At 41.5% G+C, this 72,089-nt stretch overlaps 1 protein-coding gene across 1 annotated transcript; it reads left to right on the top strand.

Moving 5' to 3' along the window:
- Nucleotides 1–13,796: 13,796 nt before the first annotated feature.
- On the top strand, nt 13,797–66,053 carry cth (cystathionase (cystathionine gamma-lyase)). The gene is made up of 12 exons (XM_080195567.1): nt 13,797–15,108; nt 31,057–31,138; nt 35,334–35,429; nt 39,253–39,362; nt 41,303–41,434; nt 45,673–45,730; nt 50,296–50,373; nt 52,446–52,598; nt 57,212–57,333; nt 58,683–58,735; nt 61,982–62,120; nt 63,455–66,053. The coding sequence occupies exons 1-12, from the start codon at nt 14,941–14,943 to the stop codon at nt 63,500–63,502; spliced, it is 1,239 nt and encodes a 412-aa protein (XP_080051693.1). The 5' UTR covers nt 13,797–14,940; the 3' UTR covers nt 63,503–66,053.
- Nucleotides 66,054–72,089: the final 6,036 nt, after the last annotated feature.

Genomic DNA, 72,089 nt, shown 5'->3' with positions numbered 1-72,089 from the left:
ATGTTCTTATGTTCTTATAACAAATTGGCGACTCCTCCACAATGTCGACAAGAAGGAACTTTGTTGCTCCAATATCGAATCCCACGGAATCAATATTGAACGATTATTTAAAACTCAGAGCCAACAGGTGTAAATTCCTTATTGGACAAATAACTGCTTTCAGGAGATTATTTATTGTGCACGCATTGTTACTAACAAGGAGGATAGGGTAAACTCTGTAGGTTTTACATTAGAATCTGGAGGCTTGCAGGTGCAGCAGGTGGTCAGGAAGGCAAATGGGATGCTGGCCTTCACAGCGAGGGGGATTGAATATAAAAGTAGGGAGGTCTTGCTGCAGCTGTATAGGGCATTGGTGAGGCCGCAGCCGGAGTACTGTGTGCAGTTTTGGTCGCCGCACTTACGCAAGGATATTTTGGCCTTGGAGGGAGTGCAGAGGAGGTTTACTAGGCTGATGCCGGAGTTGAGGGGGTTGAGCTATGAGGAGAGGCTGAATAAACTAGGCTTGTACTCATTAGAGTTTAGAAGAATGAGGGGAGATCTCATTGAGACATATAAGATGATGAATGGGATGGATAGGATAGAGGTGGAGAGACTCTTCCCGCTCAGAAAGGACAGTAGGGCTAGGGGGCACAGCCTCAAGATAAAGGGGGGGCAGTTTAGAACGGAGTTGAGGAAGAACTTCTTCACTCAAAGGGTTGTGAATCTCTGGAATTCTCTGCCCATTGAAGTGGTGGAGGCTACCTCGCTAAATATTTTTAAGATGCGGGTTGATGGGTTTTTGATAAGAGAGGGGATTAAGGGTTATGGGGAGAGGGCGGGAATGTGGAACTGAGCCACAACAGATCAGTCATGATCTTATTGAATGGCGGGGCAGGCTCGAAGGGCTAGATGGCCTACTCCTGCTCCTATTTCTTATGTTCTTATGTTGGAACATCGCCCAAAGCTGTACCCGCAATCCAATCAACTCTCTACCCCTTGTAGTTGAATATAGGATGGTAGGAAACAGCAAAGAGGCAAAGTGTCCCATATGGGAATCAAAAGTCAAGGAATATATTAAGAAGAAAGAGTGGCCCCTATGGACAGAATCTTGTGCCAATACTGAAACAGGACCGGAATCCCTTGGACAGGAGTATTGGGACAATCTGAGGAAAGTTCAGGGAAAACGGGCAGGCAAATGAGAGAAAGTGCCTGCCATTGTGAGCTGCTTAGGGCAGCTGCTAGGATTTTTAAGGAGATCTTTTTCGGTACTCACCAGAAATATATTCCAATGGTAAAGAAGGGCTGTAAGAGAAGAGGTAACCAGCCGTGGTTATCAAAGGAAATAAAGGAGAGTATTAAATTAAAAGCTGATGCATTCAGAGCGGCTAAAAGTAGTGGGCAATTAGAAGATTGGGAAAGATTTAAAAAACAACAAAGAATGACTAAGAAAGTGATAAAGAAAGGAAAGATAGAGTATGAAGCTAAACTAGCTCTAAATATAAAAAATGATAGTAAAAGTTTTTACAAATATATAAAGAAGAAGAGACTGGCTAGACTGAATGTTGGACCCTTGGAGGACGAGAGGGGGGATTTAGCGGTGGGTAACGAGGAAATGGCTGAGGCTTTGAATAAGTTTTTTGTGTCGGTCTTCACGGAGGAGGACACAAATAACTTGCCAAATATTGACGATAGAAGGATGGTAGAAGATGAGGTCCTTAATGCAATTACTGTCATTAGAGAGGTAGTGCCTGATAGACTAACGGGACTGAAGGTAGACAAGTCCCCAGGACTGGATGGAATGCATCCCAGGGTTCTGAAAGAAATGGCAGAGGTGATGGCGGATGTCTTAGTGATTATTTATCAAAATTCGCTGGACTGGGGGAGTGCCAGAAGATTGGAAAACGGCTAATGTTACACCGCTGTTTAAAAAGGGTAGCAGACAAAAGGCAGGGAATTATAGGCCGGTTAGCTTAATGTCCGTAGTTGGAAAATTGCTAGAATCGATCATCAAAGAACAAATAGCATGACACCTGGAAAAGAATGGTTTGATCAAGCAGACGCAGCATGGATTCGTGAAGGGGAAGTTGTGTTTGACGAATTTATTGGATTTCTATGAGGATGTGACTAGTGTGGTAGACAGAGGGGAACTGATGGATGTGGTGTTTTTAGATTTCCAGAAGGCGTCTGATAAGATGCCTCACAAAAGGTTGCTGCAAAAGGTTAGGGTGCACGGAGTTGGGGGTAAGGTGTTAGCGTGGATTGAGGATTGGTTGTCTAACAGAAAGCAGACAGTTGGAATCAATGGGTGCTTTTCTGGTTGGCAGTTGGTGACTAGTGGGGTGCCGCAGGGATTGGTGCTGGGGCCTCAACTGTTTACCATTTACATAGACGATCTGGAGGAGGGTAACGAAATTTGCTGATGACACGAAGATGAGTGGAAAAGCAAATTGCATGGAAGGTGTGGAAAGTCTGCAGAGAGATCTGGATAGGCTGAGCGAGTGGGCGAGGACCTGGCTGATGGAGTATAACGTTAGCAAATGTGAGGTTATCCACTTTGGTAGAAATAATAGTAGGAAGGATTATTGTTTAAAAGGCGAAAAGCTGCAGCATGCTATGGTGCAGAGGGACCTGGAGGTCCTTGTGCACGAATTGCAAAAACACAGTCTGCAGGTGCAGCAGGTGATCAAGAAGGCGAATGGAATTTTGGCCTTTATAGTGAGGGGGATAGAATATAAAAGCAGGGAGGTCTTGCTGCAACTGTACAGGGCACTGGTGAGGCCGCAACTGGAGTACTGTGTGCAGTTTTGGTCCCCACATTTGAGAAAGGATATATTGGCCTTGGAGGGAGTACAGAGAAGGTTCACTAGGCTGATACCAGAGATGAGGGGGTTAGCTTATGAAGAGAGATTGAATAGACCAGGTCTGTACTCGTTAGAATTTAGAAGGCTGAGGGGGGATCTTATAGAGACTTACAAGATAATGAAGGGGCGAGACAGGGTAGAAGGGGTAGAAAGATTCTTCCTGCTTAGAAAGGATAGCAGAACTAGAGGGCACAGCCTCAAAATAAGGGGGGGGGGTGCGGTTTAGAACGGAGTTGAGGAGGAACTTCTTCATTCAAAGGGTGGTGAATCTCTGGAATTCTGTGCCCATTGAAGTGGTGGAGGCTACCTCACTGAATATATTTAAGTCACGGGTAGATAGATTTCTGATAGACAAGGGAATTAAGGGTTATGGGGAGAAAGCGGGAAAGTGGAACTGATCCACTTCAGATTAGCCATGATCTCATTAAATGACAGGGCAGGCTCGAAAGGCTAAATGGCCTACTCCTGCTCCTATTTCATATGTTCTTATGAACAGAAAAGGAACTAAACACAATTCGTACAGAACTGGAGGAATTGAAGCAGGCACAGGAGGAAAAGGAGGAGATTAAGAAACTCAAGGAACAATAACAGCAGAGGATAGAGCAAATCAAAGCTGAAAAGGACAGAGAGGTAGATGAATTAAAGAGAATCACCAGGCAAATTTACATCTGAGCAATTTTCAAACCCAGTATGAGCCTACCAAGAAGCCAAGCAACTTGGCCAAAGTTGAAGCCAAGGAGGCGGTAGCACGATTGGAAGCTAAGTGCACCGATCAGTAGGTGGCAATAAAAGTGCTACATCAAGCCAGTGAAGAACAGAAACAGGCAACTGCTGACCACTCCAAATGCCAGCGAGAAATTTCACAGCTGGAATCCCTATTATCGGTTCAAAACGGATTTATGTGTGCCTTCGGGACAGTAGAGGAAGAGGAAATAGAGGATGTGGATTGGGGAGAGTTAAAGGAGAATGCTTAACTTTACGTTACGCAAAACGAGGATTGGGGTCCACCATCATCTTTCCCACGGGAAATCATACCCCCACACCCCCAGATTCACCTCCAGTACCGATGTCAGGTAAGAGAGTCTCAGGGCCCAGCTGTTACATACACAATCCTGTTTATGGTAGCACAATTGGCCAAAATCGCAAATAAAATCACAACGTTTGAGCCGTCAGCTTGACCCACACAGTTTCTTTGAGGAAGTTAGGCAGCAGAAGATAATGTGTGGGCTAGATGAAAGGGAAGAAGTGAAGCTGATAATCATGTGCTTAAGCAAGTCTGTACGGTCTGCCCTGCCAGCCCCTCAAAATGTCAGGGAAGGAACTTTAAATGAAATTAAGAAAGTGATATTGACCGCGGTGGGACTTAATAAAGGGGATCCTGTAGATGGGTTAAATAAATGTAGACAGAGGAAAGGGGAACACCTGACTTATGGCACTCTGCTAATTGTAGCCATCTACCAAATGCATCAATTAGCTGGATCAAATGAAAGACTGCATTTATTCATGTAATCAGACCCAAGGATGTGTTCAGCATCTGGGGGAAGGTCAACTATCACCATTGGATGGTCACAAGCCATGCTACCTAGGTGGACCTGTACTGAGGCTTAACCTGTAGATGGGTTAAATAAATGTAGACAGAGGAAAAGGGAACATCCGACTATCTTTGCTGGTCGTTTATGGATCCACTTCACTGGAGTGTATGGGGAATTAGATCTGGCTAGATTAAGTGAGGCTGATTCATCTAAATGAATGAACAAAATGATCTCTTGGAAAAGACATTGTGAGCAATAGGTAAAGATGCTGTTAACACATGTATCTGTAGAGCATAGAGAAATAGCTTAAAGTTAAATAGATTGGATATAGTCAGGCACATTGATAACCCACATTATGGAAACAACTGTGAGTTTAGTCATAAACATAGGACATAAGGTTCGATGCTGCTAACACAGCATTAGTTAGGGATAATAAAAAGACTGCCTGTAATGTGGAGATAACACCAGAGATGCGATGTGCAGTGAAGCATACACCACATCCTGCAGGAATGTAAGAGGCCAAGTTACAAAAAGCAAATGGTCTGCAAGATGTGTTGTTTTTACAACTAAGCATAAAAGGGGGAAAAGGTCACTGAGATGGTTGGGACAGCAGTGATTAAGTTGGCAAAGGATTGATTACCGCCAATCTGAACTGGACACGTAACAGTGTTGGATAAGATGGATGAGTTTGCTAATGCACTCTTGTGATAATAGGAGACCTGGTTAGATGGGGAGTAGAGGGGATGGAAACTTGGGGCACCTCGAGCCAATAGGGGAATGACAACACATAGATGGGACAGGGACCACCAATTAGGGGAGAACAACATATTGCAAAGCCATTACAATGCTTGTAAAAAAAGTATAAAATGTGCTGCCACTTTATGTAAAGTGTGCCTATTTCGCTAGACACCCGGTCTTGCAAGAACGTCAAATAAAATCTTGCTCCTTCAGAACTTGACTTGGCTAAATTGTTTAACTGTGAGCTGTGTTTCTCACAACATTAAGAGCACTGACTTTGGGGACAGACAGTACACGAAGAGTTAAAACCTGTCATGTTTAAATTACTGCAGGAAACAGGTCAGACATTGAGGCACCTTAAACCTGAGATAAAAGCAGGCCCAAAACAATGAGTTTGATAACAAGATCAGCCACTGATGGGGGGACATAAATGCATAAATGTATATAACAAGATCAGCCACTGGTAAGGACATAACTGTATAAATGTATCTACTTTATGTATAACGATGTGCTAACTGTCGATGTCTGTACTTGTCTACTCAACGTGTAACGATGTGCCAACGGCTAATGACCGTGCTGTCTATTATCTAACAATATGTAAAAGATGCTCAACTACCATTGTGTAGTTGAGAAGGTGACTGCCTGTACTGCAGAGTGCCAGCACTTCTTCCAAAGCTTAGTTTGAATAAAACTGTTTGTTGAATCTCCAAGTCTGACTCCAAAGTGATGACTTTCCCACAACACTACTGATGAGCGTGAAACCATTGTTGATTGTCAGAAAAATCCATCTGGTTCATTAATGTCCTTTAGGGAAAGAAATCTGCCATCCTTTCCTGGTCTGGCAATATGGTTGACTTTCAACTGCCCTCAGGCAACTAGACATGGACAATAAACGCTGGCCAGCCAGCAACGCCCATGTCTCACAAAAGAATAAAAAATTGATAGTGGCATAAAAATAAAATAGCAGAATGTGCTAATAGGAGAATAAAGGTCAGTGTTCAGTGAAAGCAAAACTGAAGAACAAGTGACAGATGACTGTGTGGGGAAGTGGCTAAAGAAAACAAAAATGGAGTCAAGGTGGAGGAAAAGTTCACAGTCTAAAATTGTTGAGAGTAGGAATAGCAAAATTAAGAAGATTAAGAGGATGATTGCATGGCTTGAGTGATGGTGCAGGGGGCAAGGATTTAGATTTGTGGATCATTGGGATCTCTTCTGGGGCAGGGGTGACATGTTCAAGAGGGAAAATTACACCTGAACTGGAGGGGGAGGAGATTTGCTAGAGCCACTTGGGAGGGTTTAAAATAGTTTGGCAGTGATGTGGGACCCAAAGCAGTAGGGAGACAGAAGAGAAGGTTGATAGTACAGAAGTTAAAGAGAACACGTTAAATAGTAAAAGTAGTGTCAGAAATCCTAGTAGTAGGCAGGTCAGGCAAGAGCAAGGCAGAGACCAAGGGAAGTCTAGATTAAACTGCATTTATTTTAATGCAAGGGGCCTGATGAACAAGGCAGATGAACTCAGGGCATGGATGGATACTTGGGATTGGGATATTATAGCTAGCTATCTTGGATCTGGTGCTATGTAATGAGGCGGGTAGAATTAGGGACCTTGCGGTGAAGGATCCTCTTGGAGAGAGTGATCATTGTATGGTGGAGTTTCTGTTGCAGATGGAGGAGGAGAAAGTGGGTTCCCGGACACGCGTCCTTTGTTTGAATAGAGGGGAGTACGGTAGGATGAGAGAAGAATTGGCGAATGTGGACTGGGGGAGCGCGTTGGAAGGTAGGTCTGCTGAGGAGCAGTGGAGGATCTTTAAGGAGATCTTTCTTGGTGCTCAGCGGAAATTTATTCCGATGGTCAAAAAGGACCGTAGGAGGAGATGTAATAAGCCGTGGATAACGAAGGAGGTAAATATAAAAGTAGGGAGGTCTTGCTGCAGCTGTATAGGGCATTGGTGAGGCCGCAGCTGGAGTACTGTGTGCAGTTTTGGGCGCCGCACCTGCGCAAGGATATTTTGGCCCTGGAGGGAGTGCAGAGGAGGTTTACTAGGCTGATACCGGAGTTGAGGGGATTGAGCTATGAGGAGAGGCTGAATAAACTAGGCTTGTACTCGTTAGAGTTTAGAAGAATGAGGGGAGATCTCATTGAGACGTATAAGATGATGAATGGGATGGATAGGATAGAGGTGGAGAGACTCTTCCCGCTCAAAAAAGACAGTAGGACTAGGGGGCACAGCCTCAAGATAAAGGGGAGGCGGTTTAGAACGGAGTTGAGGAGGAACTTCTTCACTCAAAGGGTGGTGAATCTCTGGAATTCTCTGCCCGTTGAAGTGGTGGAGGCTGCCTCGCTAAATATTTTTAAGAAGCGGGTTGATGGGTTCTTGATAAGAGAGGGGATTAAGGGTTATGGGGAGATGGCGGGAAAGTGGAACTGAGCTACAACAGATCAGCCATGATCTTATTGAATGGCGGGGCAGGCTCGAAGGGCTAGATGGCCTACTCCTGCTCCTATTTCTTATGTTCTTATGTTCTTATGTTCTTATGAAGGAAAGTGTTAAATTAAAAGCGGAGGAATTTAGAGTAGCTAAGAGCAGTGGGCGAGAAGAGGATTGGGAAAGGTTTAAATGTCAACAAAGATTGACAAAAAAGTTGATAAAGGAGGGTAGAAGAAGCTATGAAGCTGGGCTAGCGCTTAATATAAAAAAGGATAGCAAGAGTTTTTATAAATATATAAAAAGGAAGAGGCTGGCTAGGGTGAACGTTGGTCCCTTAGAGGATGAGAAAGGGGACCTAGTGGTTGGGGATGGGGATATGGCTAAGGTCTTGAATAACTTTTTTGTTTCTGTCTTCACGGAGGAGGACGTGAATAATTTGCCGGGTGTTAGCGATGGAAAGGTGTTAGGACTGGAGGGTCTTAATGACATTACTGTTACTAGAGAGGTGGTGCGCGACAGACTGGAGGGGCTGATTGTGGACAAGTCCCCAGGACCGGATGGAATGCATCCGAGGGTTCTGAAAGAAATGGCGGAGGTTATAGTGGATGCCTTGGTGGTTATTTTCCAGACGTCGCTGGATTCCGGGGAAGTGCCGGAAGATTGGAAAACGGCTAATGTTACGCCGTTGTTTAAGAAGGGTGCCAGGCAAAAGGCGGGGAATTATAGGCCGGTTAGTTTAACGTCTGTGGTAGGTAAAATGTTAGAATCCGTCATTAAGGAGGAAATTGCGAGGCATCTTGAAGGGAATTGCTTGATAGGGCAGACGCAACACGGTTTCATTAAAGGGAAGTCGTGTCTGACAAATTTACTGGAGTTCTATGAGGATGTGTCTAGGGCAGTGGATAGAGGAGAGCCGGTGGATGTGGTCTTTCTGGATTTTCAGAAGGCATTTGACAAGGTACCTCACAAGAGGTTATTGCAGAAGGTCAGGGGACATGGAGTTGGGGGTAGGGTGTTAGCGTGGATAGAGGATTGGTTGTCAAATAGGAGGCAGAGAGTGGGGGTCAATGGGTACTATTCGGATTGGCGGTTGGTGACTAGTGGGGTGCCCCAGGGGTCGGTGCTGGGGCCTCAGCTATTTACCATTTATATAGATGATCTGGAGGAGGGAACCGAGTGTAGGGTGTCGAAATTTGCTGATGACACCAAGACTGGGGGAAAGGCAAATTGTGCGGAGGGTGTGGAGAGTCTGCAGAAGGATCTAGATAGGCTGGGCGAATGGGCCAGGAAATGGCAAATGGAATTTAATGTTGGCAAGTGTGAGGTGGTCCACTTTGGTAGGAAGAATGGTAGGAAGGACTATTACTTACGTGGCGAAAAACTGCAGCAGGCGACGGTGCAGAGGGACCTCGGGGTCCTTGTGCATAAGTCGCAAAAACCCAGCCTGCAGGTGCAGCAGGTGGTCAGGAAGGCGAATGGGATGCTGGCCTTCATAGCGAGGGGGATTGAATATAAAAGTAGGGCATTGGTGAGGCCGCAGCTGGAGTACTGTGTGCAGTTTTGGGCGCCGCACCTGCGCAAGGATATTTTGGCCTTGGAGGGAGTGCAGAGGAGGTTTACTAGGCTGATACCGGAGTTGAGGGGGTTGAGCAATGAGGAGAGGCTGAATAAACTAGGCTTGTACTCGTTAGAGTTTAGAAGAATGAGGGGAGATCTCATTGAGACGTATAAGATGATGAATGGGATGGATAGGATAGAGGTGGAGAGACTCTTCCCGCTCAAAAAAGACAGTAGGACTAGGGGGCACAGCCTCAAGATAAAGGGGGGGCGGTTTAGAACGGAGTTGAGGAGGAACTTCTTCACTCAAAGGGTGGTGAATCTCTGGAATTCTCTGCCCGTTGAAGTGGTGGAGGCTGCCTCGCTAAATATTTTTAAGAAGCGGGTTGATGGGTTTTTGATAAGAGAGGGGATTAAGGGTTATGGGGAGAGGGCGGGAAAGTGGAACTGAGCCACGACAGATCAGCCATGATCTTATTGAATGGCGGGGCAGGCTCGAAGGGCCAGATGGCCTACTCCTGCTCCTATTTCTTATGTTCTTATGTTCTTATGTTCTTATGAAACATGGCCAAGGGAGTGATGGGACTGGTAGCTCAATATTCCAGGGTACAGATGCTATAGGGAGAATACAACAGGAGGTAAGATAGGACGGGGTGATGCGTTTTTGATTAGGGAGAACATCACAGCAGTACTGAGAGGGTATATTTCTGAGGATTTGCCCACTGAGTCTATATGGTAGAACTGAAAAATAACAAGAGGGAGATCACTTTGATGAGATTGTACTATAGGCCTCCAAATGGTCAGCAGGCAAATAAAGAACAAATATGTAATGAAAGCTCCAAGAAAAATAGGGTGGTAGTGGTAGTAGGGGACTTTAACTTTCTCAGCTGGGACAGCCATAGCATTAGGGGCTTGAATGGTGAGAAATTTGTTAAGTGTATTCGAGAGGAATTTCTCAGTATGTGGATGGCCCAACTAAAGACGGGACAAAACTTTACCTTCTCTTGGGAAATAAGGAAGGGCAGGTGACAGAAGTGTTAGTGTGGGATCACTTTGGGACCAATGACCATAATTCCATTAATTTTAAGATAGCTATGGAGAATGATAAGTCTGGCTCAAAAGTCAAAATTGGCAAAGCCAATTTTGATGGCATTAGACAGGAATTTTCAAAAGTTGGTTGGGGGAGTCTGTCGGCAGGCAAAGGGACAGCTGGTAAGTGGGACGCTTTCAGAAGTGTAATAACCAAAGTTCAGGGTAAGCATATTCCTTTTAGAGTGAAAGGCAAGGCTGATAGAAGTAGGGAACCCTGGATAACTCGGGATATTGAGGCCCTGGTCAAGGAGAAGAAGAAGGCATATGACATACATAGACAGCTGGGATCAAATGCATCATTTGAAAGGTGTACAGGGTGCCGGAGTAGAGTTAAGAGAGAAATCAAGACAGCAAAAAGGGGACATGAGATTGCTTTGGCAGGTAAAACAAAGGAGAATCCAAAGAGCTTCTACAAATACAAAAAGGGCAAAAGAGTAACTAAGGAGAGGATAGGGCTTCTTAAGGATCAATAAAGTAATCTATGTGCAGAGCCACAAGAGATGGGTGGGATTCTAAATGAATATTTCTCATTAGTGTTTACTGTTGAGAAGGGCATGGATGTTAGGGAACTTGGGGAAATAAATAATGATGTCTTGAAGAATGTACACATTATAGAGAAAGAGGTGCTGGAAGTATTAAAAGTGCATCAAAGTAGATAAATCCCTGGGATTTGATGAATTGTATCCCAGGAAGTTGTGAGAGGCTAGAGAAGAAATTACATATCCCCTAGCAGAGATATTTGAATCATCGACAGCCACAGTTGAGGTATCTGAAGATTGGAGGTTGGCAAATGTTGTGCCTTTCTTTAAGAAGGACTGCAAAGAAAACCCTGGAAACATCCGTAGTGGATAAGTTGATGGAAGGTATTCTGAGAGACAGGCATTTAGAGAGGCAATGACTGATTAGGGACAGTCAGTGTGGCTTTGTGAGTGGAAAATCATGTCTCATGAATTTGATTGAGTTTTTTGAAGAGGTAACCAAGAAGATAGATGAGGGCAGTGCAGTTGATGTTGTCTACATGGACTTTTGCAAGGCATTTGGTAAGGAACCGGATGGTAGGTTGTTGCCTAAGGTTAAATCTGACAGGATCCAATGTGCAGTAGCCAATTGAATACAAAATTGGCTTGACAACAGAAGCCAGAGTGTGGTTGTAGATGGTTGTTGGAGGCCTGTGATCAGTGGTGTGTCTCAGTGCTGGGTCCACTGTTATTTGCCATTTATATTAATGATTTGGTTGAGAATTTAAGAGGCATGGTTAGTAAGTTTGCAGATGACACTAAGATTGGTGGCATAGTGCATAGTGAAGAGGGTTATCTAGGATTGCAATGGGATCTTGATCAATTGGGCGAGTGGGCTGATTAATGGTAGATGGAGTTTTATTTAGAACATAGAATATAGAACATTACTATGCAGTACAGGCCCTTCAGCCCTCGATGTTGCGCCAACCAGTGGAACCAATCTAATGACCCTCTAACCTAAGCTATTCCAATATTATCCATATGCCTATCCAATGACCATTTGAATGCCCTTAAAGTTGGCGAGTCCACAACTGTTGCAGATAGGGCGTTCCACGCCCTTACTACCCTCTGAGTAAAGAACCTACCTCTGACATCCATCCTATAACTATTACTCCTCAATTTAGAGCTATGTCCCCTTGTGTTAGCCATCACCATCCAAGGAAAAAGGCACTCATTGTCCACCCTATCCAATCCTCTGATCATCTTGTATGTCTCAATTAGGTCACCTCTTCTTTTCTCTAATGGAAACAACCTCAAATGCCTCAGCCTTTCCTCATAAGACCTTCCCACCATACCAGTCAACATCCTGGTAAACCTCCTCTGCACCCTTTCCAATGCTTCCACATCTTTCTTATAATGTGGCAACCAGAACTGTACACAATACTCCAAGTGCGGCCGCACCAGAGTTTTGTACAGCTGCAACATGATCTCACGGCTCCGAAATTCAATCCCTCTACCAATTTTAGATAAATTGGATTATCTAATATTTAGATAAATGAAAGGTGATACATTTTGATGGATTGAACCAGGGCAGGCCTTACTCATGACATGATAGAGGTATATAAGATACTGAAGGGAATAGATAGAGTTAATAGTGAGAGACTGCTCCCTAGACTGGGTACGAACACGAGAGGTCATCATTTAAGGGTGAGGGGGGGAGGTATAATTTGGAGGTGAGAAGAAGGTTCTTTACGCAGAGAGTTGTGGGGGTCTGGAATGCGCTACCGAGTAGGGTGGTGGAGGCAGGAACGTTGGACTCATTTAAGATGCAGTTAGATAGGCACATGAGTGAAACGAGAATGGAGGGATATGGTAGGGGCTATTAAATAGGGTTAAACCTCGGGAGACACCGGAAGGGCAGGCTGTATGATTAATATTTTTTGTCTTTATTCCACAGGTGGAGGTCCACCTCGTGTCAAGCGAGGGGCATGCACACGGCAGGTCGTGCGTGGGCTGCTCTTGGAAGTCCAGGAGTGGCCTAGTACTTCATGTCGGTGTGTGTGCTTGATCCTGGACCGGTAGACGGGCGCCGCAACAGCTCAGTGACTAGCACTGCTGGCTGTGCAGACACATGGATATGGGCCTGTGTCTGTGGGAGTTTGCGCATTCTCCCTGTGGTTGCGTGGGTTTCCTCCGGGCGCTCCGGTTTCCTCCCACACCCCAAAGATGTGCTCTTAGGCTAATCGGTTTTTACCAAATTGACACTATTTCTTCCCTGAATCTGACTGAGTAGGGTCCCATTCGTAGACATGCAGGGTAGAATAGGTGTAGGGTGATGCGGCGGCGCGGGCTCGTTGGGCCGAAGGGCCTGTTTCCCGTGCTGGGTTGTTCTTTGTTCTTTGTTCAGTTAATAGCAGAGCACTGGGGAGAGTTAAAGAACAAAGAGATCTCAGGGTACAGGTTCATAACTCCTTGACAGTGGAGTCACAAGTGGATAAGATGGTGAAGAAGGCATTCGGCATCCTTGGTTTCATGGGTCAGAACATTGAATTGGGACGTCTTGTTGAAGTTGTACAAGACATTGGTAAGGCCACACTTGCAATGCTGTGTACAGTTCTGGTCACCCTATTACAGAAAGGATATTATTAAACTAGAAAGAGTGCAGAAAAGATTTACTAGGATGTTATTGGGACTTGGTGATTTGAGTTTATAGAATCCCTGCAATACAGAAGGAGATCATTTGGCTCATCAAGTCTGTACTGATCACAATCCCACCCAGGCCCTATTCTGTAACCCCATGCATTTACACTTTTACTCCCCCTGACACTCGGGTCAATTTAGCAAGGCCAATCAACCTAACCTGAAACCGGACCACCTGGAGCAAACCCACGCAGACACGGCGAGAACGCAAACTCCACAGAGGCGGTGACCCAAGGCTCAAATTGAACCTGGGACCCTGATGCTGTGAGGTAGCAGTGCTAACCATGCTGCCCTAGATGAGGTGGTGTTCCTCCAGTTTGCATTGAGCGTCACTGAAGCATTGCAGCAGATGAAGGATGAACATGGGGGCAAAAGGGCAAGATGGTGAGTTAAAATGGCAAGGAACAGGCAGATTGGGTTATGCTTGCGGACTTACCCAGTTTATGTTTTGTCTCTTCAATGTAGAGGAGACCATATTAGAAGCAGCAAATGCAGTAGAACAAATTGACTCCACACGGACTACAGCAGTTCATGAACACTCCACGCTTGAACCTTCACAAGGACAATTAGGGATGGATAATGTTGCCCTTGCCACTGATGACTATATCCCATAAATAAAAGAATATTCAGTGACTGGATGTATACAAAAATCAGGGGGCTACTATCCTGATTACCTGCTTCTCCAGAATTTTTATTAAATGAGTACCTTGTGGTCTTGTACTGTACATCATTTGCATTTACCAACAAAGGAATCGGACATGCGCTTTGAAAGTAACATTTCGTGTTTGCTACGTTAGTTATACTCGTTAACCTGCCAGAAATGTTCTTACTTGTTTGTTCCAGTGTAAGTGAATTCTCAATAATGTGAAAAATGCTTTAATCGTTGCTGAACAATCCCTCTGGACCAGACAATTCACTCTCATAAGTGTTCCTTCAGATTTGAATTATGTCAGATTTTCTCTCCTCTGAAATCCCATATTTATTTCCCATTCTTTTATTCCGATTTCCTCTTTGATTTGGCATTATGTTACACATGCAGATGCCGACTCTGTCAGGATTTTCCGGTCTGCTTGGTGAAAACTTGTCCTTGTGGAGGACACTTTAGAAATTGCTTGAAATGGCTTTCCGATCACAAAGGACCTCAAAACACCCGGAGAAACTCTGTGGGTAAATGTATGTTTAATAAACGGAGATGCCACCTGTTACCCGGCTAACTTCAAATCTGGGCCATTATGATTTGATTCATTAAGCGTCTTTTCTTTTGCAATAACTTGGGTGTTTATTGTCTGTTTTAAAAATGGAGACTGTTGTGAGGTCTTTTTTCCCTGCTGATGACTGTGCGTTGTTCTACTTGGCCAATAAGAAAGGTAGAAAACGCGTTCCAGTTGCGGTATTGAAGAGGTTAAAAGTTTCGCGTGCGCTGTCACGAGGGGGAAGCCGCGCCTCCAGTTTCTGCTTATTAGCTGAGCCTTGCTGCTGGGGGTCGGGGAAGGGAGATCTGTGTTTGGTGTTTTTTGAACCCGGTGTGGTGGGAATTGTTTGTATGTTCATTTCCAGTTAAGGTTATTGTGCCTGGTGGAAAAAAAAAGCAGCAATGTCTGTTGGAGACAAGCTATCAAGCGGATTTCAGCCTCCTTTTGAGCATTTTTCCACCCAGGCACTTCATGCGGGACAGGATCCCGAACAGTGGAAATCTATGGCAGTAGTGCCACCAATATCTCTGTCTACCACGTTTAAACAAAGTGCTCCAGGACAACATGCCGTAAGTATTTAGTGAGTCGAAAGTTTTAGGTTTCCGGTATTACACTTCTAGTACGAAGAAACAAAAGGCTGGTACTCGCCTTTTGATTACAGCAAAACGTCTGGTGGGGCGAGGGATGGAAGGGGGCATTATTAATATACTAATCATTTGTCTTGTGTATCGTTTACATCTACCGGCAAAAGAAATTTGATGTGTTTTTAGAATCTAATGTTTGGTATCTTGGATAGGGTTGCCAACCCTCCAGGAAGTGGCTTAGAGTTTCCAGGAACTTAAAATCAATTTCCAGGACAGTACTGTGGGCAATCCTGGAGAAAAATCGTCTGCGTGACTTCAATTTTTCTATGAACATCCTTTTTCCAAATATTAAAAATATAAGCGGTGGAAAAAAGGCTGTTTGGCAGACAGTCAAGCATCATCCAATTGGACGTTGAGTCGTTTAGCTTTCCGATTGAAGGAAGGTAGTAGCCACAGGGTGGATGTGCTGGCTCTCAAAGGCTGGGGCATGTGATGAAATAACAAGGAATGCATTTAACTACTAATTTTGGTGGGGATTGCTGTTATATTTCACAAACTTTCTTTGTTTCATATCAAAACAAAATAGTGTGGCTGTTGGATATGTGAAATAAAACACAGGAGGTACTGGAAATGCTTAGCAGGCCTGGTGGTATCTATGGAGAGAGAAACAAGTTTTTGAGTCAGAAATGAAGGCAATTGGAAGGGATCACAGAGTGGTTAGCACTGCTACCTCACATTGCCAGGAACTTGGTTTTGATTCCTGGCTTGGGTCACTGTGTGTGGAGTTTGTGTTTCCTCTCTCAGTCCAAAGATGTGTGGGTTAGATGGTTTGGCCATGCTAAATTTCCCCTGTGTCAGGGGGACTAGCTGGGTTATGGAGCTATAGGGATAGGGCCTGGGTGGGATTGTGATTGGTGCAGACTTGATGGGCCAAATGGCCTCCTGCACTGTAAGATATTATGATTCTAAAAGAGAAGATCTTGGATAGATTGGGGGCAGAGGAGGGATTAAATAGAGTCATAGAAGTTTACAGCATGGAAACAGGCCCTTTGGTCCAACTTGTCCATGCTGCCCTTTTTTTTTTCAAACCCCTAAGCTAACACCAATTGCCTGTGTTTGGTCCCTATCCCTCTATACCCATCTTACCCATGTAACTGTTGAAATGCTTTTACAAAGACAAAATTGTATCTGCTTCTACTACTACCTCTGGCAGCTTGTCCCAGACACACACCATACTCTGGGAGGAAAGAATTGCCCCTCTGGACACTCTTGTAACTCCCACCTCTCACTTAAACCAATGCCCTCTAGTTTTAGACTCCCCCACTTTTGGGAAAAGATATTGACTATCTAGCTGAACTATGCCCCTCATTATCTTGTAGACCTCTATAAGATCGCCCCCTCAGCCTTCTATGCTCCAGAGAAAAAAGTCTGTCTTTTCAGCCTCTCCTCATAACTCAATCCATCAAATCCCAATAAATCTGTTCTGCACTCTTTCTAATTTTAATAATATCCTTTCTATAATAGGGTGAGCAGAGTTGTATACAATATTCTAAGTATGGCCATTCCAATGTCTTGTACAACTTCAACAAGATATCCCAACTCCTGTATTCAATGCTCTGACCGATGAAACCAAGCATGCTGAATGCTGCCTTTACCACTCTGTCCACCTATGACTCTACTTTCAAGGAGCTACGAACATATATCTCTGGATCTTTGTTCTGTATCTTCCCCAATGCCCTACTATTAACTAAGTCCTGCCCTCGTTCAGTCTAACAAAATGCATCATCTTGCATTTGTCTCAGTTAAACTCCATCTGCCATTTGTCAGCCCACTGGTCCAATCGATCAAGATCATGTTGCAATCGGAGATAACTTTCTTCACTGTCCACTATGCCACTAATCTTGGTGTCATCTGCAAACTTACTAACCATGCTGCCTATATTCTCATCCAAATCATTAATATAAATGACAAATAACAGTGGACCCAGTGCTGATCCCTGAGGCACACTTCTGAACCTTCCACACACCTGACAAAGGGACAGTGTTTCTGAAAGCTTGTGGGTTTACTATCAAATAAACTGGTTAGACTTTAACCTGGTGTTGAGACTTTTTACTTTGTTTATCCCAGTCCAACGTCAGCATCTCCATGTCATGCATGCTGCTGGTCACAGGCCTCCAATTTGAAAAACAACCCTCTACAACCACCCTCTAGCTTCTGTCAAGAAGCCAATTTTGTATCCATTTAGATACCTCACCCTGGATCCTGTGAGATTTAACGTTATGCAACAACCTACCATGCAGTACCTTGTCAAAGGCCTTGCTGAAGTCCATATAGACAACATCAACCACACTGCTCTCATCTACCTTCTTGGTTACCCTTTCAAAATACTGAATCAAATTTGTGAGATGTGATTTTCTACTCTCAAAGCTATGCTGTTTGTCTCCAATCAGTCCATGCATCTCTAAATGCCTGTAGATCCTGTCTCTCAAAATACCTTGCAACAACTTACCCACCACAGATGTGAGGCACACTGGCATGCTTTTCCCTGCAGCCCTTTGTTTTTTAAAACAATGGCACAACATTTGCACTCTCTGATCTTCAGGCACTTCACCCTTGACTATCGAAGATTCAGACATCTCTGCTAGGGGACCTTCAGTTTCCTCCCTAGTGTCCCACAATGTCCTGGGATAAACTTCATCAGGTCCTGGGGATTTATCTATCTTAATGCAGTTTGACTTCCAGCAAATGATAAAGGCCTTGAATCTAAAGACATAGTAAGTGCTAATGGTAGTAAAGAAACAGCGTATGTCTAGTTTGTGTGAATGGTGGAATAATGAAAGCTCCATGCAAGATTCACACTGGCAAAATTTTAAAAAAATTCCAGATGGACAACAGAGTTCAATGTTTGAAATTGTTGAACTCTAATACTAAAGTCCAGAGGCTGCAAAAGTGCCTTAAAATTAGCTTTTTAACATCATAGATGATTTGCTGAACAAGTATGATGGCATATATCAATAATTTGACACTTTATTTACAGTTATTTTCTAACTATGCAGCATTTTTTTTGAAGGGGGGGTAATTATTTTGGCTGTGATAGCAATGTTACCTCTGGAGGTTGCCCTCGGGCAAGTCACTCACCATCCTGGCTTGGCAATGTATTGCCATTCCTTCACTGTTGCTGGGTCAAAATCTTCACATTCCCTCCCTAACAGCACTATGGATGTACCTATACCTGATGGACTGCAGTGGTTCAAGAAGGCAGCGCATCGCCATTGTCTGAAGGGCAACTAGGGATGGGCAATAAATACTGGCCTACCTGTGCTGTTGTCGTGGTTCCCCAAGACGACAACTTATTTAACCCGATTGAAACAGAGAGTCTGAGTTGTAATCCTCCAAGCAGTAGACTTTATTTTCCAGTACAAGAGAAATAAAGCCGGGAGGTCCGGAACACTCCACAGAGCCCTCGGCTTACAGTCTTTTTATGCACATTTCAGCTCCATATCTCAAGATTCTTATCTCGCTTTTACAATGCGACCTCGTTTAGCCACCATTGTTTCTGTACTGACCCCTTATTTACCTTGCTTGAGATTGGTCACCCATTGTTACATCTCTTTTCCTCTCGAAACCATGGTAGTTACATCCTTTGCCCCTATCTTTACGACTCTGCTTGTACAACAATAGTGGTTTAGCTGACTTAGGCCGAATGTGAAGAAAAACATGCTCACTTTATTCTTTCTTGCTTGTTACGATCATATATTAAGCTGGACAGCTGTATAGTACCCATTGTCTCCCCAAGTGACTGCTGTTTGCGTTTGCTAATAAGTAACTGCTATACTACTTCTCTGGGTCTCCTGCTCTGATCACATTTGCTACACTTGATTATATTAAGTTACAAATCAGCTATACTTGATTACCCATCCCAATTCTACTTCAAGGAAGACACTCTAATACTATCCGTGATTCCATATTTCATACCCAGTTTAGGTACAATTGTTCAGTACAAATTCTCTAAGTACTAACATGCTTACATATTGAGTACAAATTTCCTTACATATCCCCCCTTTGAGACTATCCCCTAGTCTCATCCCAATTACCAAGGCCAGCTCAGATAGTCCCCCTTGTTTGACCCTGTTCACATGCACATATTTAATCACACTTGTAGGCAACGTGGGGGAGCCAAGTACTTTGGCCAGGGATCAATGTCCCCATTCTAGTCTTATCATGGCTTGTCTAGCAAAAGTCCTGATTCTTAGGTTGCTCCCCCAGATTGCCTGCCCCTAACAGTCATCAGCCAAAAACCTTCCCACCCTTGTCTAGGGAAGGGAAAAAGACTGATTCCTGTGTACAGACTAAGTCTCTTGGTCTCCGTAGGCATCGGTGAGGTTGTAGACCGATCCTCCACTAGTGCAGCTATTTCGCAAACTGACAGGTTTCAATTTCAACCAGGGTCATTGTGAATTCATCCAGCGGGGGCAGTTCAATGTTTCCCCATTCCTTAGTTGTCCCTCCCAAACGTGGGTTGCTTGTCACTTGTGTCACCATTTGTCGCACTGCCAATCTGGCAAGGAGGGATCTCAAGACAGGTAAAAAACAGCAAAATATTAATCCCAGGATGGTTATTGTCATGGCTGCCACAACTCCAGCTTTAGCAAACCAGGCCCCCCATCTTCCTAACATATTGTCCAGCCAATTCCATACCCCATTGTGACTGTGGCTGCCTTTTCGTATGCCCACCAAGCTGCTGCCAGACCTTGATAGCAAGGAGGATACCCCATTGCTACGTCGTCTAGCTTGGTGCTGTAATATGCTACAGCCTGCCTTCGTCTGCCCTTGCAATTCTCCTGCATTAACACTGCTGTAGCAAATCCTGCTTCTCTGTTACTCACAAATAAGTCAAAGGGTTTGTCATAGGTTGGTAAAGCCAATGCTGGTGCCTGTGCCATTTCTTTCTTTATATTCTCAAATGCTTCCGAGGCATCTTTATCCCATTTTAGTTTAGCTTTTAATTCGTCACACCCCTCCTCTTTCATTATTTTCCGTAGTGCCTGTGTTTTTTCTGCATAGCTTTCCACCCATTCTGAACTGAATCCTGTCATTCCCAAAAATGTCATCATTTGCCCTACTGTCTGTGGTTTTGAAACCTTTAATACCGCTTCTATCTGCTGTAAAGCTATTCTTTTTTGTCCTTCCGATATTTCCCTCAATTGCTTCTGCCTTAATCGGATACTGTGGTCTGTAAGGTCCTTGTCGTCCGGTCTTTAGTCTAACCTCCACTGGATTAGCATTTTTAACCCTCCCCACATCAGTGTCCTGTCTGGACCACAACTCCTGTGGGATGGAATTCAAATCCTTTTCTAAGCTCTCTCTCCACTCCTGCTCCTGCTTCTCAATCTCTGCCCCTATTTTTACCTGTTTTGGCTTCCCGATCATTTTAACATCCAAGATTATCTTCAACATTTGTCCATTACTGGACGTCCAAATATCTACGTTTTCTGTCTGAACAAATTCTAATTCTTGTGCTCTCAGCACCATTGGTCCTAGGTCCTTTGATCTATATCCCGGATTCACTTTCAGTGTAACATGTGGTTCTGCTCCAGGTACAGAGAACCATTTGTTAACCCATTCATCTCTAACAACTGCGAGGGCCGCTCCCTCTGGGCCAACTAAAATACTTTTTGACCTTATCTCTTGTTCTCGTCCTGCCTCCTTTTCCCATTTCTCCTGTATCTCAGGTTTCTGTTCTTCATCAAATATCATTGTGCTGTGTAGTTCTGTCCTTGGCCATTCGGCCTGTGGAACCCAAGTATCTATCAGCTCCCCCCAAACTTCCCATACCTGTTTTTTAACTTGTTCCTCTATGTCTCCCAACCAGTACACATTAACCCCTTCCTTTCCTGGTACTCCGAGTAAATACACTCCCATCAAATCAATTCCTTGTTCTGTACATTCTAATTTTAGTCCTAAACCTAGGATTGCATCTCTTCCTAATAAATTTAATGGCGTTCTATCACACACTAATATAGGTACATGAGTAGTTTTGCTTCCAATGGTGACAGGTACCGGCGTTGTCATCTGAGTTAACGTTACTTTCCCCGAGAACCCCACAGTTTTCACAAACTGGTTTGATAATGGTAGGTGATTCGCATATTTTGTTTGTATGCACGTACACGTGGCACCGGTGTCTATCATCATGGGGACCTCAACCCCTCCTACTCTAACACTAATTATGGGTTCCTGATCTGCTGTATCTGTTATTTGTACGTACTGTCCTACCATTTCAGGGTTCTCAGGGCCCCCCTATAGGGAGCTCTGAAAATTCACAGGTCCCTGCAGCACGGGGGTGTTATTCAACGGCATTTGCTGGCCTATCTGCTGCTGGTTTTCTCCCTGCCTGTAAGAGTTCTGTGGGCAATTTCTTTTTATATGTCCTGCTTCCCCGCACCCCCAGCATACGCCTGGAGGGCCAGGCGGCGGTCCCTGCCTTGGAAGCTGCTGATTTCCCTGCCCCTGTCCTCTCTGATTCTGATAGGGTGGCCTACCACCTCCTTGTCCTTTCCCATTTCTATTCCAGTCAGTCTGATTTTGTGGAGCATAAGGGTTTTGATAATGTGAGCCATAGCCTCCTGGGTTCATGGACAGCGGGAAGGCAGAAATGTTATAGGTTATGATGGGCTGGCCTCCATCTCCGTTTCTCCCTAGCATCGGTGCAGGTATTTCCTCTGTCTTTTGGTTCACCACCATCGGTGCTATTTTCTTGAGTGTGGGGTCTTCTTTCACTTTCAGCTTTTCCTTACTTTTAATTTCTTCCAGCTGGGCTTGCAGGAGTTTGCGTTGTATCTCCTTCAACTGTTTGTCTGCATTTTTCCTCCCTGCGATGTCTTTCCACTGCATGGGCAACATAATCCACAAACTCTCGGTAGTTTTTCGAATCCAGGCCCACCACTTCTTCCAGTCTTGCCTTAGCTGAAGTCGGCAGGCCTGCTAGGATTGCGGCTCGGAACAGGGAGTTGGTTAGTGGATCTGTTAGAATGTCCCTCTCCGTGTCCCTTCTCCACCTTCTTAATTGGTTTTCTATGTACACGGCCGCATTCTCTTCCTCACCCAACGGTTCCCCTCTCAGTTTTTATATCCATCCGATTGGGGTACATATCCCGTAGTGCTTGCCAAATGTCGTGGCGGTATGGGTCCATTAGTGTCCCATCCACATCCGGGTCATAGGCTGCGGTCGGGATGCCAGCACGTCTCATTACTTCAGCCATTTGGTCCATTCCTAACACTTTTGTCAAGAGGGCTTTGATGTCACCCAGCGCCATCCTCTTTCCCATCATTCCAGCCTCCAGCTGTCCAATCCACCTTCCGGCTCCGTCCAAAATATTGGGTAATTCGTTAATCAAATAAGGCAAATCCTGACCTGACCAAGGGATATACTGCAGTCTGCCATCCTTCAGAATCACCGGGAACATCCCTTTCTCCCTTCGTTCCTCGGCTGGATATTTTACAGGTTGGTGTCTTTTTCGCATTGATTTTCTTCGTCCCCCTAACACTGACTGTCTCTCCTCCTCTTCACTACTTTCTTCTGTCCCTCCTTCCATCCCTTCCTCTATTCTTTCTCTCTCTGGGTGCTTCCATGTCCAGGCTCTCCCCAACTTTCGTCTGTCACCCCCTCTTTGTACTTCCCAGCATTTTTCCTCTGTGCTGCTTTCTGTCTCTTTTTCCTCTTTCCTCCCTCCGACTCTCTTTCCTTCTATCTTTTCTTGTGATATCTCACTTTCACATTCGTGGAGATCCTCTCCCATTTTCTGCTCGCATTCTTTCCTGGCCCCAGTCCCTTCTCTTCCGTGCCTCTTGTCTCCTTCTCCTTCTATTACCTTTTTTGCCCATTCCAAAAGATCCACCGCGTTTACTTCTGCCTCTAACTGCCTCCTCCTTTGAATTAACCCATCCAGGTTTTCTTCCATCCTCCTAGTCTCTTCCTCAATACCTTGTCTCCTTTCTTCCTCCTTCTGTGCCCACTGTTCCTTTGTCATTTGCTTTACGTCAAACTCTCCCTCCAAAATTCATTGTACCTGATATAACTGGGTACAGTCCTACGGGATTTGACCCTTCCAGGTATGGGGGTGGGGCTACGTTTGGGTCTTCCAGCTCCTTCTTCTCCTGAGTCTGGACTGGCATTAGCATCCTACCCCTCCCCCATGCCCTTTTTCTCTCTCTCCCTTCTTCTTCGAACAACGCTAATATCTCTAACTCCTTTTCTCGCTTCTCCCTTCTTTTGCTCGATCTATCCTTGATTTTATAGTTCTTTATCATTCCCTTCTGATCCTCACACCTCTCTATGCACCATGTGCCTTCCTCCGGCCACTGTGTATTTGTCTTACTTGTTCTTTTAGCCCAATTTTTTTTTACCCAAGACTGAGATGTGTTCAATTAATCCAGTTTAAACCTGTTTAATTAATTCAAACTAAGAGAATTCCAATTATCTTAGTTCCGTCCTTTTTTTTCCCAATCATTTCCATTGTTGATCTAGTGGGTGAAATGGATCCCACCCCTAGGTCGCTCTTATCACAGTCCGGTGATACCTATCAGGGGTGATCAGTCCCCTCCGTACCACCGCTTACACTCGTGGGCTTACACCCTTAAGCTCACACTATTAAGCCGGCTTTCCCTTCTACTCCGGCGATCTCTCAGACAGATTCTTTCTTACTCTCATCTGAACATCACATCCCAGGCATCCTTTTCTAGCCTTTACACTCACTTCAAACTCCTGAGCTTCGCATAGGGGGCTACCCCTCTTAACAACTGGTCTAAGGCTGGGTGTAAAGACAGACACCTCCTTATTTGCACGTGCTCAGCTCAGACCTCTCACACACTCTCACACTCTTTCATCACAGATGAGCACCTACTGTACTTTGATTCACTCCCTTAAATTCGGTAATCTATTCCGGAGCTCCGGTTGTGGCCATTCAACCGGACCCATAAACAGATCCCAGGTTTCAGCACCAATTCTTGTAGGTAAAGATACCTCTGAGACTAATTGTGAGTCAAAGTACAGCAGTTTAATTAACTAAAGCCTGATTCAGAAAATCCAAAATAAGATTTATTTTTATCACCATTAAATATCCTCACTAAATCAAGACCCTTGCACCTTCTTACAATTCTGGTACAATAAAACAAAACATCACTTGGAACACAGATGCACGAAGAAATACTGAAAGCATTCTAATATGCAATGTACATGTTTAATTATTTCTACAGCTCTGCCTTTGTAACCAACACAGGCAAGTACAAAATCAAATCTACTGTGTGCCTAAATGGTTAACTCTCCTTACAACTTTAAGATGCAATGTAATGCCACCTTTCCCACTTGGCAGAATTCAAATCTCTGTCCGATCCCTGCATAATTTAGTAAACTTAAAGCAATTCACTTTGATTGGCTATACCTATTACATCACCTGAGGGTCTCAATTACACAGTTACACCCTCTCCCTCTCTCTCTCTCTCTCTCTCTCTCTCTCTCTCTCTCTGTACCATACAGAGTCAGCCTGCTTGTCTCTTTTTTTTTAACCCTTTACTGGTGGGAGCTCACTGGCCTCTAATAAATTTGATGGGTGTCTCATGTCGTGACAAATCCCCTTCTCTCTCAAACAGTCATATAGTCATGCACAATTCCAAATACATAACCGCTATTAGCGTTCACCCCGCACCTCAGTAAAAGCCTATGTCAGGGTTCCCAGTTCCATTGACATACTCCTCTCTACTCTTTCTGCTCCCTCATCACATAACCTCCCCCTAGTTTTAACTACCGTATTAGGTAAGAGAGCAATCTCTCACAGACCTCTCTCCCTCTCGGTTGACGTCTTTTCCCCGAGGTCCTGGGTAGGTTCGGACTGGCAGGCCTTCCTACACTTACTCTCCTTGGGCAAGTCGTAACCTGGAATCCCGCTCCAAACCGCTTGACTTAACCTAGTTGCATCGATTAGCGTTCGGTTCTTTTTGCGTCGCACTTTTTACCCATTCACAGACAACACAGTATTCGCAGCGCGCTTTGCATGCAAAACTCTACCCTTCAGATCAGACTCAGTCTCTCAAAATGTTTTTCCCAATTTAGTTTTACCTATGCAGGATGTTCTTTGGGTTGGGGAGATCCAGGACCAGCAGAGAGCCGGGTGCGCTGGGCCTCGAGATCCCTTTTTCCGACAACAAGGATTTACATGCAATATAAGTCTGCTCACCTTGCTGTCAGAATGCCGGCTTTGGGATGTCCAGCCCCAGTCGGACCACCGTCTCCGCTGCTCCTTCCAGATGCTAGTTTCCGGGTGGTCTCCCACAACACCCTGCTCGCAGCGCCAATTTTGTCGTGGTTCCCCAAGACGACAACTTATTTAACCCGATTGAAACAGAGAGTCTGAGTTGTAATCCTCCAAGCAGTAGACTTTATTTTCCAGTACAAGAGAAATAAAGCCGGGAGGTCCGGAACACTCCACAGAGCCCTCGGCTTACAGTCTTTTTATGCACATTTCAGCTCCATATCTCAAGATTCTTATCTCGCTTTTACAGTGCGACCTCGTTTAGCCACCATTGTTTCTGTACTGACCCCTTATTTACCTTGCTTGAGATTGGTCACCCATTGTTACGTCTCTTTTCCTCTCGAAATCATGGTAGTTACATCCTTTGCCCTTATCTTTACGACTCTGCTTGTACAACAATAGTGGTTTAGCTGACTTAGGCCGAATGTGAAGAAAAACATGCTCACTTTATTCTTTCTTGCTTGTTACGATCATATATTAAGCTGGACAGCTGTATAGTACCCATTGTCTCCCCAAGTGACTGCTGTTTGCGTTTGCTAATAAGTAACTGCTATACTACTTCTCTGGGTCTCCTGCTCTGATCACATTTGCTACACTTGATTATATTAAGTTACAAATCAGCTATACTTGATTACCCATCCCAATTCTACTTCAAGGAAGACACTCTAATACTATCCGTGATTCCATATTTCATACCCAGTTTAGGTACAATTGTTCAGTACAAATTCTCTAAGTACTAACGTGCTTACATATTGAGTACAAATTTCCTTACACTGTCCACACATGTAAATGATTTTTTTTTAAAAATCTGGAGGTTGTGAATTCAAGCATTACAGCAGAACATTACAGTACTGAGGGAAGTGTTGTTTTGTTCAAATTGGTGCCCTTGGATAAGACATTAACCTCCTGTTTGAACTTCACGCCCAGATAAACAGAGCTTTTTAAGATTAGGGAATGCTAAGGTTAGGGAATGATAAGTATTTCTTCCTTGACCAAAGTCATGAAAACAAATCAATTCATCTCATTGGAATGTTGCCCATTGTACCATCTGTTCATGTTTCCTAATTAATAAGAATGCATATTTGATAATTCTGTCCTCTGAAGTTAAAATTAAAAATTCTTTCAAATGAGTTGAAGATTGTTGCACAATTTAAAGTTCAAGGTGCAAGAATGAACCAACATTTGGAACTGTTTCAGATTTACTGCCGTAAAACAGCTCCAGTTTTGTTCAATGATTAAAATAAATGCACAAGGTTAGCAAAACCTGATGATTACACCAATGTAACACTTCACAAATGGCACAACTTGTTTCAGGATGTACACAGTAGGGTCATATGTATTGGTTTGACCTATAATTTTATGATTTGATACAAATTGGAAAATATAATGGGAAGACAACTTTTTGTCCTGAGAAAATAAAGGGTAATCTTAAGACTCTTAATCTGGAGAAAGAGAAAATTTCCTCTGGTAGGCCGGTGATGAGGAAAACACTTAATATTAAACCAGGAGATGGGTTAGAAGTTTTTAAGAAGCTTATTGGAGCAGGGAATGCTTTGTATCCAGACCATGGAAAGGCAGGGTGGAGCTGGTTGAACACCTGCCCACCAACCTGCTGCCAAGGGCCTACAAATGAAGGCGATGGCCTAGTAACATTATCACCACACTATTAATCCAGAAAGTCTAATAATGTTCTGGGGATCTGGGTTTGTATCCCACCACAGCAGATGATGGAATTTGAATTTCATAAATCTGGAATTAAGAATCTACTGATGACTGTGACACTATTGTTGATTTTTGGTGAAACCCATCTGGTTTACCAATGCCCTTAGCAAGTCTGGCCTATATATAATCCCAGAGCCACAGCAATGTGGTTGACTCTCAACTACCCTCTGAACAAAGGCAACTAGTGATGGACAATAAATGTGGCCAGCCAGTGACACCTATGTCCCACGAATAAATAAAAGGCTTGGAATGAGGATGGGAGTGGGTTGTCTAGACCTCTCCAGTGTTTCCCCTGTAATATTGAAGATGTTTGGAAAGCCACTAGGGAATTTTATACACCTGCCTACCAACCTGCTGCCAAGGGCCTGTAAAATTCTGCCTAACTGGAAGTCCATCTGCACTGCTGTCAATGATTTGGTAGCTTAGGCAGTGTATAGCAGTGCAGTTGGACTTCCTCTAAGTATAATGGACTGGATTTCAAAGTTTAATTTTTAAACAGATTTTTTTATTGCATTAGCCCTTGTAAGATTCATGTTTCTTTTGGGTTAAATTTGTAAATATTTATACAACTGCCCTGATTTGTGAAAACAAGTCTACACTTGGAGATCTTTTGTACTTTAGATGATAATCAAGATAATTGGTGCTTGAAAGGACTTTTGCAGAGATTGTAGGCACAAAACTGGTGTAACATTTATGGATATGGAGTTGAAGATGAAGGCTATAGTTTTCCTACTCAGTTGGAGGGTTGAGTCAAAGTCTGCCTCTCTGTTTGAGGGAGTTGGTAGAAGGATGGAGCTGATGAGATCTTTCTTGGGGAAGCTAACTTGATGCCTGCCTAATGCTTGCAGGCTGTGTCACTAGGAATAGCATCTAGATGGATAGAACCATGAGTCCCTGGAGATGCACAAAGATGGAATGCATCCGAGGGTTCTGAAAGAAATGGCGGAGGTTATAGTGGATGCCTTGGTGGTTATTTTCCAGACGTCGCTGGATTCCGGGGAAGTGCCGGAAGATTGGAAAACGGCTAATGTTACGCCGTTGTTTAAGAAGGGTGCCAGGCAAAAGGCGGGGGATTATAGGCCGGTTAGTTTAACGTCTGTGGTAGGTAAAATGTTAGAATCCGTCATTAAGGAGGAAATTGCGAGGCATCTTGAAGGGAATTGCTTGATAGGGCAGACGCAACACGGTTTCATTAAAGGGAAGTCGTGTCTGACAAATTTACTGGAGTTCTATGAGGATGTGTCTAGGGCAGTGGATAGAGGAGAGCCGGTGGATGTGGTCTTTCTGGATTTTCAGAAGGCATTTGACAAGGTACCTCACAAGAGGTTATTGCAGAAGGTCAGGGGACATGGAGTTGGGGGTAGGGTGTTAGCGTGGATAGAGGATTAGTTGTCAAATGGGAGGCAGAGAGTGGGGGTCAATGGGTGCTATTCGGATTGGCGGTTGGTGACTAGTGGGGTGCCCCAGGGGTCGGTGCTGGGGCCTCAGCTATTTACCATTTATATAGATGATCTGGAGGAGGGAACTGAGTGCAGGGTGTCGAAATTTGCTGATGACACCAAGATTGGGGGAAAGGCAAATTGTGCGGAGGGTGTGGAGAGTCTGCAGAAGGATCTAGATAGGCTGGGCGAATGGGCCAGGAAATGGCAAATGGAATTTAATGTTGGCAAGTGTGAGGTGGTCCACTTTGGTAGGAAGAATGGTAGGAAGGACTATTACTTACGTGGCGAAAAACTGCAGCAGGCGACAGTGCAGAGGGACCTCGGGGTCCTTGTGCATGAGTCGCAAAAACCCAGCTTGCAGGTGCAGCAGGTGGTCAGGAAGGCGAATGGGATGCTGGCCTTCATAGCGAGGGGGATTGAATATAAAAGTAGGGAGGTCTTGCTGCAGCTGTATAGGGCATTGGTGAGGCCGCAGCTGGAGTACTGTGTGCAGTTTTGGGCGCTGCATCTGCGCAAGGATATTTTGGCCCTGGAGGGAGTGCAGAGGAGGTTTACTAGGCTGATACCGGAGTTGAGGGGATTGAGCTATGAGGAGAGGCTGAATAAACTAGGCTTGTACTCGTTAGAGTTTAGAAGAATGAGGGGAGATCTCATTGAGACGTATAAGATGATGAATGGGATGGATAGGATAGAGGTGGAGAGACTCTTCCTGCTCAAAAAAGACAGTAGGACTAGGGGGCACAGCCTCAAGATAAAGGGGAGGCGGTTTAGAACGGAGTTGAGGAGGAACTTCTTCACTCAAAGGGTGGTGAATCTCTGGAATTCTCTGCCCGTTGAAGTGGTGGAGGCTGCCTCGCTAAATATTTTTAAGAAGCGGGTTGATGGGTTTTTGATAAGAGAGGGGATTAAGGGTTATGGGGAGAGGGCGGGAAAGTGGAACTGAGCCACGACAGATCAGCCATGATCTTATTGAATGGCGGGGCAGGCTCGAAGGGCTAGATGGCCTACTCCTGCTCCTATTTCTTATGTTCTTATGTTCTTATGTGAGACGGGAGAAACTATTTCTGGAGATGTGGTTGTTGCACTGGGGAAAAATGTAAAGAAACGAAGTGAAGGCAGTCCCTTGGAGCCTGATTGGAAGAGACAATGGGCCGTACCAAATGCTGCAAAAGTTGAGGAAGGCAAGAAGCTCAAGGTTGTCATTTATGATTTTGGTGAAGGCAATTTTGGGTGAGTATGTATGCTAAGGGGATTCTAACACAAATTTTGAGATTTATACAGGCAAGGTGACAGCAACATATTCAATCTTTGCAAGTTAGTCACTTGAGGGTGGTAGCTGGAGATGGCTCTGAAGTAACTTTTTTTGAGATGGGGATGATGATTGCAGCTGAGAGCAGTCTCTGTTATCTGGAACTGTAATTAATTAAGCTTAGAAGAAGATCAGTGTAAGATGGAAGGGAAAACTAGATTGGCATGAGTGACGTCTATGAAAAATAGAGTGGGATTTGGTGGGTAGCAGCAGCTGCACAAATAGCTTCTCATTTGGAGTTTTGGTGATATTTTGCACTTGGTGAATCCTACCATTCAAAGTGGATGACACTTGATAGAGGGAAGAGAGAGAAGTCTTGATGAGGACTTGTAAGTTATTGGTCTTAGAAGGGAACATCCTAATAATGGAATGTGTACTCATAGCTTTGGTGAGGAGAGAAGATGCTCAATTTTTCATCTAATGACTACAGGAGCTTTGTTAGAGTAAATATCCCAGAGAGTAAGGTAGTGATTTTTGTAGGAAGGAAAAATTGAGATGCAGCGGAGAAATTAGCACTGAAAAGCAAATTTGGTCAGCTAGTTTTGAGGAGCAGAGGATGATACAGTTAGGATTGCTGCTTTGATAGTGCACGACTGATCGTATTGATTTTAAGATCTGTAAAACAACTTTGATACTGTTATGTTGATGCACCTTTAGATGGTAATCGAAAACACCCATTTTGACAAATAACACCTTCATATATACACGTGTCAAATGTTGAGCTCTGTCGATGTGCAGAACTATCATTGCATTCACAGTAGAGTGCCACAGGCAAAACACGAATGTGCAGCAAACTAGAAATCACAGCTCCAGAAGCAAAACATTTTCTTTTGGAGGAATTGGTTCTGCTGGTGTTAATATTTCTACCCCCTCCTAAGGTGGCATGGACACCTTTCACATCCAGATTTGGTTGATATATGTGAAAGTGAGGAAAAAAATTGCTTCCTGGGGAAAAGAAAAATGGGTCTCCAGCTGTCTAGGGATAGTAGTTAACAGTGTTGGTGAACGCTGCGTGAGACTGAAACTGTAAGCTATTGAGATACTTGTTGTTTTTGTTCCTTTTTTTAACTGCACATGCCAGATTATGTTATTTCATGTGCAAAGGCTTTTTTGTATCTATTGTACTGCTAAAGTGTGTTTCTGGATTTTTCTACAGGGCTTTGAATACAGTCGCAGTGGAAATCCTACACGGAATTGTTTGGAGAAAGCTGTTGCAGCAATTGATGGAGCAAAATATAGTATGTTACAGTACCTGGTATTTTTAGATGTGTTTTGTCAGGGTGGCGGGGAGGTTTATTGATAAGAGGGTACTATTTTTGTCAAAACAGTTACACATACCAGTTTTGAAGTAGAAATTTGAGGTGCAGCTGAAATTGGTCAAGGTAGTACGCATTTTTATTTTTTTGAACAGTGAAATCCCTCTCTTTTGAGTTTTAAAATTTGCATTGATAATGAGTATGCAGAATTCCAATATATAGGGCACCAGATGTTCTCTTGGGAATTGGGATATGCGCTTAATGTCAACTGGAAGCCTGCAGACAAAGAAGATCATGACATTACCACCAGTGCTGCCAGTTTGGTGTTCCATACTCTGTCTTTTAACCTCCAAGTTGAACACCTGTTTAACCACATGAAGGCCACTACCCTATCAGTGCTATTTAAAAGGGTCATTTTACAGGTTATTCAGTGTTTTCTTTTATTCATTGCTGGGACATGGCATTGTTGGCTAGCCTGCATTTATTGCCCATCCCTAGTTGCCTGAGGATAGTTGAGTTGACCACGTTGCAACTCCAAACCCACAGCATGCAGACCAGATCAGGTAAGGCTGGCAGATTTTCTTCACTGGAGAGCATTAGTGGGTTTTTCTGACAGTGGTTTCATGGTAATCACTAGATTCTTAATTCCAGATTTTTTTTTTTGAGTTCAAATTCTGCCATCTGTTCTGCAGGGCGTAAACTGTTTCTGGATTAATAATCAAATGATAATACCACTAGGTGGTCACCTGTTCTGGCTGGAAAAAGTAGATACTGAAAGATTGTTTTACCTTTATTACCATATATCAATATTTCTAGGTAAGGGATTGGTCATTATGACTGCAAAACTTCTTCACTCAAAGTTGGAAATCTTTTGAAATCTGTATCCAGAAGCATTGAATTCTCAGCCTTTGAGAATCTAGAAGACTGCGATTGATGGTTATTTTGTTTGGATACTTGGAATCAGAGTAGACAGAAAGGGGAGCCGAGTTAAAATTCGGGCATTATCTTATTGAACCATGGAGCAGGCTTGAGGGGTTGTGTGGTCAACCTGTGCTTTTATTTCACAAGTTCAGTATCTGACGTGAACTTAACTGATTTGATAAAAGTGGAGTTTTGATGAGTAATTGTAATGCGACACTTGATTGCATACCATTTGATTCTTTTTGTAACTTTTTGCTGCTGTAACTCAATACTTTGGTTGCTAAATAATGCTGATGGATTGTGCATGGTCCTGATACTATTGTGCTAGATCATCAATGTGGGGACCATTTAAGGTTTTCAGTAGACTTTGATCAAATGTCAGATTTCTATTCATGCTCTCTAATCTAGAGTGGGCAAAATAATCACCCCTAAAGAGCTGTAGGAGTTCTCTCCCTTTCCCTTTAAATTTGTAAAACATGAATATTTCATAGCCTCCTTCACTGTAGGAATTCTAATTGGCCCATCAAGTCTGCACCAACTCTCAACATCTTACTCAGGCCTTGCTATGCATTTAGCATAGCTAATCCACCTAACCTATATCTTTGATTTATTGCCACATGTATTGGTATACAGTGAAAAATATTGTTTATGCACTATGCAGACAAAGCATACCGTTGACAGAGTACATAGGGGAGAAGGAAAGAAGAGAGTGCAGAATATAGTGTTATAGCTAGAGTGTAGAGAAAGATCAGTTTAATATAAAGTGGGTCAATTCAAAAGTCTGATGGCAGCAAGGAAGAAGCTGTTCTTGAGTCGGTTGGTATGTGATCGGACTTCTGTATCTTTCTCAATGGAAGTACCCTCAGCCTGCATAACTGTGTGCCAATCTGAAAAATAACAGCACATAGTAAAATCTGAGACATGTATATAGTTTTAAGCAATTAAATGTAATGAATGAAATGTGTAAATAAGCATAATATTGTACTAGAAAAAACAATTCCTTTTTGCACCGTTTGTAATTCTTCGATCTGTTGTTTTGCAATTGTCCATTTGAGTTTAACCTTTCTCAATGGAAGAAGGTGGAAAAGTGTATATTTTTGGGGTGCATCTTTGGACTGTCAGGGGAAACCAGAGCACCCAGACAAAAGGGGATAATGTCACTGGTGCTGTGAAACAGCAGTGCTAATCACCCTGCTACTGTGCCACTCTTCAAAAGTAAATTCTGTGTCTTTTCAAGAGATTAATTTAAAGTGACAATTCACTTTTTCCCCCAAATTGAAGGAACAGCTATGGCTGCAAAGTACTATTTTACCTGCAGATTACTACTGGATTAATACTGCAGAAGGTGGAGAAAAAGGTGTCCCAAAGGGTCAGTGCTGGCACCACTATTGCTCATAATTTATGATTTGGGATTTTTTTGTGTGCCACCAGATTTGGCAGAAGTGGTGGGAGAGATGGTCAATAATGAGAAGGACTGCAACAATCTACATTAGTAGATTTTCAGAAGGGGTAAATGATGTATATTCCAGACTGTTCTGTGAGCATTTTAGTAAGAATAGGGAGGTCACTTATTATTGGAAAGTGCAAATCTTGTTAGAAAGAAACCCAGGGATTTTGGAGTACAAATGCACTTGAGTTCTAAAGTTGTGCCACGCATTAGCAATAACAATAAAAAAGATATTCATCTCTAAAAGATAGGTTTTGCGTAACACCCCTACTTTGCAATTCTATAACGAATTCTGGTTAGACCATAATTAGAGTAATGTGAGGGGATCTGATATTTGAAAAACTGTCTAATGCCTCTATATCTATGTGCAGAGAAAAATTACAAAAATGAAATCAAATGCATGGTTTTGTGTAATAGCAAAGGATTGAGCCACTGGGTTTTTTCTCATGGGGGTGGGGGGGGTGGAGAAAAGAAACACGGTTTGAGTGGTGACCTGCAGTGGTCTTTAAAATTATTCAAGGCTTTGATAGTGGATGGAGAGAGAATATTTTCTGATGCAGATGAGCATAACTAAAGGCCATCAAAATATTAAAGTATATTGTGTGGCACAGTGGTTAGTACTGCTGTCTCAGCACCAGGGACCCATGTTCAGTTCTGGCCTTGGGTGACTTTGTGTGGAGTTTGCACATTCTCCCTGTCTGGGTTTCCTCCAAGTGCTTCAGTTTCCTCCTATAGTCTGGAGATGTACAGGTTAGGTGGATTGGCCAAAGTTAGATCAGTGTATAAAGGAGAAAGGAATAGATAGTTATGCTGATCGATTTTTAGATGAAGAAAGATTGCAGGAACTTTTGACATGAGCATATATGCATGCGTGGACTATTTGGATCAAACGGTCTATTTAAAGTCAGAGGTTTACAGCATGGAAATGGGCCCTTTGGCCCAACTTGTCTATGCTGCCTTTTTTTTAAAACCCTAAGCTAATCCCAATTGCCCACATTTGGCCCATATCCCTCTATACCCATGTAGCTGTCTAATTGCTTTCTAAAGATAAAAATTGTACCTGCCTCTACTACTACCACCTCTAGCAGCTTGTTCCAGGCACCATCCTTTGTGGAAAAAATTGCCCCTCTGGACACTCTTTTATTTCTCACCTTAAACCTCTGCCCTCTGTTTTAGACTACCTTACCATTGGGAAAAGATATTGACTGTCTAGCTGATCTGTGCCCTTCATTATTTTATAGACCTGTAGACGATCACTCCTCAGCCTCCTATACTCCAGAGGAAAAAAGTCCCAGTCTATCCAGACTCTCCTTATAACTCAATCCATCAAGTCCCAGTAGCATCCTAGTAAACCTCTTCTGCACTCTTTCTAGTTTGACAATATCCTTTCTATAATAGGGTGACCAGAATTGCGCACAGTATTCCAAATGTGGTCTTACCAATGTCTTGTACAACTTCAAGACATTCCGATTCCTGTATTCAATGTTCTGACCAATTGAAACCAAGTATGCCGAATGCCTTCGTCACCATTCTAAGTGTGATTCCACTTTCAAGGAGTAATGAACATATACCCCTAGATCTTTGTTCTGTAACTCTCCCCAATGCCCTACCATTTATCTAAGTCCTGCCCTGGTTCAGTCTACCAAAATGCATCACCTCACGTTTAGATAAATTAAATTCCATCTACAATTAGTTAGCCCACTGGCCCAATTGATCAAAATCCTGTAGCTATATTTTTGTGCTATATTCTATAAATATTAAAATATCCTCTTGTATTACATTTTAATTGATCCTTTTTTTCCTTGGCAGGTTTAGCATTTGCATCTGGTTTGGCAACTACGATGACAATTGTACACCTATTGAAGACTGGTGATAGCATCGTTTGCATGAATGATCTATATGGAGGTATGGGACTGAATCTTTTTAAGGAATAGCTATCATTTTTTTATCCCTAGTAAGGTGGAGCACTGCAATTCTTGCTCTGACTTTTCCAGAAATGCAGAGCATGCCTGGAGAACATCTTAGTGCAAGATAGTTGGGGAAGCCAAGCCATAGCTTTTCTTCACAGCATGAGCAGCCATATTTTGGTAAATCTCCATTCACTAACATGCTGAAAAGCTTCAGGATATTGAAATAACTTTGCAATGTGTTGGTGAAAAAAGTAAATAGATACAGTGTTGAGTGAGTTGGTAGGGTATGAGGTTTCAGTTATATAGTTACCCAGGAGTTGGATATGGTTTTTCTCTAACATTTCTTTGGTGATTGTCCAGGTTAGTAAGTAAGAACCCCTTATGACAATACTTTGCCTTTAAGAAATGTATTTGTCATGTTTATCTTAGCACTCATTTCAATGCATCGATGCTGCTTTGTCTATAACCAGTAGTCTGCATGTTGGTGCTGTGGAAGTATAATTGATCTTAATTGCTGGAAAATTTGTTTTAATCCAAGCTAATGCAGTGTTGTTTTAGAGCTCCCCCTGGGTTTTTTCAGAGTGGAGCTTGATTGGGTAGATTGACAAGAAAAGACATATGACTGGGCAGGGCTAGGCTCAGAGAAAACAAACTCAGTTGCTGCCTGGAAGCTGTAGAGAAAAGAATCAGCTTCCTCTCTCTCTCTCTCTCTTGGGATTTGCCATCTGTTTGAAGTTCTCTGTTTCTGGAGACTGCTGTATGGGAGTTACAAGATGGGTGTCGCTGATCAGAAGTGTTTAAAAAGGCTGGATGAGCTAAGTGTTTTTATACTAACTGGTTCTGAAGAAGGATGTATATCAGTGGAGATATTGCTTAATTTCAAACTATAAAGAATTATAGCTTGTCATGTGTAAGCATTTCGATTGATAAGTTATGCTAATTTTGTTTTAACTGTTGTGAAATAAGGTTTGCTTTAATAAAAGCTTCCAAGTGGTCAACAGACTCATACCTGGAGTGAAACATCTTACGCTTGCACTAATGTCAAAATCAAAAAGTTGGGGTCTAGGCTAACTTAATATACTTTCTGATCTAATCCTGACACTGCCTAACTCTCTGACTTTGACTCGGAGTTAGGTATGTAAGAACATAAGAAATAGGAGCAGGGGTAGGCCATCTAGCCCTTCAAGCCTGCCCCGCCATTCAGTGGGATCATGGCTGATCTGAAGTGGATCAGTTCCACTTTCCTGCTCTCTCCCCATAACCCTTAATTCCCTTGTCTGTCAAAAACCTATCTACCTGTGACTTAAATATATTTAGCAAGGTAGCCTCCACCACCAACAGGCAGGGAATTCCAGAGATTCACCACCCTTTGAGTGAAGAAGTTCCCCCTCAACTCTGATCTAAAAGCCCCCCCCCCCCCCCCCCCCCCCCAATCTTGAGGCTGTGCCCTCTAGTCCTGCTATCCTTTCTAAGTGGGAAGAATCTCTCTACCTCTACCGAATCCATCCCTTTCATTATCTTGTACGTCTCTACAAGATTCCCCCCTCCTCCTTCTAAACTCCAGCAAGTACAGACCCAGTCTATTTAGTCTCCCTTCGTAGTCCAACCTCCTCATCTCTATCAGCCTAGTGAACCTCCTCTACACTCCCTTCAAGGCCAAAATATCCTTGCAAGTGCGGTGACCAAAACTGCACACAGTACTCCAGCTGTGGCCTCACCAGTACCCTGTACAGTTGCAGCAAGACCTCCCACTTTTATATTCTATCCCCCTCGCTATAAAGGCCAGCATCCCATTCGCCTTCTTGATCACCTGCAGACTGGGTTTTTGCGACTCATGCACAAGGACTGGCAGGTCCCTCTGCACCGTAACATGCTGCAGCTTTTCGCCCTTTAAATAGTAATCCCTCCTACTATTATTTTTGCCAAAGTGGATAACCTCACACTTGCTCACATTATACCCCATCTGCCAGGTCCTCACCCACTCACTCAGCCTATCCAGATCCCTCTGCAGACTTTCCACACCCTCCGTGCAATTTGCTTTTCCACTCATCTTCGTGTCATCAGCAAATTTTGTCACCCTACACTCGGCCCCCTCCAGATCATCTATATAAATGGTAAAAAGCTGAGGCCCCAGCACCGATCCCTGCGGCACTCCACTAGTCACCAACCGCCAATCAGAATAGCACCTATTGACACCAACTCTCTGCCTCCTATTAGACAACCAATCCTCTATCCACGCTAACACCTTACCCCCAACTCTGTGCACCCTAACCTTCTGTAGCAACTTTTTGTGAGGCACCTTATCAAATGCCTTTTGAAAATCTAGAAACACCACATCCACTGGTTCCCCTCTGTCTACTGCAGTTGGAGACCTTTGCAGATGATCCTGGGGAAACTGAGTTATTGCCCATCGGAAAGTTTGTTTATTAGTATCACAAGTAGGCTTGCATTAACACTGTAGTGAAGTTACTGTGAAAATCCCTTAATCACCACACTCCGGCGCCTGTTTGGGTACACTGGGGAAGAACTTAGCATGGCCACTGCACTTAACCAGCATGTCTTTTGGACTCTGGGAGGAAATTCGACCACCTGGAAGAAACCCATGCAGATATGGGGAGAGTGTGCTGACTGCCCAGTTAGTGACCCAAGCTGGGAATTGAACCAGGTCCCTGGCACTGCTAACCACTGTGCCAAAGTTGAAAATTCTGGACTCCTTGCATTGGGACTTTCAAGGGATCCTGTAAGTATGTGCTGTCTCCAACTACCCTGAGACCAGAGGATTTGGGCTTTGGTTTGCATTGTCTTGGTTATAACTTATGCAAAATACTCATCTGTTAGAGACTTGGTTTGCAGACAGTTAAGCTGAAATAGGAAACTTGTATTTTGGTCTCCCTTTACTAATCTTGGTGTCTTTTTGATTACAATTTCTTCCCATACGTCTCACTGGCTATCCAATTATCTTTGCACAAGAAATGTTGCCCTTTGTTTCATGACCTGTCCTCCACAAAAAAACTTCCCCTTGACCCTTGTCTTTTCAGTTACTGCTTTATATCTAACCCAACTTTACCTCTTAAGTACCTTTCGTTGTTAACCTGGCTGTTTAACATTGTTACGGCTGAATCAATATTTTGGCCTGTTAAGGTAGGACTTTGGGTTTTTCCAATATTTATTTAGTTCCCACAGTAACTCTATACATTTCCCTGATAGTTCTTTGGGCTGAACGCCAGATGATGTGCAATCTCAGTATGCTGTTTTATCCTGCATCATATTTGAGCCATATTTTGTCTGTCACCAGCACTGATTGTTTTATCTCTACAGTGTTGTCCTTATCTCAAAATTAGGTTGAGTTGTATTCATAACTTGCCTGCAACTGTATTGAGTACATGAGAGTTGGTTTTAACAAGCATTTGAGTTTGTACTTGATACTATGGATTAATTCAGGTGTCATGATTTCACTCTAACTAGTGACATTGAATAAGAGATGGACAAAATTCTCCCATCTCCTTTGTCCCTAATAGCTGTGTAGAAAAGTGCCGCTTTATTTTCTTAAAATCTGCCATCTTGCAAAGAGGAAAGGAAATCTGATAACATTGATCTAGGTTGTTTTTCAGTTGCCTAGCTGACTTGAATGTCCTAAGTAAACACTTGAAACTTGAACAGAGAATACATAAGGAATGGGAAAATGTAGCTGTGCTTTTTATTTGTTATTGAAGTAGTTTGGAAACTGTAGCTTGTTCTCCTTATTGCCACAATGAAAAGAAGGCTAAGATGTTTTAGTGTGTACAAAGCATTGTATTACTCAAAACATTGTATTTCAGGTACAAGCCGATACTTCCGTCGCGTTGCATCTGAAATGGGTTTGGAAACCTCTTTTGTTGACTGCTCATCAATGAAATGTCTAGATGGAGCTATTAAATCAAACACAAAGGTAAGTATGTGTTAGTTAAGCTCAGCTCCCTTGCAGCAAAATCATCATTTCATTTGATGCAACTTGAGAAAATGCACAAAGTTTAAATAAGAATGTATGCAATTCTTAAAACAATTGTGGCATGGGAAGGATTTTGGGTTAATTTAGTTACAGTTACCACACTGGCATCTACTCAGCTTAAAAGCCCACTGTATTTGAAGGTTAGTACTGACATGTTTGTTGGTTAATTATGTTAAAGATGTATAGGTATGGCCGTTTTAAAAACTGAGAGCATGAATAAAGAGAAATCCTGGTGCGGAGGAGGATCTCATAAAAATTCCACATTTTAGGCCATAAGACAGATGAAGAGATTCTTGAAATTACAAGACCAAGGTGGCCATTTCTGGGTCAAGCAGTCAAAGTTGTTGTCCAACCTGACTGCCACAGTAGGAGGGGCAATGTTCTCAGCTGTGTGGCCTTGGAAAGGGGAGCACACAGTGTCCACCAGAATGCTTCTCACCTTGTGTGACTAATAGGCGTAGTAAGGTGATTCATCACACACACACACACACACACACACACACACACACACATCCCCCCCCCCCCCCCCCCCAAAAATTACTTTTTAATTTATTAAGTTTCCTTTTGATCTGTTTCAGTTCATCACCAGGGCCTGTCGACCCCTCTCGCGTGTTAATTTATTAACTTTCATTTTGTTCAAAAGTATAATTTCATTTGATCTTTTAATTTGTTCCCCTCTTTTGTTAATTTGATGTACTCAGTATAAACATGGGGTGAGGCTTTCAATTAGTTGCTAATTTTTATTAGTACGCAAGAGTATAAAGGAACTTTCCAGTGCAGTGTGAGATGAGGAGAGAGGAATATCTTTTTGTAAGCTTGCTGCTGGGTCTGGCCAAGGTGGCCATTACTGGCCCAAGCAGTGGGCAGTCAAGGTGGTCATCTGACTTGACCGTCTGCCACTACTGCAGCTACATTCATAGCTTGGTGGCCTTCATGTGAGATCATGTGCTGTCCACCAGCACACTTCGGGCCTTTTGCAACGGGATGGGCAGGAATGCCTGATCACCCCGGAATGATATTTTTATTTAATTAGTCACGTTTCCTTTTGACATTTTAGTTACGGTTTTTCACCAAGGGGCTGTCACTTCTGTCACTTTTTTTGTTTAACTTTTTTTTTGTTGTTCATAAACAGGGGTTACTGGGGTGCATCATCACCTCCGTTTTAATTTAAATGGTCAAGTTTTCTTTGGCATTTTGCTTTAGCTACAGTGCCCCACTAGGGGCAATCGTTTTGGTCTTTTTTTAAGTTAAAAAGTATAGAGACTCCCAGTGAGGGATGATCTCCTTGTGAAACTGCTCCTGGGCCAGGCCATGTCATCCATTATCAAGTGCAGGCAGTGGGGGGTCGTCAAGAGAGCTGTCTGACCTGACTACTGCTGTTCTTAGCTGGGTGTCCTTGGAGAGGGAGCATGCAGTATTTGTCAATACCATTGAGGCCTTCCACACTCAGTCAGGACTGGGGTGTTTTATAGACCCTTTTTTTTGTTTTTTGTCACATTTTGATTTGATATTTTAAGTTTTCTTTGTTTTTGTTTGTCACAGTACAAGTTTTAAAGAGCTGCTCTTTTGATTAGTCCCTCGATTTGTTAATTTGGTTTAATTGATTCTCTACTACCTCCCAGCTACATCTCTTTATACGGAATCAGGAGGCAGAGATCTACAAGGCAGACTAAACTGGATGTGATAGATATAGTAATCAATTAGGCAACACCTCTCACCTCTTCATGGATGTTCAAGGCTCAAGACTGGTGGGAAGATCCACTAAATGGTGTAAAGTTTATGTATTTCATGACCTTTGAGAAGTCAACAGCCTGCTCTACTTCCATTATTATTCTCCTGTGCAAAACCCCTATGTCTAATCTGTTTGTTTCCTTTCACAGCTTGTCTGGATTGAAACTCCTACTAACCCTATGATGCAAGTGACAGACATCAAAGCTTGTGCAGAAATTGTACACAAGCATGGAGACATCATTCTGGTAGTGGACAATACTTTCATGTCGGCCTATTTCCAGGTAATGGTGGAGGTCCACAAATATCTCGAGCGCCAAAAGAAATAAAAAGTATTTGATGTATTTCAAATATTTGACATGAGTTGATTTCTTTTAATTGGAATATTGCTTTCTTTGCTCATGCTGCTTTTTGTATTTAATTGTACTAGGTATAGTATGACTTCTATTGCTGTGTATTGTATTTGGATTGAAGGATGTGTAATTTATGCTATCTGACATAGAACAATAACATTGCATCATTCTACCACTGGTGCAGAAATTGCTGCACCATTATGTTAATTGTACACTTCACAAAACATTGTATAGTGTAAGGTTTTACATATTTCAAACCTTACTGCTATTCATTTGAAATGTAATGAGTTCTAGAAATAATTCCAGATCCAGCCCTGCTTGAGAAGTTTTTTTGTGGACTATATGGTTCTTCAACCCTGCCCAGCCATTCATTATAATCGTAGCTGATCTTAGGCTTCAACCTCAGTCCCTTGCTTGCTCTGGATAGTCCTTGATATTTTAAGAAATATTTTGGCAATAAACTTGATGTAATTTTCTAAATGTAAAAAAATTGAGTATCAGACATCTTAGAGTGAAGAGAGGTGTGTGATGAGGCTATATACTGTCACCAAAATTATTCACCTGCAAAAATATTCTGAGGATTCGATGTACTTCCAGGGGTAAAAGTTGGAGACAAGAACATATCAATCTCGCAGTTCTCTGCAAACAGTGCTACTTTCAGTATCAGTAAAGATCCTACAAAGTATTGTAGATCAAGTAAAATTTTGAAGTTTAGAAAATGGACTTAGTATGAATGGCAAAAAGACAGTGGTAATTGGAAGGAATGCATTAGAAGAAACCAGTGAAGATTGAAGTGGATGGAGCAGTCACACTAGAACTAGTTTTTGTCTATTTGGGACAAATGGTAATAGAAGATTAGTGATGGCCAGAAATAACTTGAAGATGAAAGTGTAAACAAGAAAACTCAAGCTTGTAATGAGGGAAAACAAACTCCTGTTGTTGCATTCTATCCACTTTCCTGTGTGCCTCTGAAACCTGGACAATAAATAAAGATCTGTGGAAGAAGTAGACCCCTTTGAAACATAGGTGCCAATATATACACTTAAAATTCCATATTTAGGCCATAAGACAGATGGAGATTCTTGAAATTGCAAGACCAAAAAAAACTCTTTAAAGCGCTATTCAGAACAGAAAATCTTAGAGCGTGTGATCAGAACTGAAAAGCTACAGAGATCACTTGGGCAAAGTGGAGGGCAACAGAAAGAAGGCTTGACCTAGATGTAGCTGCATGATGGATATCTGAGCAGTTGCAGACCAGCTACAATGGACAAGTGAGAATGGTGCAAGACAGATGAGTATGATGTAACACAGCAGACCTGGTAGGGGTAGCAGTAAAGTTTTTTTTATCATTTTGGTCTTTGGATGAGTTTTGACATTACGTCCACTTCTGAAAGAGTTAATGGCAGGAAAAAGACTCATTTTGGCACATCTACCTAGACTTTTGGGGGGGTGGGGCTTGGGGGAACATAGTTCACTACTTGTGTCCCTCATCTTTCTCACTGAATGTCTGTTCATCTTTTTACAATTATCAACTGAGTTACATCCCTGGAAGCCGAATTCCAGATATCCATTATCCTGTAATGAAAGAGTTATTTTTATCTTTTCATTCATCTTCACTCCTTTGTTATCATGTGTCCTGTCCATTGTATTCTTTTAAAGCCTTTACTTTAAAAATGTAATATTCTCAAGACTCTTCCAGTAACTTGAGAACCTCTCGCACCAATTTTTTTTAACTGCAATCAAGCCATTTCTGTAGTATCCTTAGAGTTATATGATATAGTTAATCTGTCCGGAATCCTTTTCCTGTGATTATATTGTGTAGATAACATTTTATTCATTTGTTGGTTTTTCCCTAATCTAATCACCTGATAACAATGCACTCTTTTACCATTAGAAGTAAACTTGTGGGCTGGTGTCACGTTTTGTTTTATAATGCCTCTGAAGTGCTTTGGGACATGATGCAAAATATGATTTAACTTTTTTGATGCCACGCTTCTATTTCATGCTACTCCAACACATCACCATGTATGGCCAGCCACTGTCTACACTTCATCATCCACTATCTTTCTCTCTTGCCATGCTTTTAGTAGAACTCTTGACTGTAACAACTCCCAAAACAATTTGTCCATTATTTTGTAAAGAATCATTGTATTTAGACCAAATTTTTTTAGTGAATTGTCACACTGACACTTTTTCCCTTGCTGAATAGTGAGAGACATGGTGGAGCGATTTCTGAACTGATTATCAGCATTATGGACAGAGCCAACGAGTCCTGGTATAGGATTTGAGCCCAGAGTTTCTGGTCCAGAGGTAGATGGCCTACTGCTGTACCATAAGACCTCCTTCAGGCCAACAGACCTTGGAACATTACCATTTTATAGTGTGTCCAATGGATGTCACTTTGTAAATTTCTATTGCTACTTGTATTTTCTCTCAAAATCAATCCTCATTTGCAGGTGAGTTGGGGCAATGAGATACTGGCAAGGGCCAGAAATTCTATTCCCTGAAGTTAAAACTTTAGATGGGCAATTACCCTGTACCTGGAACCATCTAATTTTCCAGTTTAAATCAGACACTTTAGATGGTTCTGATTCTTTTAGTAGAATAGTTACTCAAAGGTTAGAATTAAAGGATTGGAGCAGCAATCCAGCAGTGATTGCCATTCCATGGAAATTCTTGGGATGCTTTCAAAGCAGTACATCCTTTGAATGATCGACATAGTTGAGTAACAGCTGTTTTTAGTTTGTAGTGTTAATGCAAGCCTACTTGTGACAAATAATGAAGTTGCTGTGAAAATCCCCTAGTTGCCACAATCCAGCACCTGTTTGGGTACATTGACCCTATTAAATTCTCCCTGAATGTATCTAACCGACACACCTTTGGACTGTGGGACAAAACCACAGCACCCAGAGGAAACCCACACAGACACAACTAGAATGCGCAGACTCTGCAAGATTGGAATTGAACCTTGGTCCTTGGTGACGTGAGGCAGCAGTGCTAACTACTAGATCACCGTGCTGCCCTTGTGCCACCCTAAGTAAGCTGGGCTTATTGGCTGAGGTTTTAATTTTATTTGTCCTATGTAATTTACCAATTTCAGAAGAAATGTTAAAATTTCTTTAACACATAACTCTGGTGACTTTGATTCTAAGAGGTTTTTCCTGATTCAGGCCCAGAATGAGTGAGTGATTTTCATATTTTGAAGTTGTTTGCAAAGTAGATTCTACTTTAACTGTTAACCCAATCTTTGGACTTGACCCTTTTACAGCTAAGGTCCCATGCTCATTTAATCCTCTGCAGTCAGCTATATTTCAATAGATTCTCTTGTTAATGAGGATACATCAATTGCTTGTGTACATTCTGTGTATCTATCTGCATACATAATGCAGACAATTATCACTGGTTATACTTTGTTCAATTGTAATGTGAACTGAATGTCCCCTTGAGTAAAGTTTCCGATCTGAAAGATTGAACCAACACTGGTCATTTTGTTTTGGGAGGTTGGATGTGGGGTGGGGGGTGCAGCAAGGAAGACAGTGCACCTAATGATTTATATTGATGGTATAGTGGGGTCATAAAGATGAATGAATCTTGCTCTTTGCTGAGTTAGTAGTTGGTAATAGATGTGCAATAATAGATTTGGTGCTTTATGATGCTGGAAGTGCATGTGTGGAAATGCCTGAAGGTAGAAAGCAGCTCCTCTGCTGCTGTTGAAGTCAAGTACCCTGTCAGCTGTTTCAATTACAGATATGTAATATCCATGTGATGTATTTTTACTCCAGAAAGCAGGCAAATTCTTCAGAATTTAGAGTGAGCAATTCGAGTAGTGGAAGAGAAAGGAAAGCAATTTTAATGCTTTTATTTTAGTGTTTTTGTTTTGGTCAGCTGCTCTCATTAGACTGGAGTTGACTATAAATGTTGTGCAGAATCACCTAACTTGGTGAAATTTGCAAGGTTGGAAGTTTAATGTGTTTACAGTTGTGCTTTGTGCAACTTTAACACTTCAGCATAAATACTGTTTCACCTTCTAATAATTTGGAGTATCATGTTTTGAGTAGGGTATGAGTGAATAATCTCATTTAGAATTATATTTAAGATGATATTCATAATGTAGACTGCCGGATGTTGTATTTGTGTTGCTATGGGAATAATTGTTCTCTCCTTTTTAGCGACCTTTGGCCCTTGGTGCTGATATCTGTATGTATTCTGCGACAAAATACATGAATGGTGAGAGCATTTGGGATTTAAATGAACTATGCTGTTAGAGTTAATGTATGACAGCTGAAAAGTCAAGTAGTGAAATTCTAATGTAATGTGTTTATAATGATTTGAATTGCTATGATATCCATGAGAATTGCTTCATCTCTCTCAAGTTGCAGTTGTGAATGGATGCATTTACACGAATAAGTATTTTTTCAAAAAAAGTCACCTTCACACCAATGCATCTTTTGCAACTATTTCATTTAAAATGCTACACTTGCCCCAAAAGTTTTTGAATTCCTTTCTTTCTTTTGTTCATGATCCAGTGCCATATCTTGAACTTTATGGTTGTTAATTCTGCTTTGTGACTCTGCAAATGTCTGCTGGAATCTGTGATCTGCTATACAGTTTTCAACCATGCCTTTCCTAGTTTTATCTCTTTTTTTAAAATCTGAGAGTGGCAGAGTGGTTAGCACTTCTGCCTCTCAGCACAAGGGATCCAGGTTCGATTCCAACCTTGGGTGACTGACTTTCTGGAGTTTACATGTTCGCACTGTCTGCAGGAGTTTCCTCCCACAATCTAAAGATATGCAGGTTAGGTGGATTTGCTAAATTGCCTTTCAGTGTTCCAAGATGTGTGGGTTAGGGGATTGGTCAATTTAGCATGGCCATAGTGTCAGGGGAATTATCAGGGTAAATATGAGGGGTTACAGGAACAGGACCCAGGTGGGATTCTGGTCGGTGCAGACTTGAATGCCTGCCTTCTGCATTGGAATTCTGTGGTTAGAGGGATAAATGCGTGAGGTTACAGGGATAATTGGGGGGGTGAGAGCTTAGGTAGGATGCTGTTTTGGAGTGTCAGTGCAGGCTGAATGGCTGCCTTCTGCACTGCAGGGACTCTATGAACTCTGCTCTTAAAATCACTTGTTGTGCCCCATCAGTTCATTTGAGGCTTTCTCCTCCATACACATCTGGTTCCCCAAATTGCTGACCTAGCTATCCCAATCCTCCCTTTTTTCTCTTGCTTCTGTCACATCTTTGCGAAATCAGTTATTATGTAACTGCTTTTTTAAAAAAGTCCTATTTTCAAAAAAAAACTTTTGTCTTCTCTCAAAAAATACCTATTTTTCCCAATTTGTTATTCCTTCGAGTGCCTGTTCCCAATTTCATTCCCTCCATATTTCAATTTATAATTATTTTTCTCCATGCACTCAACCAGAAAATATTCCAAACCACACATCCATGCCCCACCCCTTTAAAATAACCTGTATTCGATTTGCATAACTGACTGCTTTTCCACTTGTCAGTTATGCAAATGGAATACAGGTTATTTTAAAGGGGTGGGGCATGGATGTGTGGTTTGGAATATTTTTTGGTTGAGTGCATGGAGAAAAATTTTATATAACAAGACATTTCCTGATTCAGTACCTAGGCAGGGCAATAACCCACTTTGGAGTAATATTGCAGTTGTGTGAAAGACATAAAATATAGGAGCAGAACTAGGCCACTTGGCTCATCGAGTCTGCACTGCCATTTAATCATGGCTGATATTTTTCTCATCCCTGTTCTCTTGCCTTTTCCCCATAACCCCTGATCCCCTTAGTAATCAAAAACCTTTTTATCTGTCTTAAAAACACTCCATGACCTGGCTTCCACAGCCTTCTTTGGCAAAGCGTTCCACGGATTTGCCATTCTCTGACTGAAAAAAATTCCTGCTCCTCTTTGTTTTAAAAGATCATCCCTTTGGCCTGAGGTTGTGCCCTCTGGTTCTAGTTTTCCCGACCTAGTGGAAACATTCTAAATAGGCCTCGCAGTATCCTGCAAGTTTCAATAACAACCCCCCCCCCTCACCCTTCTAAACTCTTAAGGGTTACAAAACCAGAGTCCTCAACCATTTTTCATACAATGAGCAATTCAGCTATTCATTCCAGGGATCACTTTTTGTGAATCTTCCCTGGACCCTTTCCATGGCCAGCACATCCATCTTTTAATACAGGGCTCAAAACTGCTCACAGTACTCCAAATAGGGTCTGACCAGACCTCCCCTTGACAAAGCTGTGCTGACTTGGTTCAATTTTATTGTGCACTTCCAAGTACTCTGTGATCACATCTTTAATAATGGATTCAAAAATCTTGCCAATGACCAAAGTCAGGCTAACTAGCCTATAATTTCCTGACTGCTGTTGCCTCCCTCCCTTAAACAGCAGTATTACGTTAGCTACTTTCCAGTCCTCTGGTACCCTCCCTGTTTCCAGTGATTCATGAAAGATCATCACCAATGCCTCCACAATTTCCTCAGCTGTCTCTTTTTTTTTTAGAACCCTAGGGTGTAGTCCATCTGGTAAAAATGACCTATCCACCTTCAGACCTTTCAATTTCCCCAGAACCTTCTCCTTAGTGATGGCCATTATACTTGCCTGTGCCCCCAGATTCTCCTGGAGCTCTGGCATCCCACTGGCGTCTTCCACCATGAAGATTGACGCAAAATTCAGTTCCTCTGCCATTTTTGTTTCCTATTATTACTTCTCCAGCCTCATTTTCCAAGTCTATTTTTGCCTCTTACCTTTTTAACTATTGCAAAAAAAAAACTCTTCCTATCTTTTATATTACTGGCTAGTTTACACATTTCATCTTTCTTTCCCCAATGCTTTTTTTGTTGTCCTTGGCTTGCTTTTAAAGGCTCCTCACTAATCCTGGCCACTTTGTATGCTTTCTCTTTTGCTTTTATGCTGTCGTGACTTCCCTCACCAGCCATGGATGCCATTTCCTCCTCCATGGGATGAATTTCTGTTGTACTTCCCGAATGACACAAACCCCTGCCATTGCTGTTCTTCCCTGCTAGGCTCCCTTTGCAATCAACTCTGACCAGCTCCTCCCTGATGTCTTTGCAGTGACCTTTGCTTAATTGTAATATCATTGTCTGATTCCAGCTTCTCCCCCTCAAATTGCAGGGAAATTCTATCATTTTGTGGTCACAGCTCCCTCAGGGTTCCTTCACCATAAGTTTCCTAATCAAGTCTGCCTCATTACACATCACCAAATCCAGAATTGCCTGTTCCCTAGTAGGTTCTGCTCCAAAAAAAATCTTAGACATTCCATAAATTCCTTTTTCTTGGGTCCACTACCTACCTGATTTTCCCAGTCTGCCTGCATATTGAAGTCCCCCATGATTATTCTAATTTTGCCTTTTTATATGCCTTTTCTATCTCCTGATCTATTTTCTGCCCCACATCTTGACTACTGCTAGGGGCCTGTGCATAACTCCCATCAGGATCTTTACTTTTACGATTCCTCAACTCTACTCAGACGTTCTAAGCCTTCTGATCCTATATCACTTGCTATCGATTTAACTTCAATCCTTACTGACAATGCAGCCCTGTTCCCTTTTCCCAATCTGCCTGTCCTTTTTTGGTGGAGAACACATCCTTGGATATTTAGATCCCAATTCTGATCCCCTTGCAGCCATATCTCTGATGCCCACAAGATCATACCAGCCAATTTTAATGTGCACAACATTCTGTATACTATGAACATTTAGGTGCAACACCCTCAGCACTGCATTGGTCACTTTCTCAAACTTATCACCTTTTTTTGCTCTGCCTGATCTTAGATTCTTGCCACCTTCTGTGCTCTGTTCTAATTACGTGGTCTTGAAACTTTACTAACCCCTCAGTCCTCAGTGTCTTTAACACTTCTACCCTGTCCTTTTAAACTAAATAGTGGGGAGGTTAAAGACCTATCTATAACCCTAGTTATATGATTCACCAGGACTCTGGTCCCAGCACGAGTCAGATGAAGACATCCCCTCTTCCCCAATTCTGGTGCCAATCTTTGAGCCACACATTTATCTCCTTAATCTTATTGACCTTGTGTCAATTAGCTTGTGGCTCAGATAGTAATCCAGAGATGATTATCTTTTTTGTTGTTTTTTTTAAATTTAGCTCCTAGCTGTTCATACGTCCTGAGCAGGACTTTGTTCCTGTTCTACTTATGTATCAGGCAGGCTAGGTAAAGCCAGCAGTTTCCTCCCCTAAACAACATATGGTGAACCATTCAATGTTCTTGTGGCAGTTCCAACAGCTTTTTGTTTCCAATCTTTTAAAGTTTTGAAACTGAATTCAAATTGCTACAGTGAGATTTAAAAATTATCTGGATTAATTCTCCAGTCCACCTGAATTGATCAGACTATCTCTTCTCTGATTCTTTCGATATTAAAATTTTGCAGTTCACCTTTTATTTACAAGATGTGGGCAGCATTTGTTCGCCACCTCTAATTGCCCTTGGGGAAAAGTGTTGGTGTAGTCTTCTTGAGCTGCTGCTGCCCATATATATAAGCACGCCAGTGCTTTTCAGGATTTTGACTCAGTGATATAGTTCCAAATCAGGATGGGTTCTGGCATGGAGGAAAACTTACGGGTGGTAATGTTCCCATTGTCTTCTAATAAGTGGCTGTAACCTTGCTAGCCTTTAGATCAAAGCAGATTGTACTAGGTTTTTAAAAAATCTTTCAGCGAAATCTCTAATGAAATCATTCCATTGAATAGCTTCATAACCAGAAACTAAAATCAGCCCCTTTTTTTTTACATTTCCAGGTCACAGTGATGTAGTCATGGGCTTGGCTTCTATGAATCGAGATGATCTCTATGAAAAATTGAAGTTCTTGCAAAATGGTAATCATTTACATCTCTGAACATTTTGTATGATAAGCATGTTCACAGTTCTGTGGCACTGCTTATGGTAACTGCTGTTCTTATGGGGTAGAATTGTTCTGTTGTGAAAAGCATTTCTGGTGAGGCGGTGTTAAAACCACAAGTCGTTCAGAGGTTGACTTGGTAGTCTGGTATCTTATTTCAACATAGTTAACATTTTAAGATCACTTGGCATCTGTACGAGAATAATCTGTGTAGGTATATAATTTTACTGTGCAAACATCTACCACTTAACAGGCATCCTTTGGATTTATCCAGCTAATGTTATGTTGAGAAATCCTGCTGTAAATATTAAATTAATGGCATGGGATAAAAGCTGCAAGGAGCAGAGTTGTATATAGTCTGCCACCTGAGTCTTAAGGAAATATGTTCTTTATTCCTGATCTCTATTCTTGATTGTGAGCTTTGGTCCTTTTTGGTATTGCTCAGGATTCCAAGAAATCAACATCGTGGAAGCAACAATACAATACCAAATTCATTATTTAAAAGACAAATTGACTAGTCCCAGCTTTGGATCATGGAAATTAAGATGATTGTGTAGGACTGCTGCCTAGAATTCAGATGGATACATAAAATGTAAACACTGGAATTATTATAGTTGCAAGTGTCAGGCAGTGACCATCTCAATAAGAGAATCAAATCATCTCCCCATGATAGTGACTATTACTATTGACTATCAACTCCTTGGAGGTTAGTATTGACCAGAAACTGAACTGGACCAGCCATCCATATAAATATAGTGGCAACAAGAGCAGGTCAGAGGCTAGCAATATTATGGCAAGTAACTTGCCTCCTGACTCTCCAAAGCCTGTCCACCATCTACAAGGCAGGTATGGAATATATATTTGAAATTTAAATGTGTTCCATGATTAAAGACAAAATTAGCCAAGAAAGTGATGCAGTAACAAATTGACAAAATAAAATCTGCAGAAAAAGGCACATGCCAAGTATAAAAACAGTGCAGGAGAGGATGGCAAATGGAACATGAGATTAAGAAGAAAAAACAATTGGGACAAGTGATCTGAAATGAAAATATCAGACCACAAAGATTCATTCTGAGTATGTATGTACCTAAAGTAGAATTAGGATGAGCAAAGATGGACCTCAGGAAGTTGAACAAAATAAACTTGCAGCAATTATTTGGAGATGCCGGTGATATTGGGTGGATATTTTGCCTGTTGCCATTTAAAAGGCAAAGTGAGGAAAATGTTAAGTCATGGCTTGGACTTTGTTCACCATGTACAAAATTCATACACTGATATATTATTCAAACTATAATAAAATTTGATCATAATGTTGATTTGGAGGATGGGGTAGAGCGGACAAGGAGAATGACTGACCGACCGACCTACCTACCTTGCGGAAGGAAATCAGAGCCCTCAGAGGAAGCCCACTTAGACACAGAACGTGCAAACTCTGCACAGACAATGACCCAAGCTGGGAATCAAGTCCATGTCCCTGGCACTGAGGCAGCGTTGCTAACCACTGTGCCACCCAGAGTAGGGAGTCACTTATTACTTAGAAGAATGAATCCAGGTGGAGTAATGGAACAAATTGATCTTAGAACGTACCAGTTACTCAAAGTTGTACCACAAGTTAGCAGGGCCTCAAAAAATAAACCAAGCACTTGGCTTTACCTCCAGAGGGATAGAATGAATAAGTAGGGAAGTTGTGTTTAATTTGTATTCGACCTGAGACAACTTGTTCGAGGCAGTGAAGCCCTGCTTGAGAGGACACATTTACGTGAGTGAGGCCTGATGCTTAGTAATGAACTTGTTGCAGAAGATTACTGGGGTTCATTTTGGAGAGAAATGGAAAATGAAATTGTAGAGATTGTTCAAACTCACTTGAAGTACTGAGATTCTATATAAACAATGTGCAGTTCTGACCCCTCTCTGGGACAGGAGGGATTGGAAAATATAGTATATTTGGTATGTTTTTTTATACTTCACACCTAGGCCATACCTAATGTTCAAATAAACAACTTGATCCAAAATATGACTTCCATTAATGGAAATGTTACTGTGTTGTAGCTATTGGTGCAGTTCCATCACCATTTGACTGCTATATGTGTAATCGTGGTTTGAAGACATTAGCCCTTCGAATGGAACAACACTTCAAGAATGCGTTGGTTGTAGCCCAGTTTTTGGAGGCAGATCCCCGGGTAGAGAAGGTCATTTTTCCAGGTCAGTGGTTTAGATGTAATTTCTGTTACTAGTGTGGCGTTTTTTTGATAGTGGAACCCATAGTGAATGTGGCACAAGTTCCAGACAATTGATAAGGAGGTATGTCTTGACTTGTGTAAAACTTGCTTTGTAGCACCATTATTTATTAAGTTTTAAAGTATGTTTTCACATAAACTTTTTGTCCTTGACTACATTTGTCAGGCGGGTAAGTAACTTGCTCCCTCAGTCTTTTTTGTCTGACATTTTACATGCCCCTACAGCACCAATCCTTAACGCTTAACCATTGCATGTTCATCTACTAGTTTTCAGTATGAGAACTATGGCTTGAGCTGTTGCCAATCTTCAGTTGACATTTACTTACATGTCAGTCCCAGCAGAAATTGTTAGGTAGCCATAGGTGCAGCTGAGACACTTGCTGACATAGTAAACTGTACATAAATCAGAAGTTGAAGCTGAGGTTGCTCACTTGTACAGTTTTGTTCTGTTTTATTAGAATCCCTGCAATGCAAAAGCTGGCCATTTAGTCCATCAAGTCTGCACTGACTCTCAAAGAGCATTTTACCCAGACAGCGTACTTGTCAACTGGACCTTTTTGGAAGCTATTGTTTGAAGCAATATCCAATTAAATCTAATTTCCCATTTGTCTGTGTTAATGAAGCCTGCCTCCACCCTACTCCAACTCAGGTTCAAGACCAACTAGCATTATTAGCAATGTGTCAGCTAAAACTGACTAACTTCAAAAATTGTGATTCATGCCTCAAGTCTTCTGAGTCTGTAGGGTTCAGTACCAAATTGGACAATGTGTTTACCCACTAAGATGCTAGGGAACATGCAAATTTTTGAATTGCCTTTGTAGGGAACTGAATCATATGTTTGCTTTAGTTTAGTTTGTTTATTTAAACTTAAACTAAAACATATGAAAATCAAACTTTTTAAAACTTAAACTAAACCAAACATGAACAAATGTGATTCAGCTACCTACAAAGGCAAGACAAAAGCATATACTTTGTTTGCCATGTTTACACAGTTTGAAGTGGCTAAACAAGTTTTTGAACTTGATTCGCAGTTTGTGTTATCAAATATATTTGCAAAGTGGTATTGTATCTGGGATTAAATTTGCAATTCCAGTACTTTGATAACCTGCCCTTTGCTACAGTTTCTTTTGTTACAAAAGATTATAATGTGGTTCTGATTTCAAATGTGTTGTTGGGCCTACTCTATATATACTAATGATATCAGAGTATATTTGTACAAAAATATAATTTTGTCCCTTTCTCCATTAGTTCTTAGAGTTGACTTTGTCTTCTATCAAAATTATAGTGCTGCAAAATAGGAATCATTTAACATTTCATCTATCTGGAAAGAAAATTGGACTGATTCTGGACAATTAACAAGTTGGCTTTCCTGTCCATTCATTTGGTTTAAAATATTAGATTGAAAATTCTAATTAGCTATTGAATATGCCACTTGACATTGAAAATCCTAATTTGAAAGAGCTGGGTGGATGTAGATGGAATTGAAACTTAGAAAATTAATCACTTGGCTGTTTTGTGCACTGATATATGGCAAGGGTACAAAATACTTTTTCTGATCTGCGTGAAGAGTTCATTACATTGACTGTTCACTAAGTTGTAGAAGTAAGTATTCAAACTTCAAGAGTTATGGTGATACTTGAGTTATAAAACAGCAGTAGCAAGAATTGTCTGTCTGAGAGTTTACTCATTTGTTCTTGATGAATTTAAAGCATTCCTGAATTATTACAGTTTAGAAAGTTTACCAACACTTGCTATTTCATTTTAAAGCTCATCTGAGGCCTGGCAAAAGGTTTGTTTGCCTGCCCTGTTATCCCTTCAACACTGCATGCTGAAGAATTTCTTCCTCTCCAGTCTCCTAAACTCTCAAGGTTTTAGTCATGCTGGCATTGGTATGGGAAGCAGAGAAATCCTAAAAATTCAACTCAACAATTGCTAGAGTAACTTTCACAAAATGTGCTTCAAAGGAGAATTATAAGCACCATCTGGCACCAAGCTGCGTTTTATGCCAGATCACCAAAAGTTTGCCCATTGTCTTAAAGAAAGAAGAGCATCAGAGGTTTAGGAAGAGAATTCCAACTTTGGGGGGGGGGGGGGGGGTTCAAAACAGCTGAAGGCATGGCTACTAATGGGTGAAGAGTTTAATTTGAAGGAATGTTTTTTTCATCCTGTACTGAACGTTGGATAAGTGATGTGATTCCATGGCAGTAGGGGAGTCATGAGAGATGGTGTTTTGGATATAACAAGCGATAGGAACAGGAGTAGACTCTATGGCCTGTTAAGCCTGCTCCTCCATTCAATATGATCGTGGTTGATATTCTATCTCACTGCCGCTTTCCTGCTTGCTCCTCATATGTTGTACTTAACCTCTGATAGTTAGTTCTATGCACAAAGCACTGACCACTCAATAACATGGATTCTTTATTCCAGTATGGTTCTACCTGTTCACTTGGGTCTTCACTGGACAGGTATCTTCAATCTGCTAACATTCAGAAGTCATATGATGTGTTCCATTGCATCCCTTATGCCACTTACTTTAGAAATATAAGCAGCTTTTTAAAAGCATACCTCAACACTAATGTCCCTTGATTCTTGAGACCAAAAATCTTTTATCTGATTTAATGTATTCCATGATAGAACATCCATAGCCCTCTGGGGTGGAGAATTCCAAAAGCTCATTATCTTCTGAATGAAGAAATCTCTCCATGTCACCCTAAATAGCTGAATGCTTATCAAAAGACAGTCCCAAATTGTAAATTCACCACTGAGGGGAAACAACCTATATGTCTACAGTATCCTGCTAGGCCTTCTCCAAATCCTTACCTTTCAATGAGATCACCCCTCATTCTTCCAAACTCCAGAGAATTATAAACCCAGTTTACTTGGCCTCATTATGAACCCTCACTGTACCGCTTCCAAAGCAAGTGCATCCTTCCTTAACTATGGAGATCAAAATAGCGCACAAGTTTTTGGTAAGACCACATCTGTCATTAGCATATGTGTAAATCAGCATGTAGATGAGAAATGGGAGGTGGCCAAGGATAGATCAATAGAAACGCTACAGTGCCAAGGCCATCAGGTCTGTACCAACTGTCCAAAAGAGTGCCTTCCCCTCCACTCTATCCCTGTAACCCTGCGCCATGTCTAATCCACCTAACCTACACACCTTTTGGATGCTAGCAGTAAAAGACACATTGAAAGTGACATCCTGGTCACAGTTGGATGAGAAATGAACCAGGCAAGTGTACTTCACTTAGCTGGACAATGGTGGAGTATAAAGGGCTGCAGACAAGTCAGGAAGGACAAAGAGGGATGGTTTACATTTGTTATCACCTTGTAGAATGTCTTCTGTAATTTCAGTAAGAACTTTTGGTGTTGTGACAGGCAGATTTGAAATGTGGAGATTTGAGGAAGATAACCGTGGATTGTGAAGTGACAAATTCAGGGAGGAGTGGTTGTTTGCAGGAAGGGTGGGGTCAAGGTTTTTTGAGATGATATGTGGTGATAGATTTAAAGAACAAAAGTATGGTGCTTGAGAACAGAACAGTTAACAGCTAATGTGGGAACCAGAAGGGAGAAATTGTGCAATCAGCAGTTTTGTGTGACTATGGCCAAATGATCAGTAAGAGGGTTTTGAGGTCAAGATGAAATTGCAGAGGAGGGGTATGAGAGTTAACATTAATATACTGCAATGAAGATACTGTGAAGATCTCCTTGTTGCTATACTCCTGCATCTGTTTGATTTTGATTTTTTTATTGTCACATGTATTAACATAGTGACAAGTATTGTTTCTTGCACAGTATACGGACAAAACATACTGCTCAAAACATGAGTACACTGAGGGAGAATTTAGCATGGCCAGTGCACCAAACCAGCATGTATTTTGGATTGTGGGAGGAAACAGCATCCAGAGGAAACCCATGCAGACATGGGGTGAACATGCAGACTCTGCAAAAATAGTGATCCAATCTGGATCCCTGGCACTATGAAGCAGCAGTGCTAACTACTGTGCCACTATGCTACTGCAGAGTGTTCAGGGCTAAGGCAATGGGCTAGTGAAGGGTGGATATCTACACAGGCAGTTGAATGGGTGAGCTTTAGAATAGTGACTAATCAGTCCATGAGCTCCTTGCACTTATTGTTGGAAGTGAAGGTCAAACACTGGGGAGGGCTTTCATTTGACAGTGCAGCTGAAAAAAGATGCAAGGAGTATCTTTTCAAGATGAGCAGTACTCAATCAATAATGTTATATGTGGACTAACCAAATCTATCAGTAAATGACTAAACCACATGTTCACCATATCAGTTTCAAATCCATGAACTCAAGGAAGTGGAGATGAAAGCTGTAACAGGGGAACCACCTGGCTTGATGCAACCTTATGAGCATTGTGCTTGATGTGGATCTGAAACTGAGCTAAATACTCTTGAATGTGGAATTATACATAGTTGATCTCAATATTACAATGCAGCTGTTGTTTCAAAGTAAATTGGAGAGGGAAAGAGTCCCTACTTGATGGTGTTTGCACTCCTTTACACAAGTGTTTTTTTAAAAATCTCCTTTTTTCACAATGTATTTTCAGGTCTCCCTTCTCATCCGCAATATGATCTGGTGAAACAGCAGTGCACAGGGACTTCGGGCATGTTGGCCTTCTTCATTAAAGGAGGGTTGGAAAATGCAGAGACATTCCTTAAAAACTTAAAAGTGAGTACTTGTGGACTTCTTTCCACACTTATTCCTCACTAAATTGACAGTGTTAAAATATTTGAGACAAAGTGGGCTTTCATTTTTACTTCTGTTTCTTTGCACGAAATAGCTGAACCTGATTTCAGCACTGAAATTAAGTGGGCAAACTGTTGCATTGTATTTTTAAGAAATAGAACATTTTCTTCTAGGGAGAAGAAATTTGCTATTGTATTTCAGCTTCTTATCCAGTGTGACTGTTTTAATGGGTTTATGAATTATGTGGGCATCCTGGGTGGCTTCAAAATTACCCTCATCTGACATCCTCAGATGTGTGTTCTTCAGTAAAAACAGAAAATTCTGGAAATGCTCAAGGCTCAAGCAGCATCTGTGGAGAGAGTGTTAATAATTCTGGTTGATGACTTTGTCAAAACTGGAACATTTGAGTTGTTTGATTATTAGAAAGCACACAGGGAAAATGGGGTGGGTGGAAAGAAAGAACAAAGGAAGGCCAATGATGAGTGTGGAAAGCAAGAGATTATATGACTAAAGAGATGATGGGCTAGAGCAGGCAAATAGGAATAGCAGAATCATTACTAATGGCTGCTGCCCAAAACAAAAGGCAGTGAATTTAAAATTGAACTGAAAGATTGAGTGAGAAGACTGTAAAAGTGAGTTATTGAAGATGTGCTGTTCCTCCAGTTTACTCTCCTTTCAAAGGAACAGTGTAGGAGATGGAAGATTGTGGTCAGCTTGCACAGAAAGCATGTGGTAAAGGGAGCAGGGTATTGGATATGATTGTGAAAGAGCCAATGTTGAGAAGATGTGTAAGAATGCTCAAAGGGAAGGGGAAGATGTTTGGTGATAGTACAAATGGTGCTAGAAAATGTCAGAGGCTGTTGGAGTGTAAGAGATGAGAGGTGAATGATGCCCATCGTTTTGAGGAAATGTTGAGTCTAGAAGTGTGTAAGATGGAATACACTGTCATGGGACCTGCCAACCACAGAAACAAGGAACCCTCAGTTGCTGTTGTACCTTTTTTCAGCAGTTGGAATTTGTTCCACGCTAAAATCAGCATTTGAATTTGTTGCCATTGACTTAACTGAAATTAGCAAATGCAGTTCAGACTGTGCCTTGGACCTTGAATTTTTATATCTTGTGGTTTATTGCAACACTTAGACAGAGCTGCTTGACTCAATGATATGGTGATAATTTAGGAATTTAATAAAAATAACTAACATGTTCTGTGGTAGAGAAAAATTCCATCTTACTACTTTGCTTATCAGTTCATTCCATTTATGTAAACTGATCTCCTGTTTCAAATGACTTGAGTGAATAAACATTTTTTTGTTTTACCTCTTTTCTTTCAGCTGTTTGCCCTTGCTGAGAGTTTGGGAGGATATGAAAGTCTAGCAGAGCATCCGTAAGGAATTTTTACAAAATCTATGTCAATCATCATTTTAGTTTTAGATGTTGGCTAAACTTGGATTAGGAGATTTAAGAATGGGTTAGTTGAAAGTAGTTAAGAGTAATACAAGAAAACAAAACATTGGAAAAATGTATGAAATGTTTCCTGAGAAAATATCAAATGTCAATTACCAAAAAAGTTGTAGAAATATCCTTAGAAATGTTCATTGTCCATGTTCTCTTAAAAGCTTTTATGTTGATTGTAGGTAAAAGACACCTGAGTCTGTTAGTGAGTCAAAATACAGCAAGTTTATCCCAAAAACTTTTGGGAGAGATCTGGCCCCTAAGTGGTTTATCAGGTTTCTCACTGAATTCAAAGTGTGGGTACTTGTACAACATGATTCTCTGCACCAATCACAAGGCAAACACAGGTAAGTTAGAACTGGCAACGTTTCCACTTCAACCAGAACCTGCAGCCTATCTGGCAGCTTCAATCACAACAGTTACAGTACAGTCCTGATTCACAGATTTTCTTGTGGTCATGGCTTCCCAGTAGGGGTCCTCCTGTCAAATAGCCATGATTGCATTCTTCCATCTGCAGCTGTTTGCAAAAAAACTTACCAGTTTGTATTTGTTAAACATAGTCAATGTCTGCAAAATAACATGCACATTTAACTATCTGCCTTTATGGAAAGGCAAGTTAAAGAATGAAAGACAAACGAGTAAGGAAAACATGAATAAATTATGTTGATGCCACAAGCAGTACAGGCTTGAGGAAATCAGCTATGAGGAAGGGTTATGTTTGTGATATGCTGGGTACAAAGTGTCATTCATTAACCCTTTCCCTACTTCATTGAGATTAAAGCCCTCCTGAAGTGTTGCAAGGTATAAGGTAATAGTTCCATCTGATTGGAGGAAAATGTATTCTGTGCGTACACATTTATACAAAGTGCATTCTAGTTTTTGCCCATTTAGCACTAACTGATCCATGAGAAGCATGTGACTGACTAATGTGATTTTGTTTTTTCCTTCCCACTCAATTATGAGTGAGAAGCACGTGCCTATAATCCATTCACTTAATCATTCTTTTTGACCAACAGGGAGCAGTTTTGAAAACTTGCCTTTTCTACTCATTTTAAAAATGATTTTCATTTTGCAGTGAAACTTTCATTTTTTTGATAAATCCTTTATTCAAACAGATTTGTGCTCTTTATACTAATGGTGCATTGAAAAAAGTCAGTTGATTAAGTTAGAAATTTTCCAGGAATTTTTATTACTTCAAGTCTTCCCAAACATTTAAATCTAAAACTATAGTAGTTAATTATTAAAAGTCAGTGTTTCTAATTAGTGCCTGCTTAAATATTGCTCATTCTGAAATTCCAGCAAACAGAATAATCAAAAACATTTGATTTGATTCTTTGAGTGGATTTATGTGTAGCAATTACTTCTCAATATTGCTAAATAATTTCATTAAAGCTCACAACTGTTCATGATCTACAAGTTATAAGATTTCCTTTTATTCAATCATGGAATGTGGGTGTTGCTGGCTGGCCAGCATTAGTGGTGGTGATCCGCTTGCAGTCAACATGCTGTGGGTTGACTCTGTGCTGAGAGGGTGGGAATTCCAGAATTTTGACCCAGCGACTGGGAAGGAATGGTGAAGATAAGTCATGGTGACTAGCTTGGAGGGGAACTTGCAGGTGGTGGTATTCCCATGTATCTGCTGCTCTTGTCCTTCTAGATGTAAGTGGTTATGGGTTGAAAGGTGCTATCTAAGAATCTTTGAATTTCTGCAGTGTATCTTGTAGATAGTACACACTTACTACAGAGCACAATGATGAAGGGAGTGGATGTGGTGCCAATCTAATGGGCTGCTTTGTCCAGATGATTTAAAGTTTAAGCTTATTTATTCATGTCTCAAGTAGGCTTATATTAACATTACACAAATTACTGTGAAAATCCCCATACTCCAGCACCTGTTTGGGTATACCAAGGGAAAATTTTAGCATAGCCAACACACCTAACCAGTATTTCTTTTAGACTGTGGGGGAAGAACCCCACAGACAGTGACCCAAGCCAGGAATTGAACCTGGGTTCCTAATGCTGTGAGGCAGATTTGTGCGAACAGACTTAAGTCAGGAAGAGCTACTTGCCATGGTATTCCTAGTATCTGACTTGTTCATGTAGCCACTGTTTATATGGCAAGTTCAGTTGAGTTTCTGGTCAATGGTAACCCAATACTTTTCCTGTATTTTTTGATTAAATTTTATTACACATTTCCATGAATTCATTCTTTGAATTCCAGACCAAATTTCAACAAATCACCATAAATGTTTAAATTTTAATTTTGCTACTGACATGCTGATTTTACATTTTTTTACTTTTTTGCAGGGGTTAAAATAATTAGTACTTTCAGCTTGACAGTTCAACCTTGTGATTTTCTTTTTAAACTTGCCAAATTTTTAACCATGCATCTTGGAACCTTTTCAATTCCATTAAAGGATAAAACCATTTTTCAATCTTTTGTAACAAGCAATATTACTTTTGATTCATTAAAATGCACTACACTCTGAATGTAAGCTGCAATTGGGCAACATGATGGTACAGTGGTTAGTACTGCTGCCTCACAGCATCAGGGACCTGGTTTTGATTGCCAGCTTGGGCCACTGTCTGCATGGAGTCTGCACATTGTCCCTCTGACTGCAGTGGTTTCCTCTGGGTGCTTGGGCTTTCTCCTACAGTCCAAAAGACGTGCTGGATAGGGGCATTGACCGTGCTAAATTCTCCCTCGGTGTACCTGAACAAATGCCAGAGTGGTGACTAGGGGATTTTCATAGTAACTTCACTGCAGTGTTGATATAAGCCTATTTGTGACTAATCGATGAAGCTTACTTTTAATCTAGGTTATCACTGAAAAGTATGATTGTTGCTGAAATTTTTTCACCTTTTGCTCATCAGGCTAAACAGGCAAATTTCAAACGATCACAATTTATACTAATTGAGAAAAGAGTTGGTAAGTCAACTCTGGCTGAGGCCTTACCAAGGGGAAAGCTAAGTCAATGGGAAAATAAGTTAGATGTGTATCCTCCAATCTGTTCACTTAACACCACAGCCCACCTTTCACCAGCCCATCATACAAGCAAATAGAGATGTAAATAACGTAAGGTGGGGGAGAATGATGGTGAAAATGCTTGATTCTGTATATAGTAGAAAATCATGAATAAAACATTTCAACCCCAATAAATTCTATTCCCATTTGTAGGGCTATTATGACACATGCTTCTGTCCTAAAAGAAGATCGAGATGCACTGGGGATAAGTGACACCCTAATACGATTATCTGTTGGTTTGGAGGATGTAGCAGACATTATTGCGGACCTACGTCAAGCACTAAAAGCTGCAGTAAGAAATCTAATTAAGTGAAAAGTTAATTTTTGAATATTACATATGATCTCTAACAGAACTGAGTAAAAATAAGGGAGTTTATTTTCCCTTGGTATAACTTGATGTTTCTATTCTTCCAAACCTTCCCAAAAGCATCTGTCCTTGACTGTTCAATTCTGCTGTCCAGCTTTGATTGCTGATTCTTAGCTGAGATAGAGTTAGGAACCTTAGTTGTGGTCTTGGCTCTTCTGATTTAAATTAGGGAGGAAAATGGTTAAAAGCTCTTTCTAGTTTGAATTGGATAATGATTCCCACAGGATGCAAATTTGTGGCTGGTCCTGTACACTATTTCAATTCAAATAATTGAGATGCAATAGTGGTGTCAGAATTTGCAGATGATGCCAACACAGGAATTTTTGACGAGTGCAAGGTGTAAAGAAATATTAGTAAAGTAGTGGTGTAAACTCAGATGGCTGCAAGAATTGTTAGTAAGTATGAGGTAAATGTACTCGAAGCATGCAGGATGTGAAAGAGCAGAGGCATTTGGGGTGTCCAGTTGCTGAGATTAAGTCAAGACAGCTTAAATATGCAGCAGAGGAAATGTAAAGCCTATATAAAACCCAGGAGTATGTTTTGGAAATAGATGGAGGTTTTACGAAGGATAAGAGAATCAGTGTTATAATGCTGTATGAAAGGCTTGAAAAATAGGTTTTTAAATTGAAACAATGCAGATGATAGAAGCTTAAATTAATGAAAAGACATGGTAAATAATTAGAAGCATATGGTTGAGCGAAGATTGAAGGAACAACAATGCAAAATGGAATGGAGAAGGGAGGGGAAATGCCTTTGGGGAGTTGTTGAATCTCCTTTTCAATTGGTGGTTGAGGCAGAAATTACCAACATTTGGCTACCCAATGTATTCCTGAATGAGGGGAGTTGAAGGGGGCTGAATGGCCTATTTCCATGTTGTAACTTCTATACATTTCCATTATTGTAATCTAGTGATTTGAAAGAATGTAGATGTCTGAGGGCTGGTTTTGAATCTTTGGAAGGAAGATCCTGCAGACTTCATAAAGAATGGACACTTGGAATACAAGAGAATTTATGGCCCTTTGTGTATTCAATCACAAATAGGAAAACCTGTTTTCCAAATAAATGTGATATTTCACATAAGGTGTTACTGTTAGTGATCTGCACTTTGCCCCATTAGCTTTTTGGTGATCCCCCTCTGCTGCTGGTCCAATATCAGTTCCCAGTTCTGTGCCTCAACTTATTCCCCATTTTAGGCGAATGATTAGGAGAAAAGGATTTTAAATGGGACTTACTTTCTTTTTGTTAACTTCTTTCTCTAGCATCCTGATCTTACACCTGAGCAAGACAACAAATTACTTTGCAATTAACTGGAGTGTTTGCTTGGAAGAAATGCAACTTTTGATGGGGGCAAACCCTTGAAAGAAGAATGTCTAAACCTGTTGTATTAAATATGATGAAGCTCTATTTAACTGTGGCCTCTTGGGGTGCTTTGATTTGGAATGCATGACACTGAAAAAGTGGCAGATTTCTGGCTTTTTTAATATAGCTTTGTAAAGTGTTTAATTCAAATGTTTTTAAAACTTCTCTGGAATAAGGATAATGGGGAAAAATATAGAGATGAGAATTAATTATGAAATTAAAACAATTCCTATAAATACTTTGCAATTCAGAAACCAGATATTGCAGGACCATAGCCTTTCATCAGAACAGGACAAGATTTAGAAATGGGGAAGGGAAGTGACAAAAGGGATGGTGCACAAGAAATGAAATGGTAAAGCTGCAAGAAAAAGGCTGAACTAGAAGAGGTATAAATGGGAATTGCAGAATCCATACTAGTAGCTACTGTTTGTATGGATTTTAAAAAGGGGAAATGAATTCAACAATTAGGTTATAATCAGTGATTGTAAAAGTTCCTAATTGGAAGACTAATTATTCTTTGAAGTTGATTTCAGTTTGTTTGGGATACTATTGGAGGTTAAAGTCTGAGGAGTGTGCAGTAAAGAATCTAAATGATAGACAGCCAGTCACGTTTTTAGACTGAACAAAGATAGTTTGGTCAACCAATCTGTCTTAGTCTCCCAGCCATAGAGGAGATTGTATTGTGAGCAGTGAATATCACTAAATTGAAAGATGTGTACATCTCTTTACCTAGAAGAGAAGTAAACAGGCAAGTGTTACATCTCCAATGCATCTTTTGTATCAAGTTTCTTTGCTTCGTATCTGCTTCTTTGGCTAGAAGTCTTTTTCTTTCACATGAGTACCTTTCACTCGTATCGAGACTTATTCTTCAATCTGAACCATGCTCTAATCTGTTACTCCTGCTGGATCTTTTAATTTGGAACTGTTGATGTGACCTCTGTCATCTTGATTTCTCTTCTCTGCTCCTGTCTGTTTTTTGACCTTTTTTAACCATCCCCTCCCAACACCACCTTACAGTGCACTGTTCTGTCAGGCCCACTATGGTCAGTAAACCTTCTGACGAGTGATGTTTAGTGAACTGACCTCTGCTTGCTGAGGCTAAATGCTAACTGATATTACCCCTGGACCATGAACCTACTACTGAACAATCTATAACTTTCCAAATTGACACAGTCCTCAGCTCTTCTGACTTTTTTCTTTCCCATTTCCTCAAGCATCATCCTGCACAACCTGTTTCTATCTCCTTCCCAAAATTTTACCAGTGGTCCTTGTAAACCTGTAGTTTCAGCCTTCTCTTGCCCCATAGAACTGTTTTCTTCCCATATCACTTTTTAAAAGTTTGTCTAACCTCCACCAGAGTGGCCTGAGGGATGTTAGAGGTCCAATCGATACCCATCCAAAAGCACCACTTCCACCAAATGGAACATGTCCTCATTGAATAACTTTGACTTTTTTTTTAAAATCAGTGGCACTTCTCACTTTTGCCTTGAACTGGGAAATGTTATTCATTTTCACTTGTCTTCACAATATACTGCCTTCCTAGACTTGTCTTCAAATGATTGGCGAGTGTCTGCTGTAGGCCAGTTACCTTGGCCAAGCTTCCTTACATATTCCTTCCTGTAAGCACTATTTGCTACTAAGCGTTTCTTTATTTTCTTCATGTCTGTCCTGAAGCCACATTTCAGTGTTTTGTCCTTTTTTCCCCACAGCTAAGGAGTCCCATCCAGTGTCAGAGCTGTGACTGTAGACTTTCCCACACTTCCGCTCTCACCACTTGTAGACCTGTGTTCCCTTGCCCTAGTCTTCCATTCCAACCTCCCTCATTCAACAGATTGTCTGTCTTCTGCCGGCACCACCAGCAATTCTACCCCTTCTCCATGCAGCATCCCAAAGGGACTCCATGATATTGTTCATACCTCAGTCATCCTCATGTCGTTTCCAGAAAAATGCAAGATACAACACATGTCCTTTCACCTCTTCCCTTGTGCTCCTCCCAGCTGAAATAATAATTTCTTTCCAAATTAGCACATTGTAGTTATTCATGTTTGATATTTATTGCCTCCCTCCTTCCATGCTAAAATAGTTTTGTTCTTTTGATATTTCTGTACTCAACCAATTACTTCTCCTGTAACACTTTGCAATTTTAGTAAAGTCATCAACCTGAAACATTTAACTCTGATTCTCTTGCATTTTGTTTCCAGTGCTTTTTTTCAAATTTCTGGTATCCATCATTTTGCTTTTTTAAAATCATTATTTCTAGGTTGCTGTCTAAAAATTAACTGGTGTGTGACCTTGCATTATTTGTTCTTTGATCATGCAAAAAGATCAACAACAATTTCTAATGTATTTTATCATGTGTGCCTAAACTGGACATTTGCTGTGCAGTACATCCTTCAGTATTATCCTATTTAATACATTGAACCAAAACAACTGAAGTTTCTGTTCTGGTTTTAAATATATGAATGCAATAATTAAGAGTACCATTGTTCAATGTTGAAATGCCCATTACTTGCATTAAATAAATACATGAAAAAAACTTATGAAAAGCATTTGTAATTATTCTGGATGATTGAGAATGGTCAGTGTAATAAATCTCGTTGTACCTATTTGAACATAAGGCACAAAATACTGTGGAAAGACTGAGGGTCTGAGAAAATCCAGGTATTGAACAACATTGGTCCTTAATGTTGAAGGCTCCTTATATCCCTTGGCACCTAAAGTTTATCAACATTGATAACACATCAGGGCTGGGACAAATTGTAATCACTCAGGTGACTGTTGGTTTAAGTTATATTTGAGCTCGTATTGCTGGCACAACTGTCAGCGGTGCAGTTCTTTAAGATTATATTTCTTAACCATCTGGAACCAGGTATATACACATTTACTTGACTTGCATAGTTAAGAGGCCAAGTAGAATATTGCCATATACTATGGACTATAATTACCAAGATCTGGACTTGAATCATAACTTCTCAATTCTTAGGGTTAGAAATAGACAGTATGCAGGGAATCAGTGGGCAAAATTTTACAAGAATGATTTGAAGTATCCAGCTAGCATGACAATGGGAGAGTCCCTACACCCAATCTTGAAGACAAAGACATTCAAAATATGAGTTAGACTGTTTCCAACTGCTGTAGGCAGTGGGCTCGAGGGGTGTGGATTTGATATTGCACATGCTTAACTCTAACAGCCAGGGAGAGAGCTGTTGCAAGCAGCCTGACAGTCCAAGTGACCCCTACCCTGCCCACCTCCAACAATCTTGGTGTGGGGAGGGGTTGTGTAGTTGATCACAAGCCTAACACTGCATGGACATCTAGTCTGCACTGCCCAGAACAATTGCTGCTCCTCCCACCCTCCTCAAACCAATTGTAGCTGCAGACTAGCAGTGGGCAATCAAATTTGTTACACTTCTCCCTTTTTGAGCTAATGTTCAACAGGTTTGAGGTTCTTACAAATTGTATAGATGAGTGGACTGCATGGTAGATGAGCAAACTGACCCAAGTATTGTGGTGCAGGGACCCATTTAAGTGGGGAAATTAAAAAAAGTAGTGATAGTAGGGGGCAATATTATCAGGGGAACAGCTGTATTTCTCAACAGTTGAGTGCACCCAAAATTCTCAACCTGTCTGTCTAGCTGCACTCTTGAGCAGTTATCTTTCTGCTTGCTTATCTGATTACTTTAAAACCTGTTCCGAAGCAATAAATAGGAGGTAATAAAAGGAGATCAAAGTTGGAGATCCTGTGATGGATAATGGTGATATAATTAGTGTGGAGCATCAAACTGTTCATGGAATCCCTACAGTGTAGGCCATTCAGCCCATCAAGTCTACCAACAAAGCATTCCATCTAGGCCCAATCCCTGTAATATCTCTTATCTGCTAACCTATACACCATTTGTGGCAGTGGCAGGGGGGTGGGGGTGTGGTTTGGAAAGGGAGGGGGTGGAATCTACCTATCCTGCACTTTTGACTTTGGGAGGAAACTGGAGCACCCAGAAGGAACCTGCATAGACAACGTGCAAACTCCATACAATCACTGAAGTTGGAGATTTAAACTTGCCTCCCTGGCAGAGGCAGCAGTGTTAGCCATTGTGCCACTGCTGTGTCAGTTAAAATGCTCAATTAAAAAAATCATGCCTTCTCTAACAGCTTATGAGAACATTTTCAGTTCCAGACCTTCAAGGGTGCCTGTCTGCTTTCAGGATAATCTTCACTTGAATAGGCCTCAACATTCTGCTTTATCATCACTGGGGGGTGAGGAAGACCATATTTTTGCCTAACATACCAAAGGTGAGATATGGGGATATGCTATATAAATGAAGGATTAGCAGAAATCAGTTTTTTTGAATGAGAAGGGGTGACATGCCAGGATTTAATTCGCATGTACATACGTCAATGAAGGATGTGAACAAAATGCTTGTTCCTGATTTGCTGTAAGTGACTAATTGCTAAGCTGTTTTTCTGTAATGTCAGAACCACTCCAGCCATTTCATTTGGTGCAGGGAAGTTCTTTGTGTACACGCAATTAAAAACCTTGCATTGGATGCATGGTGTCTAGCACTCTTTGTATTGAGTCGATTAAGTGTGCCTAAGGTTGCTCTTAGCTCTGAGTTCAGAGAGTGAGTTCTACATAAAAGGCAGTTTATCGAATTCAAAGCTGTAGGAACTGTGAACCTGGGAGGTAATTGACATTTTTCAGTCATTAGTGATGTATTGAATTTTTCTGAACCACATGGAATAGTAATTTCAAAACTTTACTATAATGACATCTTTGACAATGCTTTCCCATGCCTCATGAGCACAATAGACTAGAGACTAATAGATAAATGTTACTATTTGGGTGGCATCAGGCATTAAATATAAACCAAAATCTCTTTTCAGCTACAGGATTTAAAATCCAATTTAAGAAACTGGTAAGTAAAATGTCTCTTGGAAGTACATCAGCTTTCTAGTTAATTTTTTTGTCCTTTAGTATTAGTCAAAGTAAAAATCCAACAGCAGGCAGCAGCACTGAAATTGACTATTATAACTTTTACCACCTGCAATTGACTGTCTATTCTCACATGAATAATAATTACTCAGGATTCCAACTACTGTTGGAACTACAGTGTGACTCAACAACTTGGGGTAATCTGAATTTATTATTGTGCTTCATTAAATGCATGGTCTCTACTTGTGCAATTTAAGATCACTCAAAAGGACAAAGATATGTCCTATGTTCTTTGCATACTGTCTAAGAATGTAGTAACTCACCATTTAGTTATCTGCTGTTTCATCTTTTGCCATAGTCCAAATGACACTATTAAACTAGCTTTCCAATAAAGGCAGCCAAGCTGATTGGGGAGGAGGCTCTAACATTTGGTGAGATACATAAGAAATAAGAGCAGGAGTAGGCCATCTAGCCCCTCGAGCCTGCCCCACCATTCAAGAAGATCATGGCTGATCTGAAGTGGATCAGTTCCACTTTCCTGCTCTCCCCATAACCCTTAATTCCCTTGTCTGTCAAAAACCTATCTACCCGTGACTCATATATTCACAATGGGTGCTATTCTGATTGGTAGCCTCCACCACTTCAACAGGTAGAGAATTCCAGAGATGCACCACCCTTTGAGTGAAGAAGTTCCTCCTCAACTCTGATCTAAACTACTTTCCCCCACCCTGCCCCGCCCCCTGCCACCCCACCCCGCCCCCACGGAATTAGGTTGCAAGATTCCACATTTTCAAAAGAATTTTTACGAGAATGAACAAAGCAAACACTAAGTGCTATCTGTCCTATACTCTAACACCCAGAATTAACAAGCTAAACACAAATTAACAGGCAAATTTGTGGTTGAGTGCGAACTATAAACTACACAGTAAGCAGCAGATAGTCATTTCATTGGCTCAGCAGTGATCAGTGAATGATAAAGTCCTTCAAACTCTTGTTTGTCTTAGTTCCTCTTTTACAGACTAGTCTGATCATAGCCAACAGCTGTGTATAATCAACCTTGAGTTCCACATTCACCACAAATGGCACACATCTACACAACCTACTCAACTCTGGATGGTGTAGATTGACCTATTTTATCTTAAACACAAACAACTGCAATAACATTATTCCCAACTTTTTCTAGCATTGTCTTGAATCATCTTTGGCATGCCTGTTCTGCCCCATTGGAGTCAACAACCTCTACTACTCAGCTTTGATTAATCCCTGTGCTTTTAAAGCTCTCACCAAGGTTTAGTTTCACTCTCCCTACCTCCATTTGCTCTTAATTTTCTTGGAGACTGCAAAATTCATTTTTTTTAACCTTTTTGCCTACCTTTCACTTTGCATGTTTAGTTCAGTTTATATCTTGGTTAAATCTGCCTCGAAACATTAAAATACAGATTCCCTCTCAAGCTAGTCACTACTTGACAATGCAGCATGATTTCTCATTGACGGTATGGTGATAAAATGATTAGCACTATTACCTCTGCCAGGGATTCGGGTTTGATTCCTGGCTTGGGTCACTGGAGTTTGCACATTCTCCCTGTGTCAGCATGGGTTTCCTCCTGGGTGTTCCAGTTGCCTCCCACAGTCCAAAGATGTGCAGGTTAGGTGCATTGGCCATACTAAATTCTCACTGTTCAGGATGCATAGATTAGAGAGATGTGGGGCTGTGTGGATTGGGCCTGGATAGGAATGTTATCAGTGTGGCTTCTTTCTGGACTATAGGGATTCTGTGATTATGAAGTACATTTGTCAGTAGACGTTCTTAACCAAAACCATTACTTTAAAATTGATTTTGAAACCAAGACCAAAGTAACTCAAATGCCTGCCTTACCTGTTTTAATAGGTCAACATTTTGTTATTATCACAATTAGTTTTCTTTCTCCCAGCATCCTCACCATGTTGAACTAAAGATTGATTATACATCTCGTATTCAAAACCACTCTTCTAAGAACTTAAAATTGCAGTGGACGTTCCTTCCTCCTACCCCCATTTCTTGATTTATCTCAGTGAACTGCCTAGAACAGACAAAGTTCAACTTTCAAATATCAAGCCTGAGCATATGCACCCAAATCGCACAGTTAATGACTCCTAACCAAAGATTTGCAACTCTTGATCAAGAGGATAAGAGCTTCCAGTTTCCCCTGATTGAACAAGCTGGTCACCTTTGAAGGCAACTCTGCAGGTTTAAATAAGGTGATAATGTGTGAGCAGCATGGCACTATAGTGCAGGAGATGCCAGAGGTGAAGGCAGCTGGATGCAGTTGTCTTTGGAGAAGGACAGACAGACAAAACCCTGATCAGCTGAGCACAGATGTGTTCCCAGATGCTAGAGTTCCATGAAGTACTGCAGTGTTATGGACAAAGATTGGAGGAGTCCATGCAGCTCTTGGACTTGGAGTATATCTAACATGGATAGGTCAGTGGTGCAGATGGCATAGACAGAGTCAAAGGTTTACAGCATGGAAACAGGCCCTTTAGCCCAACTTGTCTATGCCGCCCTTTTAAAAAAAAATCCCTAAGCTAATCCCAATTGTCTGCATTTGGCCCATATCCCTATTGTATCCATGTAACTATCTAAATGCTTTTTAAAAGACAATTGTACCCACATCCACTACTGCCTCTGGCAGCTTGTTCTAGACACTCATCACTCTGAAACAATTGCCCCTCTGGACACTTGTATCTCTCCCTTCTCACCTTAAACTTATGCCCTCTAGTTTTAAACTCCCTGACCTTTTGGAAAAGATATTGACTATCTAGCTGATCTGTGCCCCTCATTATTTTATAGCCCTCTAAGATCACCCCTCAGCCACCTACACTCGAGTGAGAAAAGCCCCAGTCTCTCCTTGTAACTCAATCCATCAAGTCCTGATAGCATCCTAGTAAATCTTTTCTGCACTCTTTCTACTTTATTTTCAATAATAGGGTGACCAGAATTGCACACAATATTCCAAGTGTGGCCTTTCCAATGTCTTGCAACTTCAAGATGTTACAACTCCTGGATTCAATGCTCTGACCGATGAAAACAAGCATGCCGAATACCTTCTTCACCACTCTGTCCATCTGTGACTCCACTTTCAAGGAGCAATGAACATGTACCCCTAGATCTTTGTTCTGTAACTCTCCCCAACACCTTACCATTAACTGAGTAAGTCCTGCCCTGGTTCAAAAAATGTATCACCTCGCATTTGTCTAAATTAAATTCCATCTGCCATTCATCAGCCACTGGCCCAATTGATCAAGATCCGTTGCAGTTGGACATAAAACTTTCTTCACTGTCCACTATGCCACCTAATCTTGGTGTCATCTGCAAACTTATTAACCATGCCTCTTATATTCCTCATCTAAATTAATATACATGACATATCAGTGGGTCCAGCACTGATGCCTAAGCCACACAGCTGGTCACAGGCCTCCAATTTGAAAAGCAACTGTCTACAACCTCCCTATTGAAGGGAATGTCAGTTGTACCCCACTTGTCCCTCTCCTGCCAAGTGGAATGCCAGTCAAGAGCTGAGGATGCTAACAATGAGAAGAACAATTACCAGAGGAATCTCAAGCTG

Source organism: Carcharhinus amblyrhynchos, chromosome 9, assembly GCF_965287045.1.
Source record: "Carcharhinus amblyrhynchos chromosome 9, sCarAmb.v2.hapA, whole genome shotgun sequence".
Lineage (NCBI taxonomy): Eukaryota > Metazoa > Chordata > Chondrichthyes > Carcharhiniformes > Carcharhinidae > Carcharhinus > Carcharhinus amblyrhynchos.
This window is presented reverse-complemented; position numbering and strand designations above follow the sequence as displayed.

What these genes read in the sequence shown, in the direction of transcription:
- cth (XM_080195567.1), top strand. Translation starts at nt 14,941, where the DNA reads ATGTCTGTTGGAGACAAGCTATCAAGCGGATTTCAGCCTCCTTTTGAG. An exon ending in CTATTAAATCAAACACAAAG is followed by an intron (nt 39,363 to 41,302) that starts GTAAGTATGTGT and finishes TTCCTTTCACAG; the next exon opens with CTTGTCTGGATTGAAACTCC. An exon ending in ATTGAAGTTCTTGCAAAATG is followed by an intron (nt 50,374 to 52,445) that starts GTAATCATTTAC and finishes ACTGTGTTGTAG; the next exon opens with CTATTGGTGCAGTTCCATCA.